Genomic DNA, 57,809 nt, shown 5'->3' with positions numbered 1-57,809 from the left:
GAAAAAGGGGGGAAGTTTCATTGACTTTCAGTTCTTAAGCCGTTTTTTTGTCTGTGACTACTAGATATTAAACTAATGTGAATAGATTGTCTTAATTTTCTTGATAGCTGACTTGACAAAGAAGGTTCAGTAGGTCAAACACTCTCATTCCTTTTTTTTGCTTCTTTCCCAGTGGTTTCAGTGACCTTGAAGTTTCAGTGACCAAGCCTATTCTAAATACAGCTGGTTCTCTATTTCAGTATTTTAGACAGGCCTCTTCATAGATGGATGTTTTTCAAATTACTTCTGAAATATTTTCATGAAGAAAAATGACTATGTGAGTTTGCCTGTCTTGTGTAGCTAAAATAGGTACTTTTGTAAGGAACTAACTTTTCCAGTAACGTTGAGTCTGGCCCAAAGGCCAGTTCAGAACTCCTTTTGCAGCTGGGACACTCGTTTTGTTCACATCTGTGTCTCCTTCAATGTGTTTGGCTACATGAAGCTCTGGAGCATTTATCTATTCAGTGCATTTCTGAATCTATCTGAAATCCAACAGAAGGTTCAAAAAGTACTGATTGGAAAAAGTCTGCATAGAGATGTGTATGGCATACTGTTGCATACATGTTTGATCTAGTTTTTAATAAAAGTAAAATAAGTTTCCCTTCAAATCCATTTATTTGCCTTCTACAGATTTGAGAACACTTTAGCATCTCCTTGTGTGCTTTTCTCTTTCTCCAATTGGCATTAGCAAGCACAATGAGGTTTCGAAGTGGTTTTACCATACCTTTTGATGCCTCCGAAAAAGAAATGTACCAAGGCCAGAAAGGCAGAGCTGGTATTCCTTGAGAGGCCGCGAGAGGGACCCGTCCGTTGCTATGAAGCTCCGCTACATTCGGCTGAGAATCCAAGACGTGTTCCTACAAAACCCGTAGACCAGAACACCTCTCCTGCCTGGGTTGGTATCGATTATCCTTCCCCTCGAGTCCCGCTGCAGCAGTTCCTGTACGACTCAACAGAAAGCTGTCTGTTCTAGATACTGAAAGCTAGTAGCACTGACTTGAATTCATAGTAGCTGACTAAAACATTAACTGCTTTTGAGTTGCTTCATATACTAACTGCAGCCACTAAGGTCTTGATTACCTGAAGGCATAAAACCGTGCAGTGTGTACTGACTAATATGACTATTTGTTTTATGAAATGCTAATTCTCATCAGGAAAATGCTGTTTTCTACGGCAACTGAGAACTCAGGATAATAAACATTAGAGGGGAATTTTTTTTTATTGGCTTGCTGCTTGAAATAACTGCAGAACTCCAAATATTACATGTTAAAGTACTAGGTGTTTTGTTTAAATCTGATACTGCTAAATTTAGAGAATCCAGGCTTTCACTTCAGGTTTATTTATTCTAACCTGCCCTCTTTTCCATTCTGTGTTCTGAATAGTTTTTCTCTATCGCACTCTTTGGATGGGCTCCTTTTCTGACCTGAAAAAATATCTCGGGACTGTCTGAAGTATCCTAAGATACTCCTTATGGCATGTGATGTAAAGTTTTATCTTTTTTCAAGCAAACAGGTGCTACAGAGACAGACTGTTCCTATGCAGCAACAGCCATCACCTAGGGGAGCTCTGTTTAAGCATTATTGCTGCTTGGCATTATGCTCTTCACAAAGCAGGCTCAGGAAACATGGATTCAAACCTGCATGGAATGTTTTTTTGTTCCTAGTGACCTGGAGTTATTTTTGTGGTGGTTTAAACTTGTAGTAGAACATGTTCAATTTTTTCCTCTTTCTTTTTTTTTTTTTTCAATATGCTTGAGGCAGCTAGCTCTATGGCTCTTGAAACACTAAGTAAAATAAATGCTGTGAATAGGCATTCTTGTTTGGAAGAACTGGAAATATCCGCACTGGTACTGATCTCTCTGATTTTGAACATAAAATGATTCTAAAATTTGTTTGGAGCTGTGAGCACTGAAACTGTGGGATGTTTTCCAGTTGAAAATCCTAGTAGGTTTGTGACTTCTTGAAGTATCCTCTGCAGAGTTTCTGTCAACTTATTTCAGTGGCAACTGATTTTCTGTTCCTCTTTTCTTGATGTTATCTAGGTTTTTCATACCTTCTTGACTACTAGGCTCATGCATTGGTAAAGCCTACCCTACATGTTGCCTAAACCCAGGAAGTCATACCCTCAAAGTCAGTGGTTCACCTATGTTCTTTTAAATATGTGCCAGGATACAATTATCAGGGAATCGTGTGTTTCTCCTCCTGCACAAAGGCTTTGCATTCAAACAGTTCAGTTGTACAGTGGATAATCATTATCCTTAATTAAATTTCACTTTGTTTTTTTGTCTGTTTGTTGGGGTTTTTTTTGTTTGTTTGTTTGTTTTGTTTTGAAGGGACTATGTAGTAACTTAGGAATGCTGGAAAGGATCTATAATTATAGTAACCAGATCCCAGTTTGGTATGCTCTAGGAAAAAGCAAACTGCAGGAAAGAGAAGCTGACTCTTTTGTTGATACCAAGGAAAATAAAGATTACTGTAACAGAGGGATTTTCAGGTTTTATGTAAGAGTCTAGAATCTTTCAAAAAAAATATAGATTTTGAGATTTGACCTTTAGAAAGCTTTGCCTATAGAAAGCCAATTTTAGAAGTGGCTTTTGGCTGATAGATTAACTGTTGAAGCAAAGAAGTTTTGGGGAATATTGTGAAAGTCACAGTAACATAACTAAGGTGATAGAGCTAAGTGGGCATCATTTAAATAATTTTGTATTGCTTTCAGTTCAACCTTTACCTGTTCAGAGAGACTGAGGATGTAGTTTACTGGATCTATTCAGAGTTATGCTGAAATGCAGAAAGAAACAGGATCCAGCTCTGAACTGTTTTTGAAATTTACAGGGGTTACAGGAGTAGACACCAGTTAGAATGTTTTTTTAAAACCCAAATCTTTAATCTTAGGTTGCCAGAGAATAGCTCACTGGCACCCCAAACACTTTTTAGAGTTACTGGCAAACATGATGTTGAAGTTCAGCAGTATCTCCTGCTTAGTAGCTTGGTGACTGGTTTGCTTTGCTCACTTGAAGAACACACTGAAAAAAGATAGGTCAAGTGGGGGAGTAGAATCAGATGGGTATTCTTTTGTATGGAGAAAACTGTTGTGATTTTTTTTTTTTTTCTTATTATGTCTTTCCCTTCAGGTGTGTCCACAATTTGAAACAACTACATCAGTAGCGTTGAAAGCATGCCAGAAGAAGCATCGTGGTCCTCACAAACCCCAGAATCACGATGCCAACTACAGTTCACTTCATATAGGAGGAGCTTGTCGAAGAGCTATAGCCTGCAGATTTCCTCCTTTAACTTTTGAGAAGACAGAAGAAGCTGCAGTTCACCCCTCAGATCATCCAAATCGCGTGAGGAAGCAGACGCAACACTTGCACAGGCAGCCCAAGCAAGGGACAGCAGCAAAAGCCAACATCCATGTGAACGGTCTGGTGAACTGTAGAGAAATACCCTTGTTACCTGCTCCCCATCCTGTGGAGCCAGAAGCCTGTAGTTCACCAGATGGAGAGACTGCACAGGTGCCTTCCGTAAGTAGCTGGAGATGCAGCAGCACTCTGCCACAAAGAAGTAGCCATGCCTGGCATCCAGGAAAAGAGCTGGCATTTGGTACTGAGTCCTGTGAGGTGGGGGAGTTGGAGTCAGCAGCAGTACTGGTTACAGATACTCCTGAGCGTGAGTACGGAGTAAAGGTTACTTGGAGGCAGCGGCCTCTTATAATGAAGTATCTTCAGGACAGGGGGAAGCTGAGTGCTGCTGACATACTGGTGAAGACGAACCTCGACCTCTCAAGGAGACAGACCAACGTCTGACTTGGCAGGAGCAGTAAACCTGTGCAAAACCACATCTGAACAGACTGTTAATTTCAAGGATGGAGAGGGGAGCTGATTTAAGCCAAGCCGTGTGCTACGGCTGGCTCATCCTCCTGAGAAATGCCATAAATACTCAGGGGGTGTTTTCTTCGCGATGAGGGTATGTTGGGCCGGGCTTCCTCGGGGAACGGGGTATCTCTTAAAGATCTTTTGGCTGTACGTGGCTGCTCGTCGTAGCTGCTAACTCCAGCCCGCGAGGCAGGCAGGGCGAGCTAAGGGCCGCCCCAACCGCCACAGAAGGGGCGGGCCTGCGCTCCGCCGCGGCGCAGGGGCGGGGCTCGTCCCTCCTCGCTGAGGGGTACCGTGGCCAATGGGCAGGTCGCGTGCTGCGCCTCCGGCCAATGGCGCCGCGCTTCAGTACCGAGTTCCGTTGCCAAGGGTAGCGGTGAGGCCGGGGTTGGGCGCGGTGGCCGGGGCCCCATAGTAACGGCGGGGCTCGGGATGGAGAGCGCGAGGGGCCAAGGTGGCCGCGCTGGCGGCAGGTGAGAAGGGCAGTGCGAGTGGGGTCCAGCGGAGCTGCCTGCGGCCCGGCACCGCAGCTCAGTGAGGGCGGTCCGGTTGCATCTTTGGACTGACGGGCAGGGTTTCAGGGTGGCGGTGTCTCTGGGAGCAAAAGGGCCGGGGCTGCCCGGCTCTGCGCGCAGCTCTGCCTCACATCGCGTCAGCAGAAGCGCCCGGTGTCGAGCCGAGCCGCCACAGCGGGGCCTGTGTTCTGCCACGGCTGCTGCTAACGGCTGCGCGTGGGGTAGCGTCGAGTTGCTCGGCTGGGGGAGGAGGGGGTCGCTGCCCTGACAACACTCGCGTCCCGCGGGCGGCAGCGGTGTCAGACCCTCTGGGTTTAGGTGTTTGGCTCCAAAACGCTCGATTTCGTGTGTTGTGTAATTACGTGGAGACTGAACTGCTTTTGTGGGTTTCGGTCCACTCTGCCTGTTTCTAGTGTTGCTGTGATGCGGTTTTGCAGTGCTGTTCTGCTCTTCTGTTCCTCGTGAAGGTCTTGGGGTACGCAGCGACGTACTCTGTGCGCTGTTGGGAGAGAAGAAGAGAGAAAAAAGGGAAAGGAACTTGACTGATGTAGCAGGGAAAGCAACTGTAAGCTTTGGGGAAGGTGTTTTGGAAAGAGATTATGCCTGTAGCACTGAAATAGCTGAAACCCGAAATTATATTAAGTGAAATATGAGGATATAGGCAGAGAGTGAAAATTTTGACAGTATGATTGTAAAAATACAGGAAAAATACCTTTTGTACCTCTGGTGTTTGGATAGGGAAAGGAGAAGCAAGTAAAGAGAGAAACCTAAACTTCTAGTAGTTTAATTATAACGAACACAGTGTAGAAAAGAAACAGTATTTACTTATGGCATACAGTTGGTAATTTTAATTGACAGTGAAAAGGGGCAATAGAGTTAGAAGGGGTCCTGTAATTGCTTTGTTCCACCAAATACGCTGTGAAACATTAGAAGATGACTTCTTTATGCAGACTTTAAAGGCTGAGGTTTGTATACCATTCTGGAAACACCTGTTGAAAAGCTGAAGACCAGATGCACATAAATTTCCTTGCACAGCTATTAGAGGTTTCAAGTTGATGTTACAGGAAATGATGCTGCTTTACGTGTAACAATTGTACTATTATAATTGCTTTCTGCTAAGAAACTTTTTGCATGCTTTTATGGTTGCCTCACAGAAACAGCTTAACAGCAATGGCAGTTCATGTGATAGTGCTTCCCTTCCACTCCCAGTTTATTAAACAATCATTTCCTTAATTTTCTTGTTCTCTGTGGTTAAAGTAAGAAAACTAGAATACGTGAACCTAAATAAAGGTACAGAGTTTTTAAATAGATCCTTAAGGCCTCCTATTTTTAGGGGTCTGACTCTGAACTCAGAATGTTCAACAGCACTATTGTAAGTTGCAGGAAGACAAAAGATTGCATTCTTAAGAAAGATATTCTTTTTCTGAAAAGAGAATAGTAAAATTATCCATAACTCATTAGTTCAGCCACTGGGACTCTTGCTTGGCAAAATAATTGTCAGTTGTCCATACAGTGGTTTGTGTAGACAAAGGAAATGTGATGCATAATATCTGGCAGTTCATAGCAATGAAGGTACTACCTGTAAAGTCTAAAAATGCCACCTGAGCTGGAATACCTTTACTGTTGAGCAATATGTAAAATACATATTAAGATATAAAAAGTATTTTACTTCTAATAGACAAAGATGAAGCGAACAAGTCAAAACTAAATGCATATAGTTTTGTAAATGTGCTGTGGGATACCTGACTGTGGACAGGCAGCTGAGGTCTTGGCTGTAGGCCAGCCATCTCTGAAACAGACTGCTCCTTGAAACTGTGCCATTGTGTTAACCTGTGTCCTGTTTGAGGTGGCTGCAACTGAAATTGCAAGTTCATTTTGAAGTTTGATTGACTTTCAGGGAGACATGATATAACTGTCTTAATGCTTTAAAAAATGGGAGAGTAGATAATGCTATTTCATAGTTTTGATAAGTGCAATACCTTCTCTCTTCATTTGGGAAAGTCCATTTTGGGACTTTGTATGAAATTAATAATGTTGAATACAGTAGAAACATTCAGATAAAAGTAATTCTAAATCATTGTAAGGTTTTAAAATATCGAGAAGGAAATTTGGTTCTTACGGTATTTTAGAATCTTGTGAATTGATGAACTTCGCCTTTTTGCACACTAATTATACGGTATACAGGAATACTTAAAGCTTCCCACATGCTGCCTTCCAAATGTGAATCGGCTTCTGACTTGCAGCTGTCATATATAAAACCCCATCATTTTCAAGGGGCAAAAATCTTGACTGAATCTATAGGGACTGCAAACCTGGGTGTCAGTCACAGCAGCCCCTCATGTAATTTGGATGCTTCTTTGGTGACTAGACATGCATTGGTTAGCGGGTTTCAGTTTGGTAACTCAGCAACTATAGGATATTTCCTCAGTGTCTGCAAAAGTTAATGAAGAAAAAGAGCTTATTGCCAATAATAGTTCAATTTTCAAAAGATTATGATCCTGTGGACTATTAAAGGTTCAAAAGTAATTTTATATATTGCTGTCCAGCCAAAAGCCCTTTCCATATTTTGAAAGTAGAGTAGTTGAAGTTATCAGGAGTCTTGGTGGCTGGTGAGCTTGACTGTTTTATATAGGTGGACCATAATTACAATTTGGGGTAAAAAAAAAAGACAAAGTACTTTTCTAATGCTTTTAGCTGTACTTGTAATCCAGACAAGTTTAAATTTGCTTTTAAAAGCCTGTCAGCTCTTCTGTTAGTCCTTGGATATTTTTATTTGGCCAAGGGTGACCTTGTTGCAACTAACAAGCACTGTTTTGTAAATTCCAGGTTTTGTAATTCTGCAAATTTTAACCTTAGATAAAAGAGAATTGGCTTAATATCATATTTGCTTCATCCCTTTCAAGTCTGAACATTATAACCAAGAAATATGTCCAAAATGGCATACTGATAAAATGCAGGTATTTTAAAAATGTAGTTGAGATGTATTCCTAGGAGTAGAGTTTCAAAAGAAAATGAAACCTTTTGCGACTGCAAATTTGATGCCACTGCTGTCAGTGTTAATGAAAGAAGGAATCACCTCACTTTCTGTTGTAGACAGCAGTGGCAAGAGAGAAAAAGGAGCAGCACTGTAGGGGTAACCTATCAACTAAAATTCCCAAACGCTCTTGGTAACTGCAGTTGTTAAACAACGAAAGGTTTGTCTCAAAGTTGAACCTTGTTTGAGTTGTTGCTTCAATTTCTGTTAAGTTCTTATTCTGTCTCTTATGGAACTTAACTGAGACAACCATTATTTTTCTCTACAGCTGCCTTCTGTTTGTTTTCTTCTTTAACCACTGTTGGCATGGCATCTGTTGAAGTGACCAGTGCCCTGATTTCAACAAAATTATGACTTTGAATGTGTGAAAACTTTCTGCAACTAGACTTGCACCAGGATAGCTCCAGACTCTTGTTTTGTCACTGATGGACAGCTGGGTGATCTCCAACACAAAACTGATGATTGTGTTGTAATTGGGTCATGGGATGAATCCTCTTCCAAGTGTATTTGCTGATATGCCAGTTGACTTAGACTACTGCAGGAACACTTACACTTGCTCCTACTGTTGTTTAAAACATATATTCTGTAGATTGATAAGCTTAAACTGTGTGTTATTATTACAGAAGTGTGTGGTCACTTCTGCATTCCTTACCCATTTAGCATCCTTACGTGAAATTTGAGGCAGAAAAAGAACAAGAATCCAAGTCTAGCAGTGGTAAATTGCTGAGTCACCTGGTATGGTATGGAAATTAAATTTTGCTGTTTCTACCCCTTTGATGACTTCCCCTTTCAATCCTTAAAAATAAAATAATTAAAAAAAAAACCAAACCAATGTGGGACTAAAAGTCAACAATCAGTTCTAGGTGTTAGTTCAGAAAATTTTATTTATGTTCCTTCCCCCAGTTTTAGTTTCAAAGACTATAAAACAAGTGTAAGTTTTGTCATGAAGTGAGATATTTCATGGAACTTTGAATTTTGTTATCTAGTCCTGGTTAAGCATACTGTGTGCACTTTAACTGCTGACTTTGTTGTTGGGAGAGAATAGCACCTGTTTTACATTTCACTGGTTTCATGTTGTAATGGGGTAGGAGGTCAACAAAAGTAACAGGCAATATAATTCACAAACAGAAGATCATAGGAGTCAGAATTCTAAGCCCCTGTGGATCTTGCTTTGTTCTTTCCTTCGGTAGAGCAATTTCTATAAATGAAATGACCCTGGGGATTTGGAGTGTGTAGTTGAGAGGTCATTACATAGAAAGCTGGTGTTCTGCCTATGGAATAAACATCTCTTTTCTTCCCTCCCTCCCCCTTCTTTTCTTTTTTTCCTTTCTCTTTTCTTCCCTTCTTTCTCTTTTCTTCCCTTCTTTCTCTTTTCTTCCCTTCTTTCTCTTTTTCTTCCCTTCTTTCTCTTTTTCTTCCCTTCTTTCTCTTTTTCTTCCCTTCTTTCTCTTTTTCTTCCCTTCTTTCTCTTTTTCTTCCCTTCTTTCTCTTTTTCTTCCCTTCTTTCTCTTTTTCTTCCCTTCTTTCTCTTTTTCTTCCCTTCTTTCTCTTTTTCTTCCCTTCTTTCTCTTTTTCTTCCCTTCTTTCTCTTTTTCTTCCCTTCTTTCTCTTTTTCTTCCCTTCTTTCTCTTTTTCTTCCCTTCTTTCTCTTTTTCTTCCCTTCTTTCTCTTTTTCTTCCCTTCTTTCTCTTTTTCTTCCCTTCTTTCTCTTTTTCTTTTCTTCCCTTCTTTCTCTTTTTCTTTTCTTCCCTTCTTTCTCTTTTTCTTTTCTTCCCTTCTTTCTCTTTTTCTTTTCTTCCCTTCTTTCTCTTTTTCTTTTCTTCCCTTCTTTCTCTTTTTCTTTTCTTCCCTTCTTTCTCTTTTTCTTTTCTTCCCTTCTTTCTCTTTTTCTTTTCTTCCCTTCTTTCTCTTTTTCTTTTCTTCCCTTCTTTCTCTTTTTCTTTTCTTCCCTTCTTTCTCTTTTTCTTTTCTTCCCTTCTTTCTCTTTTTCTTTTCTTCCCTTCTTTCTCTTTTTCTTTTCTTCCCTTCTTTCTCTTTTTCTTTTCTTCCCTTCTTTCTCTTTTTCTTTTCTTCCCTTCTTTCTCTTTTTCTTTTCTTCCCTTCTTTCTCTTTTTCTTTTCTTCCCTTCTTTCTCTTTTTCTTTTCTTCCCTTCTTTCTCTTTCTCTTTTCTTCCCTTCTTTCTCTTTCTCTTTTCTTCCCTTCTTTCTCTTTCTCTTTTCTTCCCTTCTTTCTCTTTCTCTTTTCTTCCCTTCTTTCTCTTTCTCTTTTCTTCCCTTCTTTCTCTTTCTCTTTTCTTCCCTTCTTTCTCTTTCTCTTTTCTTCCCTTCTTTCTCTTTCTCTTTTCTTCCCTTCTTTCTCTTTCTCTTTTCTTCCCTTCTTTCTCTTTCTCTTTTCTTCCCTTCTTTCTCTTTCTCTTTTCTTCCCTTCTTTCTCTTTCTCTTTTCTTCCCTTCTTTCTCTTTCTCTTTTCTTCCCTTCTTTCTCTTTCTCTTTTCTTCCCTTCTTTCTCTTTCTCTTTTCTTCCCTTCTTTCTCTTTGTTTTGCGCATATTCTTATGGTTGTCTTCCTCTGTGCTACCCTTCCAGCATCCATGGTGGCTTTAACGGTAAATAGCCGGTGTGAATTTCTGGCTTCTCTTGGCCTTCCTTTCAGGAAAATAGTACTGCCTTCACTTTAAGTATGTTGTAACGAATTACTTGAGACTTTTCTGGCTAAGGAAAACAAGGATCTACTTTCTGTTTTCCTGGTATAGTATAGTAGAGAATGACACAAGCTGTTGTTTGTACTCTTTATAGTACAGATGTAAGATCTACTAGCTTCTTTCCAGAGTGTGCTGCTTTATTTTCATTGCTGTGTTCCCTTGTTTGAAGTAGGAGGAGCTAATCTTTGTTACTTGGTGAGTCAGTTTTGGAATGGCATATGGAACTCTTAAGCAGTACAGTAGTCAACACTGAATAGAATTTAACTTTTTCATGACACTTGTGTTCCTGTTGCATTTTCTTGTAAGAGCCTATATTCTTTACTGTCTAGTTTATTATCTCAGCCTGTGAACTATCTTCATTTACCTTGTGATCTCCAAAACCCAAATGGACAGAATCACAGAATTGTAGAGGTTGGATGGGGCTTCTTGAGATCATCTGGTCCAACCCCACTGCTCAAAGCAGGGTCAGTTGAAGCAGTTTGCACAGGATGATGTCCAGTAAGATTGTGAATATCTCCTAAGGTGGGGCCTCCACAATGTCCCTAGGCAACCTATTCCAGTGTTTGATCGCTCTCTCAGGAAAAGTTTTGAGCCTTCTCTTTCCCATGCAGAACAATCCCAGCTATCTCAGCTTTTCCTTGTAGGAGAGATGCTCCAGTCCCTTACGTTTTGTGGCCCTTTGATCGACTTGCTCCAGTATATCTGTATGTCCTTGCACTAAGGAGCCCAGAACTGGACACAGACTTCATGTGTGGTTTTGCCAGTGCTGAACAGAGAGGTGAGGTCACCTCCCTCGACCTGCTGGCCGTACTTTTCCTAGTGCAGCCCAGGGTGTTGTTGGCCACTTTTGCCATGAGGGTGCAGTACTGGCTCATGGTCAACTTGTTCACCAAGATACCATCTGTTAATTTCTGAAAAAGGCATGTCATAAGAGAGCATATGCTTTATTCTTTATTTTACCATAATTCAACTTTTCTCCAACGGACTCTTCATTTCTCTGTGTTACTTTACTAGCAGGTTCCTGTTTAAGTCACCTGACAATCTCCCGCCATGGTAACTTTTCCTATTTCAAGGTATGTTTGTGTAGGTATGTAATGGTGCAGAGTATATCCTATTGCATTTGTGAGATGATAATTTTATACTGGGATTTTGTGCTTCCATGGATACTATTTTGAAACTGAAGGTAGAGGGGATTCCATGAAGGACATGGAACTGTTGGAGCAAGTCCAGAGGAGGGCCACGACCATGATCAAGGGACTGGAGCACCTCCTGTATGAAGATAGGCTGAGAAAGTTGGGGCTGTTCAGCCTGAAGAAGAGAAGGCTGCGTGGAGACCTCATAGCAGCCTTCCAGTATCTGAAGGGGGCTTACAGGGATGTTGGAGAGGGACTCTTCATCAGGAACTCTAGTGAATAGGACAAGGGGTGATGGGTTCAAACTTATACAGGGGAAGTTCAGGTTAGATATAAGGAAGAAGTTCTTTACTGTGAGGGTGGTGAGGGACTGGAACAGGCTGCCCAAAGAAGTGGTAAATGCTCCATCCCTGGCAGTGTTCAAGGCCAGGTTGGACAGAACCTTGGGTGACATGGTCTAGTGTCAGGTGTCCCTGCCCATGGCAGGGGCTTGGAACTAGATGATCTTAAGGTCCTTTCCAACCAAAGCCATTTTATGATTCTGTGATTCTTCTGAGCGGTTGTTTCACCTGGCCTACACAATTTCAGTTTACCTGTCAAAAACCACTGGAACAAGTCCCATAAAGAAAAGAGAAGTTTGCATCTCCTTTACTGCTAAATACTCTTTTCTGCATTAACTTGGCTACAGTCAGTCAGTACTAGACTGTATAATTATTTACCTGGTTACATTTGGCATGTGATTAGTCACCTCAAAATGGATAAGTTTTCAGAGAAACTCCTTTATGCCAAATGTAGTGTGCTCTTGCTGAACTGTTTTAACCTGAACAACCTGTTACTTTCAGGTAGGCTTCACTTTACTATTGGAGAAGATGGTGCTTGGTGCTACAAGGATAGGTTTGGATCAAATTCACTGCTTTCTTGGCTTTATCCAACAAAAATAATTATCAACCTGTTCATGTTTTTTAATAAGATTTTTTTCTGTAGCACGTGTCTTGTTTTTTTTTTTTTCTTGAATTCCTTTTTTCAGCATGGTATTCCTATTACTGTTAAGTTGTTTGGGTAGCTGTTTTGCCACAATAAAGGCAAAACAAATCCATGTGTATATAGACAATGAATATATATATATCTACAGAGAAAAAAGTTGTATCTATTTCAGAACACCAGCTTGTGATGGTGGTGGGTTTTGGTTTGGGTTTTTTTGGGGGAAGGGGTGTTGTTTTGGTTAGGTTTGGCACACTTTAAAGCATGGCTTTTAAGAAAAGTACATGATTACAGTGGAGTTCCATTTTTAAACTCAGAGGTAGGTAGAAGCGAGAGTATTAAAGGACTAACTTGCCTTTGTATTTCTTTTGATCTTCTTTAGTAAGTTGTAAGTTGTTCAGGTAGTTGCTACAAGTTATTGTCAGGAACCTGTAGTGCCTAGAGGATTTGGGTGTATTTCACAGTGGAGTAAGACATAAGATCTGGATGTTTGTCTTTCTGTTTCCCCACCCTAATCTGGCAGGTTTTGTTGTTTCTACTAGTTCTCTTCAAATGTCTGTGATGTTTTATGCGATTTGTATCATGTGGGACATAATTTGTGTATTAAAGCATATCCAAGACAGTCTTTATTCACGATAATATATTCACTCATTCAGAATTGCTTCCAAAATAGTGTTTACTGTTGCCATGCCACTGCTCCCATAATACGTTCAGCAGGTGAAAAACGTGCCAAATGAATTTTGTGAAACCTTTCTCAAAACTTTCTCGAAACAGTCTGCTGTTGGCATTAGGAATCTGTGCATGTTTATTTAGGAGGGGGAATCAAAGGTAAAACTGATTTCACTGGGAGATAGCATTCTTTATGTAAAAAGCCAGAGGTTAAAACTTGCCCTTGTTGAACTGTCAACTGCTTGAAAATAATTTATAACTGAAATGCTGTTATAAGAACTGTTACATAGCAACTTGTGTCACTTAAAAATGGGGGTGACATTTTATGGCCAATTTACAGCAGATCCAGTTTACCTTGGAAGACTTACTGGTAGTTAAATTAATTATAAAGGAAAGACCATGTTTGCAAAAAAAAAAAAAGGTCTACTTTTCTGCCTCGGGGAAGGCAGAAAACATTGATAATCCTCACTACTATTGTTCTGTGTTACTCCCTTTCCCAGAAATGAACAATTCCAGCTGTGTCTGTTGCAAGGAAAGCAGATGGGACTCCTCTCTTTTGTGGATTGGAAGGTGCATTACAGACAAAATTTGTTTGTCAGCCATTTTCCAGAGACAGTGTTGTAATCTTTTAAAAGATAAGAATCCTTCCTCAAATGATCTTTTTTCTACGGCTTCTGTTTTCTTTCATAGCCATAGTTTGGATGTAGTTCCCAAGAAAGTTCTTTGGAGAGTTAAGAGTGAAAACCCTTTCATACCAGCTGACTTCATTTCTTACTGAAGTTGGTTTTACTTGTGCTTCTACAGCTAAAAATAAAATCTAGTGGACAAAAATGTGTGCCATAAGCCACATCCTTCTCATTCCCTGATTCTTAAGTTCTGGGAGTGTTGCTCAGAGACAGAACTGCGCTACCACATTAATAAACTGTCCTGCAAAGGAAAAAGAAGTTACATGAGTAAGAAATGGAACATAATATATTGGCAATTTTGTGACATCTGTAGATGAAAATGATGTTAGTTTACTGTGCCTTTGACTTCCTTTGAAGGAAACAGACCAGTGGAAACAGCTAAAAATTTAAGGACCTCTTAAGTTACCTCTTCATTGTGGTTAGTTTGATATTCCCAAAATGATTAGGAAAGACCAAATAAAAACATCCATAATAAATTTGTCATTCATATTCCTATTGTAACATTTTAATTTCTGCTTATAATATGAGAAGGCGGCTAATTCTGATTTCAGCAGGAATGTGAGGGTTAAAAATAAAACATTTTGCTTCATGTTAGTCTGTTGAATCTAGAAAAGGATCTGTGAGGACGAATGGGTCTGTGAAACCCTTTATGTGTTGCTGTTCACATTCAGACATGCTGTTGTATCTTCTCAGTTGAGTGTTTCTTGTAACTAGTTGTTCACACACTCATTTTTATTCTGTATCCTGGATAATAATTATTCTTCATTTCTACATTACAGTGAGTCATTTTTCCTTTCTCTCTGGCCATGTGTCCGTTATCCATCATGCAGCTTTAGTAGGAGACCTTATGAGTTCTGGTAAATGCAGCAGAGGAGTCAGGGGCAGGGTCTTGTATAGTCTGCTCCAGCGACTGGGAAGAGGAAGATCATGACAGGCTACCAGGATATTTTCAGTTATTATTTATCAAAGGTAAATGGGTGACTGGTTGGTGGTTGTGTTTTGGTGTGTTTTTTTCATGTTTTGAACACTGTTGTTGCAGCCATGGAGATGCAGAGTATTTTTCCTGTACCTACTGGATATTTAATTCCTACTACACATAACCCCTTCAAATAAAAAGCCATATTTAAGAGCATAGTGGTTCAACATGGGCATGTCCAAAGAGCACTTGGATATACTAGTCTGTGTAGTAAGTCCATCTGAAGGAGGATTTGCATTTGGAGCCTGCAGCTGTATTAGAACACTGCTTGCATTCCTTTGTGATGAGTTGTGGGAGTGACTAGCACAGCGTTTTCCTGTAATGTCTGTAGTAACGCCAAACCCGCTGGGGGGGGGTGGTGTAGAAAAAGGTGTAAAGTGTGTGGGGGAAGCTTTCTTTGGTCTGGTTATTACGTTACACCTTCGCAATGACCAAGTGCTGGAAGGAAGGTTGCAGGAGGAGTGAATAAAAATAGTGGGTTTGTTTTGTTTTGGGGTATTTTTGGCACTATTTACAGTGCCACAGTGCTCATTTGTGGCTTTAATTGTTTCTTTTAATTTTGTTCCTTGTGTGGATCCTTGCACTTTATAATGAGAAGAATTGGTGACTGCTTTCACTTAATGGCCTGCTACAAGGTGATTTTGGTCTGTGTTTAACAGTAAGTTGTAAAAGAGAATACTATTTGCTGTCTTTTTACTTTATCAAGCTCTGTGACCTGTTAGAATCTTTGTGTTTCAACCATGCCCAAGTCTCAGTTAAGCAGTTGGAGCTTGCACAACAGTCTGTGTTATGGTCCCGTTCCACGGGCCTTTAGACCTGTCTTTAACATTATGTAGCGTTATTCCAGAGTAGGTAGAAAATAATTTTCATTGAGGATTTCTGCAAGGCATGTATGTGAGTCTTCATATTTCAGCATTTTGCCATCCTTCAGGTAAAAAGGAAGACCTGGAAATTTATTCCATAGACTCCAGTTGTTGAGGATGCATTTTCTATTAGGAAAAGCAATAAAACCACAGATTGAAGCTTGCATCTACAGGGGACATCATTGTAGTTCTTTTAAATTATATAAGAATGTGTCCATAAATCTAATATTGATAAGAGCTACATAGCTTGCTTTATAAGAAACACTTGACTACAGTTAACAAATATCATCTATTTCTTAAGTCAGTGGGCATAAGAAAATAAAAGGAAAGGAATATCGCTCCCCCCTGCTTCTTAATTATGATTTTAACTGGAGCTTTCAAGCATTTATAAAAAGCACATCACAGTTTTACTTTACATTGAAGTTTTATGTGGCAATTAATGTATCTTGCTGCACCCAGTAGATGTGTCTGTGTATGGTTTTTTTCTTAAATTGTGGATGTTTTCAGGTGAAGACAACTGTATTACTGTAACTGTTGCTGTAGGGACATGCGATATCTTTCATTGTCTCTTCAAGAAAGTAATTAGTTTTTCAGGCCCTCGACTCCTTTGAATCTAATGTGCTACACATGACTGGTCCACATGAGGAGTAATACCAGTTTTTAGAAGCAAGGTGTTTTCAAGGTCCTAGACCTCCTAAGTGATGATGCTTGAAATACATTAGGAGAAGAAAAAAAAAAAAATAAGGAAAGCTGCAACATAAAAAGCAATGGCAGCAATAACAGTACTTTATAATACCATTAGCTGGGCAGTAAGCATCAATTTTAGAGTATATAAGCTGTGTGTATACAAAACTTTTCTTCTACATCTTTCAGCCTCCCAGCGCAGGACCTGTTGGCTGCTGTAGTATGTCTGTAAGGACCTCTGATCTGTCGTTTGCTTGCCTGGAAGTTGAGTCAAATGTGGATTTACTAGGAGTTAAGGGGATTCTGAGTCCTTTCTCGTTAGCTCTATTTGCTGTGATCCAATTCCCATGGCATGTGTTTTGCAGAAACTCCAGCCCATCTCTCTCCTTCTGTCTCTGGTTTTCCTTGTTTGGATTATATTCAGCATTGTCTGCCTGCTTGTGACTTCACATGATTGGACATTTCTGCACACCTAGACCACACGGAGAATTTCCTGTTTAAATTGCAATTGTGGCTAGCCCTGCTCTACTGCATGCCATCCTAAAATATGTAATGTTTGTCTGTTTCTCATACTATCTTCTTCTTTGTCAAAGCTGTGTAGGAGGAAGGTGCACAGCTTTGGTAGGCAGAATATGTGCTTACTTGTCAATTAGCCTTTCCCCTTTGTAAGGTTAACTGTGCTAAATTGAGTGCATTAGCTTGTGTAATAATTCACTATCATGCAAAAGGAAATGGGAAGTCTCTATGGAACACAACTTAGGATGAAAAACTAGAGTTCTTATGAAAGTTGTCTATAAAAACTTAAGTAGTCAAACAGTTTTTTCATCTCTAGGAACAAATATCAGGTGTTGCAAATACAAATGTGGGTATTAACTGTAGTACTGGGAATTCTGGCAGGAGAAAATAGTGTGTGTTTAACTCTAGGACAGAACCTAAAAATCTGAGTTAATTTGGAATTGGGTATTTTATGAAGGAGCAGGGACTTTATTGAATTGATTTGAACTGTGTTAATCCTTCAAATATAAATGCAGATAGCCTACCTCAGTAAAATCCATCCATCAGTAATGAAGCTTTTGTTGCTTACAAAATGTTTTCAGAACAGTTTACTAAGGTGATTAAACTACAGTTTGGTCCTGTTTATGACAGAATATAACGTATGTTTTATTTTTTAATGTGTTGTAACTTGGTCTTCTTGTGGGATAGGTGTTTTATACTTGTTTTAAAGTCTTGATGGTGAAGTTGTAGCCTGTGAATATCTTGTGCTCTTATAATGCAAACTTTACTAGCAGTAATTAATTTGTTTCTTTCCCTTTCCCAGCATCTTTGAGGATGAAACCATGAAACTACGACAGCTGAAACTAGAGAATCAGGTAAATGATAGTGTTGAAGCTGGTTGAAATAAGTAGAGGAAAATAAATATTAGCCTTGACTTGAGAAATAGGGATTGTTAAGGATACAAACAACTCATTGCTATGGCAAGAACATTTTTCTTTAAAGATTTTAATGGCTTTCATTAGTTTGAGTCAACCTTGCTATGGCTTGTAGGCTTGATTTCTTTGATGTATTTATTTTTCATATGTCTCTCATTTTTATGAAGATAGGCTGAGAAAGTTGGGGCTGTTCAGCCTGGAGAAGAAAAGGCTGCATGGAGACCTCATAGCAGCCTTTCAGTATCTGAAGGGGGCTTACAGGGATGTTGGAGAGGGACTCTACATCAGGAACTCTAGTGAATAGGACAAGGGGTGATGGGTTCAAACTTATACAGGGGAAGTTTAGATTGGATATAAGGAAGAAATTCTTTACTGTTAGGGTGGTGAGGCACTGGAATGGGTTGTACAGGGAGGTTGCGAATGCTCCATCCTTGGTGGTGTTCAAGGCCAGGTTGGATGAGGCCTTGGGTGGCATGCTTTAGTGTGAGGTGTCCCTGCCCATGGCAGGGGGGTTGGAACTAGATGATCTTAAGGTTCTTTGCAACCCTAACTATTCTATGATTCTATGACTCACCACAATGCAGGATTGAATCAAAAGGAAGGCTGTAGAGAATTATCCATTTTAAGCATTAAAGGAAAAGAAAAGGTTTCCCTGAGGTATAGAAAGATCTCTGCTGTTGAGAAGGATTTCCAGCATATTTTGTTTTGTTTTGTTTCCTACAAAGAAAACATTTACAGCCAAGCATTTGTCAAATATTAGGTTATGGGTCTCAGTTTTTAACAATGCATGACATCAAATGCCATCTGTGGGCCAGCTCTGCCGGCCAGGACGCTTTTATCCAGGCTACTGCGTTTTCCGTGAAGAGAGGGCATGTGGCTCCTCGGACTGTGCTTACGAACGCAGCGCTAGAGGCGTTTCCGTGTCTTTTTGAGGCACTTGCAGCTCAAAGTGTAATGCTGCCACCTCCCTGTGGGTGGAGAGCGGGAAATTGGAGGCCTGTTTGTGAATGCAGTTGGTATGGTGCTTTTGACGCGAGGTTTCATTAATGCCATCATAACTTCATAACATCATAGTTCCTGCTGCCTCAGCAGTTGTTTCTATTCTTGTTTACTAGGAAACCATAAACATCAAATACATATGTATCTTGGAGAATTTTGCAAGGTAGATGAATTTTCGTTTTACCAGATCAGTCCCATTTTAATGACTGTAATTTTTTACATTTGTTTTCACCTCACGCCTTGCCCCCTGTAAGTCTTACCTCAGTATTGGTTTCTGGGAACTATTTGTTTTGAGTTCTCCCTTTAAGATGATAACTTCTGACACAAAAAGCATTTCTTTTGCAAGTCCTGACTGTTTCAGATTGTATTGTAAATGACTGCTGAATTTGTCTATATATATGAAGGATTGCTGCAGTTTAGACTGGATGAAAGGAGTTACTGCTGATGCTGTCAGGATAGATCAGAAAACAAGCAGGTGTCCATCTCCATTGACGGAGAATCGAAGACAGGGATCACTCCAAAGACAAAGTGATATATGTCTGGGATTTTTGTAAGAGATTACAAGAGTATTTCAGGTGTATTGGAGACCCTGATCAGTGGCATGTTATCACCAATAGCTGAGGCATGATTTCTGCCTCTCTGAATGTGGTCTTTATGTCATGCTTTTTCTTTATTTCACAGAGAGCTCTTTTAGAGAAGAAGCAGAGGAAGAAACGTCTTGATCCTTTGATGGTACAGCCAAATCCTGAGGCAAAGCTGCATAGGTCGAAGCCCAAAGGGTATGAGGAGCAGACTCCTTTAGTAAAACCTCCTGCACCTTTCCACAGTGATGTTATTTTACATGGTAGGTAATCAACCTGATTGCAACAATGTTCCCAAAAATGCCAGTGCATGCAGATTATGTCGCAGATGAGCACTGCATTGCTGTGACAGTGGTCAAGTGATAAACGAGATTGATTACATACCTTTATATGTACAAAAAAAACCCTGTAGTACAGTATGGTTGAGCAATAAACCAAAAACCTTACCTTGAATTTTGTGATAGCTGAGAATCTTCATGTGCCTTTGAAGAACATCTACCTTGTGTTAGACTAAGAAGAATTGCAGAAATAGGTTAGGAACTTCTATAAGGGTAGGGAGATACAAATCCAATGTAAGAAAGTCCTATAAAGCTGTAGGATAAAAATAAAAAGAAATAATCCGGTAGTGGCAGCCTGTACTTTTCATCATAGTATACTCCATCTAAAGATTGCATATGACTGAATGATAAAGTAGACAAGAGCAAAACAAAATTCTTATGAATACTGAATTAGGTTTTTTCTGGGTTTTATCTTATCTGTTGTTTTCTGTGGGCTTTGGGGAGACAACTGAAACATGACAAGCGAGCTATAGTGGTCCAGAAAGTCACAAGCACTAAGTGACATCAGAGCCAACGGCAGTAACTTAGTGATCTTCAAACATTACAGTTAAATAGAAACCATTCTGTTAAGAGTGAAAAGAAGTACAGTATCGAGAGCCTTAAGTTTTCCATGTCACAGGGAAGAAAAAAGAGCAGCAATGAAATCTGTATATTCCAGTGGAAGTGTAGTTTGAGAGCATGGATCACAACAGACTATCAAGAAAGTAACAGGAAATATCCGAAGGCTTAGAGATGCATGTTACTGCAGGATGTTAAAATACCACAGTTTTATTAATAGGGAATTAATGTATAGAGTAGAATTTTAAAAACCCAAACAAACCAGTGTTACTTGGCTTGAAGACCACATTCGGAAACACGTTATCCTATCCTATCTTATATTGAGAGATAAGACTTAGAGGAGGCAGGACATGAGGTGAAAACAAATGTAAAAATTATTTGAATGATTTTCATGTTCTGTTCTCCAGGTGTCTTTCAGGATCATAGGATGGGGAGGAAAGTGATGATGGATGGTAGCATTTATGTAATTAAAATCAGGTGGGAGAGAGGTGCTGTTCAAAGACACTTCAAGTCAAAAAGATTGATATAATTTCTAAGTTAGGAAACTTCAGTGGTACTGAAACTACAAGAAAGAAAAATAAAAACTGCTCCTTCACTAGCTTCTATCATTCTGAAGCTTTGTCAGTACAAACAAATTCTGTTAAGAAGTGATAACAGGAGTAAACATGTCAGAAATCTGATGATTAGATAAAGCAGTAAAGTTTTAAGAAAGAAAACAGTGGGAAAGCAAGAAATCCAAAGCTGGAACTACAGTTGTATAGTGTGCCACATAAACGTGTTAAGGCCAGACGCTGACATCAAGATGTCTCCACCAGTTATGGAGAGAGCACAGCTGTATTGCATGCTTAAATGTGGAAATTTGTTTTCTACCAAAAAGAGGGCATCTGTTTATATTTTTTATTGCCTGTGCCTGTAGATAATTTTATCAAATTTACTTGCAGTGTGCACTGTAAAGCGCTTACTTTGTAGTTTAGGAGCAAATGAGGAACATGAAGGAAAAGAAAATAGAGTAATTGCTCATAAATAAATTAAAATATATCAATGTACATGACAAATACAGCTCATTTTAACTGCTTAAGCCCTTGTAAAAAAGTAGATACAATGACTATATTTATAAATAGAGAAGCTGATGCCTGGGATGTTTAAAGTAATAGGCTGTCTCTACCAGAGTCAGGCCTGGATCCTTCCAAGTTTTCTGATCAAAATCGAACAAGAAGACATCAGTACTTTAAAGGGATGCTTGAGCAAGGAAGATGTAAAGAACAACCATCCTGGGATGTGTCTTTAGCCACAAAAATAGACTTTAGCATTCTGTTCTGTTTTGGCCTGCAGGTATTGATGGACCAGCTGCTTTCCTGAAATCAGAAGTGCAAGATTTGGGGGCCAAGCTCCAAACTCTCTCTGCTGGATCTTCCAAAACAGAAGACAATGCAGATCAGGAAAATGATGGAGAGGCTCTAACAGACACAGCAGGCAAGCCAGATCTGCAAGAAATCTTACAGAAACGAGGTAATATAATGGGCGTTAACTTGACATTAAGAATTGATGGGCATTAAGAGTTGATAATAGGCAAAGATCTTTTTCAGGGCTCTGAAAAACACCAGGAAAGGTGTTTTTCCTGAGTCAGAAGCTGTCATAATCAACAGGTTTAGAGTTTTGTATTCAATAGCTATATCCCATTCAGTAGTTTCCCAGTGGAGTGTCCATCTCTGTCTTCCAGTACCACAGGAAACTTTTTTTGTTGAATGCAGCCTAAGCACTTTGCAGCAGAATAATGGCTAGTGTTTAATATAGTGCACAGCTTATTTTTATTTCACTGAGCATGTCTCCCAGAATGTTTCCAGTACAGTTTATGTATTGAGGTACTACCATATCTAGAAATACATCCATTCAGTTGTCAGATGCAACAGCTTCTTACCTATGGATAGGAACATTATGCAAGAGTTAGGAAAGGAAGTACGAGAGAATATCCAGAAAATTCAGGGAAAATTAGTAGAGATAGAATATAAACAGTAAATTTTGAAATTGGCCAGAGTACTAGGGTTAACGCCTTTCCTCTTTCCAAATGTGCTTTGTGAAGCTTACTGACAAGTTGTTAAGACTACATTTTTCTATTTCACCTGAGATAAAGAACTTCCAAGAGTGCCATGTTGGAGTAGTGTTATAATATTTGCTCTTGGAAAATAATTCATTGTGTTTATTTTCTATAGGGCTTTATGTGCTCTCCATTCTACAGCCAAATTAAAGAATGGAATCTCAGAATAAAATTACGCAGTTCCAAGTAAACACCAAGCAGTTATGTGTGCTTCTGTACACATAAACATTCTTTCAAATGTTTTTATCTGGAGTTATTTTAGATACATACCTACAGTCATCTCTACATAGCTGTAACTAGGTTAAGATTAAGTAAGTCCTGGAACTACTCAGACTGCACTTCTGTTTTAAAAAACAAAATCATCAATAGTATTCATGAGACATGAGTTATTGCTACTGATGTAAGAATAGGAGGGGCTTTTATAGAAAAATTATCCTACTCCATTTCAGTGTGTATAAGAGTAAGGGGAAATGGTAAAGAATATAAGCTGTACAGAGTCCAGTTTACAGTGGAGGTGTCAGCATATTGATCTGGATTTCCTTTGTTTTTTAAGACATGGAGGGCTTTTTTATGTGAAAATAGGCAAAATTAACTCAATGACAATGTATATTAAGCAGTATGCTACGTCACTTAATGTCGTTTAAATAAGTATTTATAAAAGCCTGACAGCTGTTTAATCATCTGCAAGATGACAGCCGCAAAATGTCACTAGGGTTTTGAAGTAAAAGTCCTGGGAAGCAATATGGCACATGAGGAAAATCAGGAGTTGATTTTAATTAAATCAACTGAAATTAATTAAAAGAGTGACTAGCCATGCAAATGTCATGTATGAATTAGTGATGCCACGAACTCATGACATCTCCTTTCAGAGGTTACTTGCTTTATTTTGACAGGAATTTCAGGCAGTTTGAATTTTGATGAGGAGGATGGAGAAGAGGAAGAAGCTAGTAAGAGACCAGCTTCTCATTCACCATATCCTGAAACTGAGAGGCCTAGCTCTGCAACCAGCGTGAAATCTTTCACAGTAAGTGTCTTGAAATTGCTTTCTGATAAGGGCTGGGCACATGCTTGATTTTAGTATTAACCCCTTGAGCACTGGGTTAAAATATAGTAGCTGCAACTACAGTAGCTAGCATATTAATCCCTGAAGGCAGAGGAAAGTCATGATTGTCAGGTTATCTGACTGAAAAGCCATTGAGTTAAACACAAAGACTAATGATTAAAGAAGGAACAGTGGTGGGCCGAGGATCCCGAGTAGCCTAATCAGTGAAGATGGGAACGCAGTGAGTCAGCTACTCCTATGATTCTCAAAGGAGACAGATTAAGCCATTGTCTCTGGTGTAAAAGCCACCAAGATGACTCAGAGAAACTCTGAAATGTCATGCAAAATTAAGAGGGATTACTGCCTGAAGGTTTATAGTATTTATTGTGGAGTGTAAGAGGGAACAGAATTTTGGGAGGGAACAGAAATTTTGAGATTGGAAGAAACCTTTCATGGCTGATTAGGGGAAGGGAAGAGGAAAAAGAACGGGGATAAGGTGGATCAGGAAGTCATAAGCATGGGAAAATACAGACTAAAGGGAGTAAAAGGCACCAGATGCATGTAAGCAGCTGCAAGACAGTATGCTTATCTGTCGAAGCCATGTGCCCTGTACTGTACATACCTGTACGTACGAAGCCCCGTGTACTCCTGTCATGCTGTTTCCTGTATGAATGTGCTCTCGTGTGTGTGATAGAGATGCATACATGTATGCATACATATGCTGACAAACTATATGCTGTAGTAGCCAGTGAGTTGAAGAGATCTGGGAAGAACCAGGGTTTGAGCTAGTGATGAGATGAAGGGCACAGGGTTTGGGCATGGATGTTGGGCAGGCTTAAAAGTCCATGCTACTGTTCAAAAGTCCCGTGTGAGTATATGTGTGTGGCAAAGTAGAATGAAGAAATTCTGAAGATTATAATATAGATTAAATATTAATATTTAGTGTGATAGAGCTTAAAGTATTATTTAATTAAGGATTAACACTTCACTTGGTAGGACCAGTACAATAGCAAGTACCTTGGACTTTAGCAGGGCAAACTTTGGCCTTTTCAAGCAATTGCTAGGGGAAATCCCATGGGCAAGGCTGCTTGAAGGTAAAGGGGCCCAAGATAGTTGGTTGGCATTCAAGGATTGCTTATTCCGAGCTCAAGAGCAGAGCATCCTGACACGTAGGAAGTCAAGGAAGAGGACCAGGAGACCTGTGTGGCTAAATAAGGAACTGCTGGGTATGCTCAAGTGGAAGAGGAGAGTTTACAGGTCATGGAAGGAGGGGCTGGCCACTTGGGAGGAATATAAGGCTGCTGCTAGAGGATGTAGGAAGGCAGCTAGGATGGCTAAGGCCTCCTTAGAATTAAATCTGGCAAGAGGGGTCAAGGACAGCAGAAAGAGCTTTTTCAAATACATGGCAGATAAAACTAACACCAGAGGCAAGGTAGGCCCACTGATGAATGGGATGGGTGCCCTGGTGACAGAAGATACTGAGATGGCAGAGTTATTGAATGCCTTCTTTGTCTCAGTCTACTCTGCCGGAGGCAGTCCTGAAGAGCCCTGTACCCCTGTGACCTCAGGTCAACGGAGCAGTTTGCGTTAGTCGATGAGGAATGGGTTAGAGACCAGTTGAGCAATCTGGACATCCATAAATCCATGGGTCCAGATGGGATGCACCCGCGGGTGCTGAGGGAACTGGCGGAAGTCATTGCTAGACCACTCTCCATCATCTTTACCAAGTCTTGGGAAACGGGAGAGATGCCTGAGGACTGGAGGAAAGCAAATGTCACTCCAGTCTTCAAAAAGGGCAAGAAGGAGGAGGACCCAGGTAACTATAGACCGGTCAGCCTCACCTCCATCCCTGGGAAAGTGATAGAACACCTTATCCTTGATGCCATCTTAAGGCATGTCAAGGATAAGAGGGTTATGAGGGGCAGTCAACATGGCTTTACCAAGGGGAAGTCATGCTTGATCAACCTCATAGCATTTTACAAGGAAATAACACGGTGGATGGATGATGGCAGAGCGGTGGACGTGGTCTACCTTGACTTCAGCAAAGCATTTGACACAGTCTCCCACAGCATCCTCATAGCTAAACTGAGGAAGTGTGGTCTGGATGATCAGGTAGTGAGGTGGACTGCGAACTGGCTGAAGGAGAGAAGCCAGAGAGTTGTAGTCTATGGGGCGAAGTCTAGTTGGAGGCCTGTATCTAGTGGGGTGCCTCAAGGGTCACTACTGGGACCAGTATTATTTAATATATTCATCAATGATTTAGATGAAGGAATTGAGTGTACTATCAGCAAGTTTGCTGATGACACTAAGCTGGGAGGAGTGGCTGACACGCCAGAAGGCTGTGCTGCCATCCAGAGAGACCTGGACAGGCTGGAGAGTTGGGCAGGGAGAAACTTGATGAAATATAACAAGGGAAAGTGTAGAGTCCTGCATCTGGGCAGGAACAACCCCAGGTTCCAATATAGGTTGGGGAACGACCTGTTAGAGAGCAGTATAGGGGAGAGGGACCTGAGGGTCCTAGTGGACAGCAGGATGACCATGAGCCAACACTGTGCCCTTGTGGCCAAGAAGGCCAATGGCATCCTGGGGTGTATTAAAAGGGGGGTGGTCAGTAGGTCGAGAGAGGTCCTCCTTCCCCTCTACTCTGCCCTGGTGAGACCGCATCTGGAATATTGTGTCCAGTTCTGAGCCCCTCAGTTCAAGAAGGACAGGGACCTGCTGGAGAGAGTCCAGCGCAGGGCAACTAAGATGATTAAGGGAGTGGAGCATCTCCCTTATGAGGAAAGGCTGAGGGAGCTGGGTCTCTATAGTTTGGAGAAGAGGAGACTGCGGGGGGACCTTATTAGTGTATATAAATATATGAAGGGGGAGTGTCACGAGGATGGAGCCAGGCTCTTCTCAGTGGCAAACAATGATAGGACAAGGGGTAATGGGTATAAACTGGAACACAAGAGGTTCCACTTAAACTTGAGAAGAAACTTCTTCTCAGTGAGGGTGACAGAACATTGGAACAGGCTGCCCAGGGAGGTTGTGGAGTCTCCTTCTCTGGAGACATTCAAAACCCGCCTGGACACATTCCTATGTAACCTCATCTAGGTGTTCCTGCTCTGGCAGGGGGATTGGACTAGATGATCTTTTGAGGTCCCTTCCAATCTCTAGCATACTGTGATACTGTGATCTCCTCTCTGTGCAAAATGTGCTAGCAATTTGAAAACTTGTTGTGTGGGTAGGAGATCTTAATTGTTCAGAAGTGTTAGATGTATGTCTTCCAAATCTTTTGGATTTCAATAACTGATGCCTTTAGGCTGCTCTCAAAATGCTAGTCAAGTGCTTCATAGCAAGTAACTTTTCTGGCTGCAGTATTTAATGCAGTAAATTATCCCTTGTGTGGCATAAACAGCTTTTTCATCTTAACAGTAAGAGAGTTTCCTACATAATGCTAATAGTGAAATGTGTGCTTGTATCCACCTCTGTTTCTGATCCAGTGCAGTGGTCACATATTTAAGGTTAACTTCTAAGAATAATATAAAAATAATAATGTGCTATTCAGTTTATAAAGTTAAGCAAGATTTAATGTTGCAAGAATTGCAAAATGACAATAAAATCTGATCAAGCATGTTTAAGAAGTTGCTTTGGAGTACTTGAAGCTGGGCCTTTTCTTGCATTTGACTTGGAACTATCTTCTAAGATGTTCTCGAAGTATACTTGTCTTAAATATATGTAAACTTATGTTTTGTCCCTATTATTGTTACTTGTTTGTGAAGTTATTTTTTGGCAGTAAATACATGCTAGGACTCCTCTAGGATTCCTCTGGAAAAAATACTGTATGCTCATAAAAATTACTTAGGCATTTTCAGCTAATATGCTAGAGCTTTATTTGCTGTCAAAGTTCTGTACTCTAGAGAATAATGGGCCTTCTCATACGTTCTTAGGCTGGTCAAGTTATTTCTGGCTTTCAGTAGGTGTAGGTCTATTTCATATCAAAATACAAACGTAGATGGTGCTGGGGGGTGAAAAATGTATTTGTAATGATCTCTCAGGGAAGTGTAAGGAGAAATTAATATTACATTTAAATTATACATTATAAATTTTATTATAGAAATTATAAATTATAAACATGCACAAAAAATATTTTTAACTGTTCCTCTGAATTGTTCAGACTTTATTTTGCTTTCAAGTAAGTTTGAATAAATGGAATATGAAGTCATAAAATATCAGTTATATCCTAAAATAGTGAGTTGAATAGTCAAGGGGGAATGGTTTTAAACTGAAAGAGGGTAGATTTAGATTAGACTTTAGGAGGAAATTCTTTAGGATGAAGGTGATGAGGCATCGGCACAGGTTGCTCAGAGAAGCTGCGGCTGCCCCATCCCTGGCAGTGTTCAAGGCCAGGCTGGATGGGGCTTGGAGCAGCGTAGTCTAGTGTGAGGTGGCTCTGCCCATGGTGGTGGAAGGGGTTGGAATTGGATGAGCTTTAAGGTCCCTTCCAACCCAAACCATTCTATGATTCTGGGCGTGGGTGAGTAGTACAAGAGATCTGGGTGTTGGCTACTTGGGAGACTGGACTATGGTTGCCAACTACTGGAGATACCAGGTAGGGGATGCTGTAGCGGGGGAGGGTGAGAGCCCCTAGTGAATTTCAAGTCTGTCTGTGTCTGTGTGTCTGTAATCACTCATACTTCCTACCAGCTGTATAATAAACCACCAACATCAACTCCAAAGCTCAGCAAGGGACGAATTTCCTGGGTTCTGGAATACACAGGATTCAGCTACTTCTAAGAAAAAATTTAATGACTTATACCAGATTTCCATTAGAATTCCAGTTCTATCGCTGACCATAACTTGCATCCTGAGTATATACACTGTTCTAAGGTTCTTCCAGCATTTAGTTGAGATGGCTCCACCATCAGCTTATTCTATTTCAGCTACTGTTCTGAACCAACATAATCTCAGTGCTCATTTCAGTCACAAAATTCCTGGCCTGTCTTTACTGCAATATCCATCAGTCCAGCTTATCATGCTGCCTGATTTCCCACAGAGTGAGGTTCTAAGAGCAGAGAGGCTCTTTACTTAGAATATTTGCAGTGACTCATCCCAGTTTTAACCCTTCTTCACAATTCACTCATCTCTGGTTAATGGGTCCTTTTTCTCCCCTCTCATTGGAGGGCTGATTTTTCCTCAGAGTAAAAGTCTGCAGCCACTTTCTTCAAGAAATATGGGTGGTATCTCGTTTAATTTCCTTTTCCCAAAATATCTTCTTGAGACATGAGTTCTTTCTGTTTTAAAAGACCTTTCTTTTCTTGGGGAATACCAGAGCCTCTGATCTGTATTAATTTGCTAATATGATGGTTCTTCCCACAGGAAACAGGTGCTTCCTGTAGTCCATCCCCTCCGGCAGATGCCCAGCTGGGAGAAGTAGAGAACTTGGAGGATTTTGCATTACACCCTGCACCCCGTGGTATTACAGTCAAGTGTCGAATCACTAGAGATAAGAAGGGAATGGACCGGGGCCTCTTCCCTACTTATTACATGCATTTGGAAAGGGATGACAACAGAAAGGTATTGGAAGCAGCAGAATATCTTGGCTATCTTATTCGTACCACAGAATATTTTTTGTGTAAGGGAAAGCTTCTGGTAAGAGACCAGAAGCTGAGGAGAGCCAGCATGTAAATGAGGACAGCTCATATTAGGCCAAGTCACTAAGAAGGGAAAGCCATAATCCAATGAAAGATGAAATTTTAAAAAGTATAAAAATGTCAAGGGTAAAGAGGAGCAGGGAGATGGAGCTGCTCTGCAGAAAAGGAGGGAGGACTAGAAAAGACAGTTCATTAAATCTACACTGTTGAGTGAGCTGATCAGAGGAATAGGATTTCTGGGTGTGCACTTGTGGAAGATATCAGAATTGTGGAGACAGTAATATCAGTACAGAACAAAAAGGGGAATTGATGTGAAAAATGGAGAGGTAACAGTTTGGATAGCAATGCGTAGCAATGCTTCTGCATTCTTACAAAGCTCCAGTCTTGACTGAAGTTTTGTATTTTTAGACATTCCTTCTTGCAGGGCGAAAACGAAAAAAGAGCAAAACATCCAATTACCTCATATCAGTTGACCCAACTGATTTATCCCGGGAAGGGGAAAGCTTCATTGGAAAACTCAGGTAAGAACCACAGGTGAAAATTACAGACAAGAGAGATCAGATTTTCATTTTAGTTGAGTTGGGGATATGAATAACAATCTGGTGTCAATTCAGAGAGAATGAACTTGCATTATCTTGCTTAATGTAATCTGTATTCACCTGAGTTGGCAACCTTTCTTCAGCGTTACCGCTCACCATGGCAATTCACGTAAGGAATTCTGGCTTGATGTTTTTCCAGGATATGTTCAGGCCCAACTTACTGTGGGCACTCCTTACTGACCTGGCAATAGGAGGGTTTAGATGGCAGGAGATGAGCGTTTTCACTGTGCTGTACAAATACCTTCAGAAGATAACAAAACTTTCCACTGATGCCTCTGTCTTTTTCTGTCTTTCCATAACCTGTCATTAGATCAAACCTCATGGGAACAAAATTTACAGTCTATGACCGTGGAGTTAGCCCCCTCAAGGCACAAGGTCTAGTGGAAAAGGCTCATACAAGACAGGAACTTGCAGCTATTTGTTATGTAAGTAGTGCCTCTCCCCTTTTGCCCCTTTCTTCTTTGTTGCCTGGTTACAGAGGAAACAGGGCTTACAAAATCGTGCTGCCTGGCAGCCTTCCCCACTTAAGTTTGGAACCAACTGACCAATTTCAACCAGATACAACAAGGGACAGAGGCTTCAAAGATAAGTTCTTATAAGCTTGATGGAAAAAAATAAAAGAAAAAAACCCCAAACAAATCAGTGACAGGGGAGGGAGGGAGAGAGATGCAAACTAACACCCTGATAACCTTCTTGTCTGATGTGTGGCATGTGGCCAGTCAGCACATCCTTTATGTGGAGCCAGCCATAGCATGAACTGCCTCTTGCCCAGCTGGTATTTGGTGGACACTAAGAATTAATTGGGAGTACCCTGTGAAGTAGAGTTATCTTTTTGTTTTGCAGAACCAAAGGCATTTTGGTGGATAGGAAGGAGCTGGTATTATTTCAGTAGCAGCTCGTGATTAGTGAGGATATGGTTCTGGGGGAAATCATGATTTGGTAGCTGTCTGTCCTAGAGATGCTTTCTTCTGGTTTTGAGGATCACCTTGGTCTAGGCTTCAGGGTAGCACTTGTAGATACCCTAGAATTATGTGAGGGTTCTCATCACAAAGTCATAGAATGGTTTGGGTTGGAAGAGACCTTAAAGCTTATCCAGTTCCAGCCCCTGCCATGGGCAAGGACACCTTCCACTAGACCAGGTTGCTCAAAGTCCTGTCCAGCCTGGCTTTGAACATTGTTTGTTTCATGTTCCAATCCTGAAGTTTGAATAAAATTTGAGGTTCTTTACAAAATGATGGATAGTGAAGTGGAAGGTTCTTTACTTTTATCACAGCTATGACACAGAAATGTGAAGGTACATTAACCTATCAGAGCATTGTCCCTGCCTATGGCAGGGGGGTTGGAACTAGATGATCTTAAGGTCCTTTCCAACCCTAACTATTCTATGATTCTATGATCTTGATTATTTATTTTCATTTTCTTTTTTCCCCCATTGATCATAATGTCACCTGGGGAAAAAAATCACTGTCTGTTAGCAGTATCATTTATCATAACAGTATCATGTCAGGTTATTTTCTTTGTATACAGTATTCTTCAGTTCCTCACCTACTTCTACACAGCAAGCTGTTAAAATGAGTACAGCAGATAATATTAAGTTGTTTTTTCAGATCTCTGAACTTTCACATACAAGAAGTTAATGAAGTTTATATATGAATAAAATCAGTATTCTCATTCGCATATGTGCCCCTAGATTTTCTGAAGCAAAATAGTAGAGGTTGCAACCCAAACACCTCTGTTCTGTGTCTGCAAAATGCATTAGCGTGTTAGGAGAAGCAGTGTCACTTTATTAATCAGTTCAGTACTTCCAAAAGGCTTTGACTTTTTAGTTGGCCTTTGGGAATTTTAAAAGTTATCACCAACATTGTTACAGAACACTTAAAATGGGCCCTTGAATTTTGGTTGATATTATTGAATGTATGGCTTGGAAATGTCAAGACTTTTTTTTCCTTTGCTTTTTATATTCAATCCACTTGGAGCAGTCTCCTGCAGTACTCTGGAAAAATCTGCTTAAGATTGAAGCTTGGACAGGTGCTGAACTCTGTGCCTTTGGGGTCTGTTCTTAATAATTTATAAAAAAACATGATTTGAGAGAAAGTTGTAGGTATGCTCTTAAATACAAATAACAACACCTAAAGAAAAATGTAGTTCACTTTTTCAGGAACATTTTAGCCTAAATGGTGATGTATGGGTAACATAGTCTCACGTCAAAGATACGTGTCTTTCATCATATTTGAGGCTTCCTCACAAGCAAGATTTTAGCTGGGTTTTGCCTCAGATGCACAAAATTATGCTTGGAAATTGCACTTCTGTGATTTTGTTATAAATGTTTCATTAGGATAACTGATGAATTCTAAATTAGGCAATATTATGTGTCTTAACACTGTTCTCAAAATAGAACAGAAAGCTGTTCTCAGTGATTAAAACACAGTTGCATTTAGATAACTGCTACTACAGTTGTAGCTAGCAGATCTCTAAAAAACAATATAAATGTGGATTCAAGTTCGGTTTTTTTGTCTTCTTTGAGATGAAGTATCTCATTTACTGAAAATGTCTTTCTTTGTCCTTCAGGAAACCAATGTGTTAGGATTCAAGGGTCCCAGAAAAATGTCTGTGATCATTCCAGGAATGAATATGAATCACAAGCGAATTCCAATACGTCCACGAAATGTGAGTTACAGAGTTTGGTCATGGTTCAGATTGGAGGTTACTTAGGTTTTATTTAGGCTATCCTCAAAAATCCAGTGTTGTATCTGTATACTAAAAACATTTACTATAGCCATATCAGTCAGATCTCCACAGGGATATGTTTTCTGATAATTTTTTCCCATTAAATAACTTCAGTTTGGATTATTTTTCTTGGGAGTTCTAGCATATATTATTGGAATTCATCTGTTGCAGAACTTCTAAAATTAAATAATATATATTTCACTCACTACAGCTCTTTGTAATTCATTGTTTGTTGACTTTATTGTGCTGTTTTACCTTCTTTTTGTATATTTCTGTTCTTATTCTTCTGCTTTTCATATTGTGCTTCACTTACTAGACTCGTTTAACCTACTTAAGGCATACATGCAGCCTGCTGCAGCCTTTGGACTTTCTACTGAAGCACCCCAGGGCCTGGAACTATGCAGTTAATTGTAGATCGTTTTCTTTTTTTTAAAGTTCAGGTTGTTAGAAATGAAAGTTGGGTCCAACAGGATCAGAGAAAGCTTGTGAGACTCAGAAAGGATTCCTGCCAGCAGGGTGACAGTCATCCTTTGGCCTGTGAATTGCTCCCTTTCCTGTACGCACACATCCTTCTCTCTCGCTCTTTTTTCTTATTTGGGTGGAAATATGGTGATAGCTTATTGAGTGGAAAGAAATGCTTGGATGGGGAATCCATTAATGTATCTTCCTGGTAATTGCAAGAAGTTTTCAGTAGGACTGTGCTTAAGTGTTGTCATTGTGTTTCATTAAACAGGGAATGACCTTCAAGTGACAGAGTACACACATGAGAGAGGCAGTAATCAAAAGCAGAGCCATTCCAAATCTGATAAATGTATTTGTTCTGAACAGGAACATGAGAGTCTGCTGTCAAAATGGCAAAACAAAAATTTAGAGAACCTCATTGAGTTGCACAACAAGGCTCCAGTCTGGAATGATGATACTCAATCCTATGTTTTGAACTTCCATGGGAGAGTCACTCAGGCCTCGGTGAAGAACTTCCAGATTGTGCATGACAATGATCGTAAGAGTCTGGTGGAGAGTGTGTGGCTTATTCAAACAGGGACAACCCTATTTTATTTCATGAGGTTTGGAAGGAATAGGATACTATTACTGGAAAAGGGAGATTGGGTGGAGAAAATGAGCTCAGGATTACTGGGGATTTCTCAGCTGTGAAGAAGATTATGGGGTGGGTGCAGACACTACTGTCCATAGCTGCAGCAAAAGAGAGGGTAAATGTAAGCTTCCTGAAAGGAAAGGACTGTACAATATCTTCAGGCTAGCAAAAGAGAGTGGTTCAAGCTTTGGTTCTGAGAAGAAAGATAATCTCTAGAATAATAGTCACTCTAGAGAACAGATTACAAGGCCAGCTCTGGTGAGAAGGGATGGAAACACCAACCACATATATTTGGGACTGACATTTGTGGTTTTTTGGTTGCGGTTTGTTTTTTCTTTGCTATGCTATGAAATTGTTCATTTCTGATTTTGTTGTTGTTTGTTTGTTTTGTTTTGTTTTGTTTTTATTTTTTTTTTTTCTCCCCAGCTGACTACATTGTGATGCAGTTTGGTCGTGTAGCAGAAGATGTGTTCACTCTGGACTATAATTATCCTCTCTGTGCTCTTCAGGCCTTTGCTATTGGACTCTCCAGTTTCGATAGTAAATTGGCCTGTGAATGAGAGACAACAGACTTGAAACTCACTCCCATCCCTGCATCTTCTTGTAAGAGTTCCAGATGGAGTAATGAAAAGCACATTGGGGATGGAAGGGAATTGGAGGAGAGACATCTGCAGGCTTATTAGAAAGCAAATACTAGGACTTGGAGCATTACAGTAGTTGACATCTTAGGTGACTGTCCTAAGACTGAGCAGTCTCTGTATGCATTGTGGAAGAATAAGAAATATAGGTGATGCTTTTTACATTAGTGTTGATTCTGCTTTCAGAATCCTTGTAACAGATGCTGCATGTGAGCGGGCTAAGGAATTCCAGTAACTGGAACCCCTTGCAGCCAGGATTAGAAAAATGATGGTTTAATGTTCACATAACCTTTGACTTCCACAGTGCCCCTGGAGATGATGCTACAGACCTGATCAGGAATTAAAGAGTTTCTGCTCAGCTGAATTCACAAAAAAAGAGAACAGTTATTGGCATGTGTATCATTTTGTTGTCTGTTACAATAGTCAGACATGGAAAGGACTCAGGTTATGGCTTTGTGCAACTGTAGATAATGTTCAACAAATACAGACATTGGCTCTAATAAAACACTTTTGTCTTACCCAGTGGGATGATTCTCTGTTAAGGCTGATAGTCCAGTTCCCTTTCATTATTCTAATTGCTCTATATCCCTTGATAGTCTTTTTACCAAATAAAGAACAACCAAATCTGAAACGCTTACTTTTTAGTTGGTGATATATCCATTACTGTCTCTGTTATTCTTAACAGTGTGAAAAATGAGACTCAACAGATGTTAGAATCTGACTGAATTTGGCAGAATTTGGTAGTATTGTAACAATACATACAATAGTATGGTACTGTAACCATTCTATTGTAACTGTACAATATACAGTCCTATTCTTGAAAAGCAGTGTTCTGATTGATTTAGTGTAGGCTGTATGCTGATCAGAATTATTTTTTAATTTGTCTGTTGTTTGTAAAACTTGCTACATTTTTAGGAATAAGTGAGTTTATTTTTTTTAATCTCAAGTCATGACATATAAAAGTTGATTTTTATATAAATAATTTTAACCTAAATATAAGAAGGAGTTACCTCAAAAGAAGATTACAGGTGTTTTCAAAGGCATCAGTAAGTTTAAAAAAAATAATGTATCAGAGGGCTTTGCAATGTGCCCTTCCAGTGTTCCATTTTAAATGCTGGATATACAGTATGGGGACTGTAGGTCACAGCATGGAATGCTTCTTGATTCATATGGCCTTGATTCATCAGAGTGAATTGCTGCACTCTGTGACATGTAAGCCTCATAGTGTGCACATGTGTACTAAAGCAGAGAACAGTTACTATCTTTCCTGTTTTGTGGCCATTATGCATGTTCATGATGATCCTAGAAAACTTAATCCCTCTATGAAGACAAGAATAGATGTTCTCCATCTTTGGATATTGCTACTGTCAGCAGACTAACTCTGTTTCAAGCTCCAGAGAGACAGATTTATTGCTTTTGGGCTCTGGAGTCTTTGAAGTGGTAGGTATCACTTGCTCTTTCAAAATAATGAAACTTTGTGAAGATGTTTTCTGATGCTGCCAGGAGGAAAAAAACCCAACCAACCAACTATGGTAATAATGTGCAAACTCTGTATTTAACTGCAAATTATGAAGTGATGCTGAGAACTCCAGCTCACATCTCTCAGATGCCTGTATAGCTGGTGAGCCATTATCTTGAGATGAATTCATCAGCAGATCTGTCCTGAAGAGAATTTGACTCCTATATCTCTTTTTGTGCCTTCATGTACTCATCAGGCTGGAGTCAAGACCTGACAGCGTTTGTTTTCCATTTGTGCTCTTCTGAGTTCTTTGCCAGTGGCTTTGTATTCCCTTTGCCCATCTAGAAAACTAAGTCAGTTTGTTACCTGTCTGATTATTTTTCTGACTAGGTTTGTGTGAAAGAAACTGCCTTATGTTAGTATGGGGTGACCTGAAGGTAGAACGCTAACTTTGAATTCAAGATGATTTTCTCTCTGCTCAGAAGGCCACTGTAGCGTCCCTTTACTCACCCTTTCAGTTAGGTTTGTCAGCAGTGGCTCTTCAAGCTATTGGTTGACATGAAATGATGCTAGCAGGGCCAGGGCCTCTGGTCTCAGTCAGATTGTGCAGACAGATTAACTGATTCTGTGCTCTTTTATCAGATAATGTTTTACATGAATTGTATTTATAACTTTTATATCTAAATGAAAATAAACTAATTTATATATTGAAAAAAATCTATAATTCTTAATGAGTTTTTTGATAGAATTTTGCTGTCACTTATGGGTGTTCTTTCTTCCTCCTGTAGATACTACCTCAGTTTCTTCTGTCATATCTCATCTCATCTCCCTTCTTACTCCTCCTTTTCCTTTGTAATTCTCAGTTCTTTTTATGTTGTTTGGGTTTTTCTGGTTTGGGTTTGGGTTTTTTTCCCCCATAGACCTAGATGGCTGGGGATAAATGTAAAGTTAGTCTCTATTTTTTTGTTTCCTTCTCAGCAGCAGTTCTTCCTGTATAGTTCTTGGTTTCCATTTGATTCTTTCTTTAAGCTAGTTGCACTTCTCTGCCCCATTTTTTTTAATGTTTCTTCCAGTGTCCGGTTAGGGCTTTTGAAATAGTTCATTATGCATTTTCATACCCTCCATCTGAACCCATTGTACTCTTGAAGTACACTACCGTGTATTTCTGAATCAAGAACTGAAATAATACAAGGCTAGGAGGAACACCGAGTTGAAGTGGTTATATTTTCCTGTTTCCAGTGGGAGATGTACGAACTTCTGTAAGAGGAGATATGGTGGGACTGATAATCTGAAACTAACACAGCTCTCGATGTGTAAGCCCTGTTCTTCATACACCTCTTGAGATTTAGTTGGGATAGAAAACTGAGCAGGAAGTACTACTAGGCATTTGTTCTTAGTACAGTAATGTTAGTTGTATATGTGCAAATGTAACATGCTTGAAATCCCAAAGAGATCTTGCAACAACGAAGGAAGCATATTAAACTGTTCAATATGAATCCTAAAATCAGATCTAGCAGACTAAACCAGCTACTAGGCTGCTCTAAGCTCCTTGGCTCATAAACATAAAACAGTGAGTAATTTCTTGCTCTTTTAGGGGTCAGTCCCACTCTCACTGAAGTTTTACTTAGTGTGCTCCTTGACTTGTTGGTATTAACAGCTGTATAGATCTCTCAATTGACATTGATTTCTTGGTACAGAAGACAAGCAAAGCCTTCCCCATGATTTACAGGTCAAGAGCTAAAAGCTTGTGCAAAGTCTTGAGAAACTGAACTCTGGAAAGATTCTTTCTTTGCCGGAGACAGCCACAATGTCGAACTGTTGTATGTAACTTCAGTTTGGAACTACTGCTGAAACCCAGAATTCAGAAAGATGCTTAAGCCATGCTAGGGCAAAGAGATTTGGCCCTGCATAAAGTTATGAAGATAAGTAGAAAAGCAACACTGGTATAAAGGCTTCCTTAATAACAGGGAAACCAGCCTGGTACAGTGGTGAAGTGGTAGGAATTGAAAGCCCTTGCATGAAAGAAAGCAGAGCACCTGTACCTGCTTACTGTTGTATCTCTTGAACTGTGTGGTGCACAGAGTTTTTGTTTTCTCATTCTGTCCCTTGATGTGTTTATATTGAATTATTCTTTCCTTATTGGAAGCTGCAGGTCACTTCTTTGATCCCAAAATGGGAGAGAAATACAGAAGCAAACTAACTTCACCAAAATGCATTAAGAGAAAGACTATTATAACAGAACCTACTCTGGCAATGTAATGTTTAATTTAGAGAATACATAAATGAGTTAATTTATTCTAGAAGATGCAATTTGTGATTATTCACTTTAACATTTCCGAACAAGGCAAACAATTGCACTGTCTGCAACAAAACAGCTTAAAATTATGACAAAACCAAGGGATGTCTTTTTTTAAAATGCTTAATTGAAATGATCCCTTTATCTATTAAGGGGAAAGTAATATATTTTACTGTGAGCCAATATTTTAAAAGCTGCATATTAAAATCATTCAGAGTATGGATCAGGTTGGGAAATTAGGTGTCACTAGCTTGCCAACTTTCTGTTCTGAGCAGAATAGTTTGCTTTCACATTTACCGCCAGTAAAGGAAAAATAAAAACTAATTAAAAAAAAAGGAAAAAACAAAACCAAACAAAAAACCCAACACATCAACCCAAACCCAAAAACCAACACCACAAACCACCAAAAAACCACCTCCAAAACCCCTCTGTTCTCTTGAGCAGGTTTTCATCTGCAATTGAATGGAGTCCTGCAAACAATTTGTATGATGATTCACAGGAAGGAATAGGTTTCAATTCCTTCTCTTTGAGCTATGTTGATTCTTCAGGGAAACGAGAGCAAAACAATCTGTTAGTCACATAATCATGAGACCTGGCCTCAAATTCATAGTGAACAGGTGTGATGAGAAGTGAGCTACCTTTAATACATGTTTTTTGTTAAATGACCTATTTTTAAATACGACTTAGTAGAAACAGTGGCTAAATGAGATCACTGCAGGGTTTTATATAACAAATAAACCACAAAATAGTTGACTTCCATAACTTCATACTTATATTGTATATATAATACATATTCTTACAGCTGTATCATAATTTTTTTTCTTAAAATCTTAAGTATTCATAAAATATTGCTGCATTGCCTTCCAAAGAAAAGTAATTGCGCATTAAAAAGGTTCACCAATATCAGTTACATTCAGCACTGCCAAAAAGAAGAGAAATAGAAAAAGTGGAATCACAGAATCCCAGGTTGGGAGAGACCTCAAGGATCATCTGATCTAACCCTTCTAGGCAAAGCATGACCTGGGCTAGATGTTCTAGCACCCTGTCCAGCCAAATCTTGACAGTGTCAGGGAGTCCAACACTTCCCTGAGAAGGTTATTCCAGTGGCTGACTAGTGACAACATTTCCTCTTGTGTCCAGTTGGAATCTCCCCAGGAGTAACTTGTGACCGTATGCCAAATTTGGAGTTGGCCTTCCAAATCCCAAGACTAAGGTTATGAAATTGATGGGTTTTGCCATTTAGTTTCTGAGACTTTAGGACACATCTAGCTCCTGTCTTTTCTCTGCAACTTGAAAAGAGTTACAGCAATTTTAGCTTCAGATTCTTACCCAAAGCTGAGAATTTTCTCATTCAATTTCTTCAGTGTTTTTATTGAACTTCAAAGTTTTAAACAAAACCAAGTGTGTCATAACTCTACCACAGGGAGTTAAGTGCACACCAGGAACCTGTGGCAAAGTCACCTGCTGGGGACTTGAAAGAGCTTATTTTGTTGATGTAGCAGCACTGCCCAGAGCTGCTGACAGGATATCGTTACATTTACTTGCTGGTTTGCTACTGCTTTCGGGATGTAGCTTTCCAACCCTAGTGTAACTCGCAGCTTTGTATCAGCATTTTCTAGCGCAACATGTTGGCGTTCCTGTATGAATGGACAGGAAAGGAGTAGCTTCCTTGTGAGATTGAGAAAAGCCACAGAGAACACCCCTTTGCTGTTAGGCAAGTAGTTTACATTCTGGAATGCTCTCGGGGCAATTAAACTGTTATAACCACTTCTGCGGTGTTAGGGTTGGTTCCTTTTGCAGCGGCGCAGCGATGCTGGCTGGAAACCACATCACATCACTAAGGGGCTTCGAGGAAGTGCTGTCGGCGGGCCGCGCTTGTTCGAAGGGGTTAGCGAATCCCTTCAGTGCCGGAGTCCCGTCCCTGGGAAAGGACCAGGCAAGCGGCGGCCTTTCCAGGACTCTTTCTAACGGACGAAGCCGGCCCGGCCTGGACGCGGACTCCAACTTCTCTCCCCGCCCGGGCATCGCGCCGATGCCTGGAGGCGGCGGCGTCCCGGCCGCTCCCCGCTTTCAGCCGCTCGGAGTTTCCTTCCTCCGCTCCCCCTGTGCGGAGCAACCTTCCTCCGCGGGCCCCCTCTTCCGGCTATTGCCGGCGTTCCCTCCGCCCCGGTCACACGCGGTCCCCGGCCAGGGAGCGCCCGGCCCCGCTGGGTTTTGTTCCTAACTCCGCCTCGGCACTTCTCTCACCACCCTCCCCGCTAGTCCCCTCCCTAGCCCCGTCTCAGCCCCTGCGCTAGCCGGCAGTCCCCTCCCACGGCCGCGTTCATTTCATACCAACTCTCATTCCTCGCATTCCTCACTTCCTCCTTTCAAACTCCAGGGGAAATAAAAACCCTCCCTTTTCCTTCCGAACTCCTGCCGACCGCGGCCGCCGCTGCCGCCGCCCGGCTTCGCCGTCCCGCCGTCCGCTCCCGCGCTCCTCAGGTGAGTGTGCGCTTTGTGCCTCCGCTCCCGCCTGCGCGGGCTGCCGCTCTGAGCTCCCCCTCGGACACCCGGCCGGCAGGAGCGCCCTGCCCGGTATTGTTCTCGCTGTCCCCGACGCTGCGGGACCAAAGGAAGGGGGAGCCCCGAGGGCCCACCCGATCATAGAGCCGCCCTGGGTGCCGCTGGGGCTCCCCGGCAACTTTTCTCTTTCTCTCCGGCTCGGCGGTGGCGTTGCCGAGCGCGAAGCTGACCCGCCCGCGCCCCCTTCCCAAGCCCCCGCTCCCCCCCTGCGGGTTCGGGGGTGGGGATCGGGCGGGAGCGAGGGGCAGGCGCGCAGGAACAGCCGTCGTCTGCTCTTTTGGCAGAAAGTCCTGGAGCAGAAGGAGGAGTTGGAGCGGGTCTCCGCTGGCCCTACGGAACAACAGCCGCTCTCGCCTTGCTCAGGTCAGGACACGCTATTTCACGACCATCGCTTTCGCGCGGGGTGAAGGGGTACGGATGCGTGTGGGAAACAGGGTGAAAAGGGGGGGGGTGGGGGGTGTGTTTGGAGCCGATCATGTGCGACAGAGGAGGCACAGCCATACAAAGGAAGCGATGGGAACATCCTCAATGGAGGCTCCGGCGCGTTCCTCCGTCGGCGAGGGGTTGCCGGCGCCGGGACTTGGGCAACTCGGTCGCTTGTCGCATCGGCTGAAAACTGCTAACACTTCTAATGGGGAAAAAATAGGTTTCTGGGCCCCTTGTAGAGCTGTTCTTGGGAAGGGTGGAGAGGAGGATCACTACTCCCTGTAGTAAATTCTGATGTAAATTATGGAGAAAAGCAAACAAACGAAAATCATAAGTAAACCCATCCGTGAGAAGGCATGTGGGTTGTTACAGGGCATTTACTGAAGATGAGAAATGCTGTTTTCCCAGAGCAGTTAGTTATTCGAAAGTTAGAGTTGAGTTTTGATGGCATGCCTCTGGAAAGGATTTAAATTGAAAACAAAAACAGAACCACACACAAAATGCCAACCAAACAAAAAAGCCTCACCAAAACCCAAACAAAAATATTCTCCAAGTAATTTTTCATGTAGATAATTCCGCTTAAACAATTCCTTGCATAGGATGCTAAAGGTGAGGCTTTTTCTGTAGAAGGGGAATGAGTGTAGCTCAGTGTATTTTAAAGACTTCTGTGAGGTACTTTATGGTGGATGGTCATATATGTTAAAGCAAACAAACAAAAAGAAACCACCAAACAAACCAAAACCAACCTGAAGTTACATTCATGCTACTTTCTAACCTTAGGAGGTAAGTTCTGCAAATCCTCTACAAATAAACAACCCAAGGCACTTTTAAAGTGCAGGGGGCTGGGTGGGAGGGAAGGAGACTTGGGGATTGTTTTGTGGGTTTTGTTTTTTTTTTTTCTTGTTTCCTATTACTCAGAACAGATCGGCTTCCCCTAGTTTTGATTGCACTCTGTGCAAGTGAGCAGAGCATTCATTCATCTGTCTGTCCATCTGTCTGTGTAGATGTAAGAGGTTTTATTGTTCTTCTACAGAGCGAAGTGGGCAGTAGGACATGGCAGAGGGTAACGTGGAGGAACAGAACAAGGGGGATAACAGACTGGGAATATAACAAGTGCTAGGTCCGGCTTGAAGCTGCTGTACTATTGCTTGTGCAGTTAACCTTAGCCTTTTGGTCTTGATAGCTTTTTCTGGTGACAGAGAAGAACCTGGATCATGCTGTAGTGGATACAGAGGGGGTTCTTTATCGGAGCTGTTGGATGCTGAGGGACTCTAGGGTTTTCTTTGGAACTTGTGGTAGCAAAGGGCAACCAGCCAGGATGCAGTGACCTTACAGGGTTTTCCTAAATCCCCGTCTGGATAGTTCCCTCAACTCGAGCATGTGACAAAGTCTATCATCTCTAAACTGGACAGTCAGCTCCTTGTTCATATCCTCTTGGAGGTGATCTTGGGAGAAGTTATTGTGCATGAGAGTGAGCATCAGAAATTTCTCCACTGTCCTGGCTTCTGCTACATCTTTTGGATTTTTAAAATGAATTTTACTGATTGCTGTGAAGTATTTTAGGTTATTGCTGTGGTAAGTGTTGTAATGTTAATGTATTACAGAGCAACCGTGGGAAAACTGTGAAAATAGTACTGTCAAGCTCTGAAGAGAAAAAGGGCTCCATGGTGCCAAATTTTCCTTGTGATTTAAAATAAAATCACAGTTGCTGTTGGTTTTCTTACTCAGGTATTTGTTTCACAGAACTCGACTACAGTGAGTAGAGTTTTGAGAAGGTTGCTGAGAACGACAGTTTCCAGTAGGTGCTGCTTGGATCTCTGGAGCAGCATTATACTCATTCACAGCTTTCCTTCCTTAGCATTGTATGTCTTTTTCTGATTATACCTTTCAGTTCTTGGTTCCATCACAACATAACTTAAGGGGTGGACAAAGACTTCAGGCTGACGCTGTTGTAGACAGAACCTGTCTGCACAGCCTCAAACTGTCCATTTCCATATTTGTCACACTTCTTTCCTTTGTCACTGGTATGGGTATTGGCACTGCTGTTTACTGACCCAGGCCAGGCGGCTGATCAGCCAGCTCTGTTCTCCAGTCTGGTTAATCATGTGGTCATGTAAATACTGGTGTGTTTGGAGAAGCTAGTGCAACGACAAGGGGATGGGCAGTGGGGAAGAATGGACATTTCCTTAGCAATATTGCCATCTTTTCTTGCCTTAAATAGTTCCTTGGACCATGTCTGTAGTTGCTCCTGTGATAATGAAATTATTTTTCTGTCTTATTTGGCCATGGCTGTATCTTAAGAAAGCAAAAATTCACTGTTGCTTTTTTTTGAAGATCTGTTATGCTTCCCCTATAGCTCCGGTTTGTCCTTTGCTCACTTGTTCAGTTTTTGTTTTGTCCCTTGTCCTCTGTGCCTTGCCGCTTCCCCAAATGCTGTGCAGAGGATCTTCAGTAATTTTCTTGGGCAGGTTTTCCATTGCCCAGTGTACTTCATTATCAGAAAAGTTCTTTTGCTCTACTGCCTTGGTGTATTTCTGTGAGACGATTACTTACTCTCTGCATTTGCACCTTCCAAGTTCTTACAAGCTACTAATGAGACTAAACATTTTTCAACATCTATTGTTCTAAGCTTAATGATTGTTTTTTATACTCTTCAGTTTATCTCTGTTACTTTTTCGGAATGAGATCTGATATTCCACATGTTGGAGGTGATTCATCTCTGTTGCCTGGAGTGATATCTGAGCATAGGCAGACAAAAGTTACATTGGTCATTCTGTAGAAGCATTTGCTTTGCAGACAACTCTCATTTATTCAGCATTCTCACTCTTGCATATCTTTAGCTCCAGCGTCTGGCAGGGCTTTTTCCTTCATTTATCTCTTTTTTTCATTGTTTGTTTCATTGTTTATTCAGTTTCTTTGCACTGCTATTTCCGCATGGTCTTATTTGTCCCCCTTCTTTCTCTGGTTTGTTTTTGAGCTGTCTGAATCCCTTTGAGTGTTTGTATTCACTAGTGTTTGTGAACTTCATTCTGTATCACCTGCAAGTTTCATTGCATTCCCTTTATTCAGTCTTAGGTTTCTAAGATGTTAGAGAAAACTGCACTGGTAGAGATCCCTGAAGTAGCCTAGTAGATGCCCCCTGTACCTTTTGGTTCCATTGGTATATATTTTTATGTATATAACATTTAGGTTTTGAATCCGATAGTTTTCTAGTAATATGATCAATACTCTCCAAAGCCAATTTGAAGTAATTTTTAAGCTATGATTTCCTTGGGGAGTAGTAAATGCTGTTCTAAATCTAAACCTATCACATCATGCACTGTATCCTTTTTGTTCCCGAACTTCATGGAAATTCTGTCTTACTTTGAAGAACAACCAAATTTATCAAGATTCACAGAAGTTTATGCTCCTCTCTCCAACTTCTGTCTTATGCCTACTACCGTGCTAAATAAATATCCAACATGTCTCTTTGTAGAGCTTTGTAAAAAGTCAAGAATTTGCATGCATGGAGCTCATGAAAAGATCTGAGACTAGAAATTAGGAGTTTTGGGGGATTTGGAGGTGGTGGGTTTGGTTCTTGTGGTTTTCTTTTGTTTGGGGTTTTTTTGGAGCTTCTGAGTGGTGTTTGGGGTTTTTTGGATTTTTTTGTTTTGTTTTGGTTTGGGGTTTTTTTATGTGTGTTTTTTGTTGGTGTTGTTTGGTTTTAGGTGGGTTTTATTGTTGTTGTTCCTGCCCCTTGGGTCCTCCTTTTTCTGGAGATGATGCAGTCACTCCCCTTTGTTTTTAACACCGTATGAATTAGAGTTTTCCTGCTAGGGAGGGGCAGGTTTTCCAGTTCCTGGTGCCACTGGCTGAGTCACTAGCTCTGTTTTTCTGTTCCATTGTAGGCTTATAATTACCTTGTTCTTACCTTCATTAAAGTATGATTGCCAAAGGGCAGGTATTTTACTTTGCTGTACTTCTGAGACATGAGTGCCAGTGGCTTTCAGAGCCTACACACAAGCCTTTGAAGGATCTGCTTTGCTATTGCCAAAGAGAAAATAAATTAGGGTAGTCCTCAAAGTGCCTCCCTTCAAACAAATGACAGATGTCCAGGCAAAGTCTAATCTCTTGTAACCAGAACTACTTTTAAGTAAAGAAAGAAAAGTCAAGAGAGCACTGAGCATGTGTATGCTGAAATGGAAAGGAAGGATTTGCTGATGTATCTTAAGTTCATTTTACTTGATCATACCTCTTCATAGAAAGTCTTTGAAATAAGGCTCACTGATACCAGGTTAGCAGGATTTAGAGAGGTTCTCCCGGTTTGAAAATCCTGTCAGTTTAGGGAAAAAAACAGGTGCAAAACAGAGGTTTACATAAGAAGATCTTCTTCCAAGTACCTGACTGCTCTTTGACTTATTTTTATAAAAATAAGTAAAATCCTATTGATTTCCCCACCCCCATTTCTTTGTGAAGGATCTGCATGAACAGAAGAAAATGACTGTGCAGGAGAAACAATGTAAATCTCTATTTCTATTCACCCAGTAAGCCAATTGAAAAATAGAGAAGGAGCTATCTTTTTACCACTCTTTTTGGTCACAGGTTTTGTTTGTAAGAACGCATTGTAAAAACTGGAGTCAAGTTTATTGTTAGCTGTGTCCCTTTAAGAATCTAGTTTTGCTTGGCTAGCTGCCCTTGTTCTCCTGTAGATTAATCCAGCAGAAGGTATATAACCTGTTGACCTTCCTGGCAAGAGGGGTCTGGAAGGGCGAAGAGATAAATCAGTGGTTTTTTTGCTTTCCTGTCATGTCCGGGGCCCTGTGTTTTTCAGGTTTTGTAATTTCTTGATCTTGTTTTTTGCTTAGTGATTCCAATTTGAGCTTTGCGGTTGTACTTGCAATTTGCAGGTTCTCATAATCCCTATATGTTCAGCAGTTTGGATATGATAATATGTTTGTGCCACAATTGAGAGCGAAGAGTTCTGAGCTCAAAATTACACTAGTACAAGTTGAGGGTGGCTTTGCTGTCTCTTGTGTCAAAGTGGTAGAAGAACTGGTGTCTGGCTAAAATGGCTGTTGTCTGTTTGCTAGGGTATCTTAGATAAAAGCAAACCTGGTGGACTTTCCTCAGTGTAAGCCCTCAGGAAGTGATCATCTTAGCTGTAAGCAGTGAATGTTCACCTCATAGATGTTCTAGCTGGAGCATGTATTCCAAAATTGAGTTGGAATACCACAAGAGGATCAAGCTTGATTGGTACCCATGAGTAGGATTCATTCATACGATGCACATGTTTCATAGTTCTTCTTTACTTAGGCATTTGCTTAGCGAAAGTATCAAACACCTTTAAGCTCCTAACTACTAAAATCCAGGCACATGCTTAATTGGTTGTTTGACTTGAGGTCCCATTTTGTATACCTGTTCTGACAGTTTGTGGCTTGCCTTTGTTCTGAGGCTTTAGTGAGGGGCTTAGCCCTGCCTGGATAGGTTTTGCCCACAACATAGACTGCCTGCAAGCACTGCAGATGCAGAAATCTGTGTTCCTGAGCTGTTGTGGTCAGTGCTTCTATATATGTACTGTTGTAAATCTCTTAGCTCAGGTTCAGCTATTTCTTTTCTTGAAGTCTGGCTATATTTTTGGACTTGAAAGTTTTCACTGCTTTGGATGAGATTTGGAAACATCTGTCTTCTGTCTGAGTTCATGTGGCATTTTGGTGTCATGGGAAGCTAAGCGTGTCGCAGTTCTGAGGGTTTTTTTTTGGGACATCTACCCTTGAGTCCTAGGCTAGAGGTTGAGAGAGGCAGGATTAGGAAATAAGAATTCCATTTGGGTACCATAAAATGGGCATTATAAATGTCTCAATTTCCCGCTACTGGTTAGGAAAGGCTCAAAAGATGCCTGGTTTCCAGACTAAAACCATGAGCCCTTCTGAAGTTACACCACTTGCAACTGAAAATAACTTTTAAAGTTCACCTTTTCTTGTCTTGAAATTCTTGTCTAGGTTTTGCCCACAGTCTGATTTTGTCATCGGGTGGTTCACTTCGGTGATTCACTTTGTGCTATAGTTTTTTCCATAGGTAAATTGGAGGCTTTTGAGTCTGGTGAGATTTTTCAGAACAACTGACTTTCAGTGAGTAAGGAGCAAGGCTGTTTTAGGTTGACATTAAAGGTTCCCTCTCTTTTAATAATGAAGCAAATAATATTCTTTGGGAAAATACTGGTATTTATTTCTGTTTCTAGCTTGGTTTGGTAAGACTCAAGTAATTTTAATCTGTTAGTGTCTACACCTGTCTATACTTGAAGGGACAGCTGTGATTTAAACGTTAGCTGACAGAGCTGGTGATTCTGTGGTAGAAAAGAGATGTGATTACTGGACTTTCTCCTGGTTTGTTGCTCTCTAACCAGGTCCGTGCTTGTTGGAACAATGACTCCTGGTGACTGCTGCTGCTAGCACAAGGTTGGGTAACTATTTTCACCCTGCCACAACCTTCATTGGTTTAGGAAGCTTTGAAATGCATTCCCACGTGTGAGATAACAGTGACTCCCCAGGAATTGCACTGTTCCTTTGAGGTCTGGGGCCAGCCACTGTGTGGCTCAGTCTCAGGGCAACCTGGCAGTGTCAATCTCTGCTGCCTTTGCTGGCTTATTTTGCTCTCCCAGCTGGGATGTAGATCACGCAGTGATCATTTTGTCAGTCCAAGGCTGGTGGCCTTGTGATGTAACCTGTCTGTGAGAGTTGTGCATGAGTTGCCTGTGTTTCAGGATCCATCCCCAGGTTGGCCACCCCTAAACTAGAGGGAGCAGAACCAGCATTTGGGTTTTGTTGTTGGGTTGTGTATTTTTTTCCTCCCCTCCTTAGGGCAGCAAGGCTCTGTGTGCTGTTTCCTTTATCAAAAATGTAACTGATTGGATGGTGTGCAAGGCCACACACAGCCTTATCTAATCACATACTGTTTGGCTTCATTATCCAGGGCTGCACTGATAGAAGTTCTCTGCTCTGTTTTGATTTACATCACTGTGCTGGACACTACATCCTCCCTCTCTTTCAGCCAGAGCTCAGCTACTTCAATCGTTTAAGAGTGGTGGTTTGCTTTGCTTGGGAACTGGGGTACCTTTGGAACAGCAGCTGCTGCAGGCAGTTTCAGTGTAGTAAGCAGATCAAGCTTGCTTTTATGTAAGCATTCAGCTGGAGCCTAGGCTTACGTTGGGTATGATCTGAGGCTAGTAGTGCTTGTTTCTTTGTAAACCAGTCCTAGTGTGAGAGGGAGAAAAAAAAATCTCACAGTGCAGCCTGTAGGGGTAATGATTATATTAACTTGCCCAATACACACAGGGAAATAGAAGTTCTGTTTTCCTTGCCTAGTGCTGCTGCCTGTTAAGAGCTTTTGCTTCACCTACAGCAAGTAAGACCTTAACTAGTTCTGTTCACAGGATTAAGCAGCATTCCTGTGGTAATGCTGGGTGCATAAAGATATCCACAGAAGATAGCCAGCGTTGCAGGAGGCCCAGGGCAAAATGCGGGATTGTAGCCTGGTTCACCATTTGGCTAAGTTGTTGCGGAGTGCTTTAGTGAAGCCCTCTCCAAAGGCTCAGTGAGCTGCACCCACCCATCCCCACTAGCTGCTGAAGCTGAAAGGTGCTACCTCCAGGCTGATTTCATGATGGGAGCACAGCTCCTGAGGAGCCCAAGCAACGGGTTGCTGGCTGGTGCTGCAAAAGTTCTGTTACCTTCCTAGGTGTAGTTCAGTGCTAGTTGGTCTTGCTACAGTTGCATCTTTATTTTGCTCTGTAGAGACCTTGTAAACACATTCATGACTTCTGTCCTTTCTTCCGTAGGGGCTTTAACAGACCTTACTCATTGCTGATTAGCTGCTTTCCCACGTTTTCCCTTTCCAGTGTGGTTTTTTTCTTTTCCCTGCAGTCTGAGTTGCGCCACCTCCTTGGAGCTACTCATCTACTGATTGCACTCATTCTTCTCTTTCAGAGGAACTGGGCTATTATTGTAGTGGCTTGTTGAATTTCCCAGACTTCTTCCTTTGGTAAGTTTGAATGCTATCTTCCATCATAACTTGTGCAATAGATTTTGCAGTATTCCAAGTTGTTGCTTTCCTAAACGCAAATCTCTTTGTATGACTGTGTTGTGTAAGCTCATTTGTTGGCGTGTTTGGGATGGAAGTAACTGACGGATTGGTGCTGTTTCCAGGTTTTCTTATTGCCACAAGCTACTCTAGAGTTGTAGTTTGAGCAGCAGGATGTCTTCTCTTCTGACCAAAATCATTCTTTTCTGAAATTCTCTGACTGCTGATCATAAATGAAGGTGGTGTGATTCAGTGATATACTGCTGCTATAGCAGCAGTATTTGGCTCATGTTACCAAGGTAGTGAATACCAGAATTGTTTTATTTTATTTACCTTACAATGATATAAAGGAATACCTGTAATGGGAAGTAGTCCCTACCCCCACAGCTTCCAGTTCCATTAAATAAAACTGAGGATAAAGGTACTTTCTTCCTAAAACTTGTTCACAGTGCAGCCAGCTCAGAAGCAGAAGGGGAATTGTTCTGCCAGACTCCACATGGCTGTGCTGGCAAGCGTTCCAGCCTGGGAGGGGTGAGTGAACAGGGGTGTTTCTGGCTAGTGTGTCCTGCTCAGTTTCAATTCCAGCAGGAGAGGGGGTGGCTGTGGACTGGGGAGAGCCTTTTGGACAGAGCAGCTCTAAGAAAACTGAACAACTGGAGACAGCTGGCTGCAGTTTTTCAGATCCTCAAGAAAGTAAGATTTTGTGTTGAGCAGCTGCTACAAACGCGTAAGAGGGAGCTGTTACCAACAGTAATGACTGAGGGATTAATGTTAGAAAGCAGATGTGTCAGGCCAGGGAATCTGTTAAAGATGTGCTCGCTGTCAATGAGACCTCACTGAAGGGCTCTCGACAGCTGTCTAGCCCTGCAGGATTTCTGCATCTCAGTGAGATACCATGAAAGGAAAGAGAGTTGGTGTTGAAATTATCGGCATCAGAACAGTTAAACTGAAGCTGCAGGAAAGCTGCTGGAGCTGAAAGATCTCTGCGCTTTCTCCATGTTTTTACTTTCCTCTGACCCAAAAGTCTGCTTTTTTTTCTTGACTCATTAAGAGATGGGCCATGGCAGAAAGAAGAACACGGGCCAAGACTGAATAAGAAACAGTTATTTGGACAGAGGGAGGAAATGTGAGAAGGAAGTTACTGTGGAGTTACAGGAAGTGGAAGTGCTGTGAGGGGCTTATGTCTTTGATCCAGGGAGAGAATCCATGACTGGACCCCACAAAGAAAGGTAGTTAATTGTCTCGGTAAAATAAGAGTAGGATCAGAATAAGGACAACTGTAAAGTACAATAATAGAAATACAAGAGCCAAGAAGTGGAGTGTAAGTTCAAACTGAGGGAATCTGAAGAGAACAAACACCAAGCCTGGGACCTGTGACAAAACTTCCTGTTATGAGAATAGGACAACATCCTCTGACTCCGCTGATCCTAGGAACTGTGCCTGGCGAGGAGATTCAGATGGGGATGGAATTGTATGAGCATGCCTGGGAACTGGTATGTCTCTCTAGTGATTTCAACATCAAATTCCCTCCACATCAGAAGAAAACTTGGTGATTGCAAGCTCTGCCACAGGCAGAACTTAAAAAAACCCTAAAACAATTTACAAGTACTAAAATGTTATTGGTAGTAGAATACTCAGCAATACAAATCACCATTAAATTTACCTCTTGGTAAACCTGTTGGTGTATAGCTACTATTGGTTGAATGGGAAACCAGAAGCAAACTGAAAGCTAGATGCTAACTGAAAAATTTGTATTTTGTTAGAATAGTTACTAATGAATATTATTCAGACTTTCCTTATGAATAACACATTCAATATTAGCAGGTGTTTGAAAAATGCTGGTTTTAACCAGATTTCTTTTTCAATGGAAAGTGATTCCACTGATGCTTTTTCAGTTTGCCATACTAATAAAGCCATTTACCATAGAGTTTAGCCCCCAGCTTCTCTACAGTTTGCTTTGCTTAGTTTAATAAATAGCCGCTTTGGCTACCAGTGAGTTCAGAGTTCAGATCAACAGTGCAGGAAATGGAAGGCCTGAAGCGTTCAGCCAGCAAAGAGACCCACAGACCAGGTAGTGCCGACCAGGGCTCCCTGTGTTACACTTCATTGCTTCTGAGCACAGAGTATCACCTAGGACTGCACATGGAGCTTACTGTTTGAGCAACATTATTTAAGAAAACTTTGCAGGCTCTTTAAGCCGTTGGCATCTTACTGAACCAGAGACATAGAGTTGTAGGATTTCCTTGGTCATTTTAGCCTATGGAATTTCTTTGAAGTTATCAAAAAGAAGGCAGATTTGTGTTAGTATCTGGGTGATTATGGAGGTTTCACCTGGAGAAGGCCAAACACCCTTGATTTTTCTAGTCTGTACAATTCCACTTTTCTCATCATCCAGCAAAAGTAGCTTTAGTGCCAAGAAGGAAAGAAGAATCAGGCCACGATAGTATACTTCAGTGCCTGCTGACCTAGCTGTAGCTTGGGGTAGGGCTAACTAGCATTGCTGGTCAAGGCACAAAAGGTAAGAAGCATTAAAGCAAAAAAAAAAAAAGGTATCTGGTCACTTCAAGACTTGTATAATTTCTTCTCTCGTGGCTCTTATGTTCCACACCACCCTTGATTTAAACCAGTGTGAGATACAGCTCACGTATTCTGTCTCTTCCGTGAATATACAAGTGACATTTGCTTAAGGTTGGCACAACTTCTCTTTCATGTTTGTGGAAGGGAGTCTTGGGAGTTGACACTGAACTGAATACATACAGCGTGTTTTCTTCTCCACTTATTCTGAAGCTTGGATCAGAAAGGACCCAGAGTTTCCTTTGTACTCTAAAGGTGCTTGGAGCAGATGTGAAGCCTTGTAAAATGTGACCAGGCACCAACTTTAGGACTGGGGGAAAAGGAATAGTTATGCTTCAGATATATTTGCTTTGTTTCCAACGTAAGTGTGCCATATTTAAATCATCTGCTAGGTATTCAGCTGTGTAGGCATGGACATTAAGGAGATGAAAAGAGCTGGAATTAAAATGGGTGCTTTTTATGGTTATGATGGCTATACTCCCTAGGAGATGACTTTGTCTATGTGAATGCATTGCTAGAGGATTTGTCATAATAGCAGAGGTTGTAGCTTCTAGTGACCATGACTTTAGGAGTCATACAGTTGGGCAGTTACAGATTTTTTCACTTGGTGAGGAGCCTGCTGGCTGTTAAGACACTCAACAGCTAATGAGTGTCCAAATGCAGGTAGCACTTGCTCTCACACCTTAGTTTTCTTTCTGTACTCCTCCATTTCTCAGCCTCTTTCTGAACTGTAGCCGTTTCTCACTTAAAATTAGTCTATGCCTTATATTTGTGAAGATTTTAATGTGCATTAAATACAGAGGGTCTTGACAGCTTCCAGGAGCTAGGGATAATTGGAGAAATATCAGAAGAAGAATGGCTGTAACAGATAGATAGCTTCTGTTTCTCCATCAGAGTACCCCTGTGAAAAGCTTACTCCTCTACAAGGAATATTCCCTTATTCTTATTCCCGAACAAGACAGTCTCTTGAATACCTGTGTAATTTTTTATTGAGCATCTGCCAGCAAAAGGGGATGTATTGGTGATAGATGCTTGGTGAAGGAAGCAACTGTTATTGTTCATTTCAGGGCCTCTTAAAGTCACACTGCCTGCTTTGGTGCCATTCACTGTGTGCTTGGGATGTCTATCCTGGTGTTGTGAGTTCCCCTTTCTGCTCCCTCCACCTCCCACTTTACTCTTTCTTTCCATGTTCATTAGAACTGAAGATATATAACATGGGCAAAGAGGATTGAAGTAACCTAGTGCAGGGGCTGAAATGGATGGACGGACAGTGGCAGACCATGCCAGTGGTTCATGTGTTCAAAAGATTATCACAGGAAATAACTTGTATACTTGGTTTTCTAAATGTATATGTGAAGCACTTGTTAAAGTGTTGCACCATGGTGTAAGAAGTATACTGTGTCTAGAAATTACTGAAATGATCAGTATTATCTTATTTTGTTCCTGAGGTTTTGGTGGACATGTGAAATAGGATACCTATTTTAAAGTCATCAAGGAGCAGCAAAACTGACAGCTGGTCAACTCTTTACGACTTCAGTTTTTGGAATGATAAAATTCTTAATAATTACAGCTTTTATTAAACCAAACAATAATCAAGTCATTATGGTGTTGGAGAAGGTTTTGTAAGCAAGAAATCCAAAGAGAGGCTTAAAAAGGAGAGTATGATGTAAGGGATTTTTGAAGTTGATGTCAGAAAAGTTTCTGGAGCCATGAGCCCAGAATTTTTGAACTTGCAAGGTTGAATGAATGGACCTGCTTTTCCCATTTACCAATAACAGCACAGATTTGTTCTGGCTAGTTTTGTACATAGACCATGCCCGAATTTCTGTTCTGTCCTTCTTTACATTATCACTGATATTTCTGAGCTAGTCTGACTTGGCACGTCAGAGATCTCTCCTTGCTCTTGTTCAGTACAGGTTTGATGATTCTGTTGCTCTTGCAAAAAACAAACAAAAATCCTTATTCTGATTTTCTTGCTACCCAGCTCAATGTGGTGATTTTCAGGGAAGTTTTGGAACTCTTTAACTGGATTCTCAAATGGTGGCTTGTGAGCGTTCTTTGTAGCTCAGATAACAAAACTATTATAAAGGTAAATTAACGGGTTTGAGATTGAGGCATGGGAATGATCCAGGTCTTTAAAAGCCCTTTGGCTTTTGTATAGTTTACTGGAAGCGTCTATATGGTCTGAAGTCTGTACAGACTTTCTGAATGAGTGTTTTAGCAGCTCCACTCAATGACTTCAGCCTGTACTTTAGGAGTAGACAATAACTTACTGTAGTTTTCAAAAGGTAGCAGCTGCCTCCTTAGTTTCAATAAGAAACCAGTTTCTGCTCCTGCCCAATGACAAATCTAGTAGCCTGAGACTGGTAAAACATGAGGGAGCAGCGAGCACTGAGAACTGAAGGAATTTGCCCAAGGTCGATTTGAAGATGAGCAGTAAAAAACAAGCTGAGCACTCAGGATTTTTGACCTGCAGCCTAGTGCCTTTATCCTTTTACTCATGGTGCCTTCTGCTCCTGCCAGGGTATAGTGCCGAGATTTGGGAGACACTGCATTAAACTGTCTGGCTCCAGAAATTGTGTTTTTTTTTTGAAGTGCAGCTGATCCTTGGGAAGAAAAAATTTCAGTGTTAAAAATGGCACCGGCTACCAACTCTGATCCAGTGAAACAGTATCTAAGAAAATTTCAGTGCTCAGTGATGACTCCATAATTCATCACTGCTTTATTTTGTATAGGCTTTCACACAGACTGAATCCCTGTATGCATGCTTCAGAAAGTTAAATAACAGTTACACAGATAATGGCAGCAGAGGGAGAAAGAAATTAGGAGACAAAGACACAAGCAAGAAGACGTAGTGTCTGAGGACTGGGAAGTGATGTTTAATGAGCCAAAGGGATATGGGAGCAGGCTGTTTTATAAGAAGGATTTTTAGAAAAGATTTTCATCTCAGCATAAAGAGAAATGAAGCATGGGGTTGTGTTACCATTTAAGGTAAACGAAGTAAAAACCTTCCTCACAGAGGTTTTTTAGACTTTCTTTTTCTTTATTTCCTTTTTTTGTTTTCCTAGAGAGGAGAATTTGTAACTGACAGATGGGATGTGTTTGTCATCACAGGGTCTGAGTCTGCTTCTCCGTGTCGCACCTTGGAGTTTCTAGCTGGCACCATTACCTCCAACGAGTGGAGTTCTCCCACCTCCCCTGAGGGGAGCAACGACTCAGGGGGCAGTGAGGCCTTGGACAAACCTATTGACAATGACGCTGAGGGCGTGTGGAGTCCGGACATTGAGCAGAGCTTCCAGGAAGCGCTAGCCATCTACCCACCATGTGGACGGCGGAAGATTATCTTGTCAGACGAAGGCAAGATGTATGGTAAGGAGAAAGGGCACATCACAGCACTCAAGGCAGAATGCCCTGTGCCAAGCCACTTGCTTTATACCAAATGGTGTTCTGAATGAACTCTTTTCTCTCAGGCATTTCTAAGTTCATGCAGTTGGTTGCTTCAAGTTGTATTTAGGAAAATTAGTGAAGATTTTAACATTCACAGATCAGAAAAGAATTATAGATGTCTTTTTTAGGGGAGTATCAGTAAGTATCTCTGCTCATCTTCAGTAATAAGTATTACTGCTCATCTTCAATACTTAACTGTAGTATCCTAGAGTTGGGCATGCTACTGAACTAATCTTTGGATAGATGTCATGTGATGGCTTTGTGTTGTGACTAAGTCTGTCTTTTATGATATCTCTCGCTGCGGTCTCCAATATTCTTTTTATCCTAACAGGTAAAGTTCTGCATCTCTGGTGCTAAAAGGTGGAAGTTCTGCCCCTGAACCCCTGAATGGCTTTGCTGGTGGTGTGCAAACACCGTTTTGTTAACTAGCTATGCTTTTCACATCTTGGGAGCAGAAAACGGATCTCTGGCTGCTTCCCCCCATAGTTTGCCTTCTTGGAGCCCTGGCATGAACGTCTTTCACCTATAGGTTCTTTCTCAGCTAGCTAGATAACCAGCCCTGAATGCAGAGAAGTGCTGGCTTGCAGCTGCAGCAGAAGTCAACTTTTTTGGGTGGTAGACATGAGTTTGAATTGGATTTTTGACCTATTCATCAGTTAAATTTTTTCTCTTGATTTTTGTCCACGAAAAACCTGTTCTGAGCTGGATTCTCTGGTTCAGTGTTAGAATAAGCTACCTGGTACTTCTGTGACTTAAAGGCACACCAAAGGCTGAGAGTGCACAATATTTGGTTAAAAGTCCCAAGGTGTTAAAACTGTTTTTCAAAGCTCTAGCAAAGAAGGCAGCCCTCTCCCTGCCATGTCAGTGCCTGGTTTTTTTCTACCTTTACATTGGAATCTGTGTCTATGCAGGCCCCATCGTGGAAGCACCATGGCCTGAAGCTTCAGATGGAGCACTTCACAAGTCATTCCGCAGGTTTCTGTCCACCCATCGAGCCATTGTTCACTGAGCTAGTGAATAGATTGCTCTCACTATGGGGGCATGGGTGAGGTCTTGTTTACAGAACCTTATCTAGTATGGATGGTTTCACTGGGTACATACACCATTGTGTCTGAACACAGCAGTGTATGTTGATTAAGGCAGATCACCCTGAGGCTCAGCAGTTGTCAATATTCTTATGTAGAGATCAATTCCCGCTCAGAAGCAGTATTTGCTTTAAAATGTTACTCAAACTAATATATTACTTGAAAATCCTCTCCACAGTTATCAAGCGTAGATTGGTGACATGGTCCTTGCTGCTCTCAGTTTGCAAAACTGGCTTGTTGCACTAATTTTTTGTAACAGGTGACTTTTAAAATTACTGATGGAAAAATTACTGTTGTGTTTTAAGGCTGCCTTAATTCACTGATCATTCTGCACAGTCCCTGAAATACTTCAGCTTTGGAGTGAACGTTTGGAGCAGAAAGTGAAATGGATCAGAAGGATTTTGGTGACAGAGTGAGAGCAAAAGTAAAAGCAAAGTAGAATGGACTGCTGAAACCAGCAGGGCTGGGGCCTTACTTAGCATGGACTGGTGTTCAGTGGGAAGTCTCTAGTTAACTGGACTGGCGAGCTGCAGAAGGCGGTCACCCACTTGCAGTTTGAAAAGCCGAGGCTAGGCTCTGAGAGAAGGGAGCAGCTTTCCTGCAAGCCCTCCCCCGCAACTCCAAATGGGACAGTGTCCCTGCTTGCCTTCAGTGCACCTGTTCCCAGCATGGACGGTTGGTTCAATGTGCTCCTGACAGAACCCAGGGCAGTGATTTATGCCCTCCTTTGCTTACTAGTCTCCAGGATTCACGCCAAGGAAGCGGGGCCCATCCTGGGATCTATAGAAAGATATGACCAGGCGGGGAGAATAAATATAGTCCCTGATTTCATCTTCAGCGCTTGCGAGCCAGCTCACGAACAGGACAAGCTCTGTGTGGAGCTGGCACTGCCTCCAAGGGACCAGTTGTTTAGCTGTCCCGTGACCAACTTGCAGAGTTTGCTGAACCAAGGGGCGAGGTGTTAGAGAGAAATGTATATGCCCCTTTCCCTTGACAAAAGTTGACGCATTTCACTGTTCCCCACCGATGCCCTTGCTGCTTTCTTTTCTTTCATTGTGTTTTTGCCTTCTAGATGTATTCCATTACTGGAAACAGCATCCTGACTGAGTAAGCTCATTACACAGTACTGCTTTCACTCTCCTCTCCAGCAGTCTCTGCTTACCACCTACTTAAGGCATGAAAAGCTGTCTTGTTGGATATGGGATGCTATATTTTCTCCTAATCATTGTGTTGACATTAGAAGCAATGAGGCTGGTATCTCCTGGCATCTTCGCTACTAGTCTAGAGGAAGAAGAGGGGAAGACCTTAGTACCTTTGTATAATTTGCATGGAGATGGTCGATAGAGGAGGTCTCCCAACACTAGTGAGGACAGAGAAATAAAAAATAGTAACTAGCAAAGTGAATACTTACTTTGACAAAACACTGTTGGGGCCTTGGTTTACAACTCTAACTTGGAAGTTAGAGCTTGGAGGAAATTAGCTACTGCCTTAGCTGTCCAGCATTTCTTTTCACTGCAGAAGCATGTGACGTGGAGCACCTTTTCTCTAAGAGGAGCTAGAATGGGTGGCTGTGTGTTAGGTTGCTGTTCTGTAGGAGGCAGTAATTTAGCAACTGTACAAAATAGTTTGGCCATTTCTGTGCTGAGCAGGGTGGGGCAGACAGCTGGGGGCAGTCATCTATCTCCCAGGCTGGTACCATCTGTTGGTGAGTCAAAGCCCTGACACAGCTCATAGGAAATACTTCAAGACATCCAAAGCTCTGAGGCTGAGTGATAGAAGAAGGATAGTTAACCATGTTAAAACCGGAGCTGTCAGTGAACTGCAAAGGCTTGAGCTTGCAACATGAATTAAGCTGGCATAAAAGGTCAATCTGATGCTAAAACCTACCATGTCACAGGTGGTCCTTCCCATCCCTGTTGTGAAGCGACTAGGTAAATTTGCAGGATATTGCCTTTGTCGCAGAGGGATATGTTATCAGTTAATGTTTTCTATGACCTCAAATAGTAATTAAAAC

General features: G+C 41.2%; 2 protein-coding genes across 2 annotated transcripts; both read left to right on the top strand.

Annotated features, from left to right (window-relative positions):
- Nucleotides 1-769: 769 nt before the first annotated feature.
- On the top strand, nt 770-3,841 carry RHNO1 (RAD9-HUS1-RAD1 interacting nuclear orphan 1; the record flags this gene model as incomplete). Its single annotated transcript, XM_080624819.1, has 2 exons — nt 770-934; nt 3,170-3,841. The coding sequence occupies 2 exons, from the start codon at nt 770-772 to the stop codon at nt 3,839-3,841; spliced, it is 837 nt and encodes a 278-aa protein (XP_080480945.1).
- A 501-nt stretch (nt 3,842-4,342) lies between these two features.
- On the top strand, nt 4,343-35,860 carry TULP3 (TUB like protein 3; the record flags this gene model as incomplete). Its single annotated transcript, XM_080628941.1, has 11 exons — nt 4,343-4,383; nt 17,471-17,522; nt 19,263-19,425; nt 21,391-21,567; nt 23,047-23,177; nt 28,557-28,754; nt 29,240-29,352; nt 29,741-29,855; nt 31,999-32,097; nt 32,986-33,157; nt 33,677-35,860. 11 exons carry the CDS (start codon nt 4,343-4,345, stop codon nt 33,808-33,810), a joined length of 1,395 nt encoding a protein of 464 aa, XP_080485067.1. The 3' UTR covers nt 33,811-35,860.
- Nucleotides 35,861-57,809: the final 21,949 nt, after the last annotated feature.

The sequence above is a fragment of the Psittacula echo genome (genome assembly GCF_963264785.1).
Source record: "Psittacula echo genome assembly, chromosome: 1".
Lineage (NCBI taxonomy): Eukaryota > Metazoa > Chordata > Aves > Psittaciformes > Psittacidae > Psittacula > Psittacula echo.
This window is presented reverse-complemented; position numbering and strand designations above follow the sequence as displayed.